The sequence below is a fragment of the Ixodes scapularis genome, unplaced genomic scaffold, assembly GCF_016920785.2.
Source record: "Ixodes scapularis isolate PalLabHiFi unplaced genomic scaffold, ASM1692078v2 PGA_scaffold7__128_contigs__length_106722199, whole genome shotgun sequence".
Lineage (NCBI taxonomy): Eukaryota > Metazoa > Arthropoda > Arachnida > Ixodida > Ixodidae > Ixodes > Ixodes scapularis.
In genome coordinates, this window is record NW_024609882.1 from 75,012,387 (window position 1) to 75,084,475 (window position 72,089).

Sequence of the window (72,089 nt, forward strand, 5' to 3'; positions counted from 1 at the left end):
TCCCTCTTCCCTTAAAACCACTCAGATTTACAGAACTTTCAGCCTTTCAGGCCCCATCAGCCCTTCAACCCTTAAGACGCCCAATTGACTACGGTGCTTGCACCAAAAAGGCCGTTTAAAACGATATTGGAAATTTATTTCAGAATTGAGATATACGTGCCTATTTCAACCCAAGAAGGGGACAAGAACCAAATTTTGCTCAAATTCAGGTGCAAGCAGCTGTATTCAATATTGTTCACGCCAAATAGAAACAACTGAGTTTCTTGTTGCCTGAAATAACTTTCAAGGCACTCACAATGCTGCTAGGTTAATTCCGGAGATGTACGGCAGGTCAAATAATAAAACCGAGTAGATGCAGCACACGCAAACATACACACTGTCAGTAGCATGTTTAACGATAACTACAAACACGCAACCAACATTCGCCGCCATTGAGAAATCCTGAGGGCAGTAACGGTGTCGTGCATGATGCCCGTCGCGGCGGCGTCTGCGACGTCTCTTTCTCTTGCTGGATGCTTCTGAAGCCGGACGGACGAATAGGCACCAGAAACAGGATACTGAGATACTTTTTTCTTAATCCACAGAACCAACAGCTCGGGAACATAGGTTTCACGCATGGGATGGGAAGACCTTTAGGGAAGACGACACTGAGCGTCCGCACGTTGCGCATTTAGCTTGCGCTTGTTGATGGAGAAAAAAAAAGGCGAGCAGCTTCTGATGATGGCTGCATTTCGACTGACTAAAACAGATTTTCTTCAAAGAAGCGGCAAAACTCACCTTTTCATTTTCCCCACAAACCCACTCTCCCTAGTGAGCGAGAAAAACAAGGTGCGTTGGGGCGCGTCCTCGGCCGTGCCCAGCCCAGCCCTTAAGACACAAACAAAAATACAGAGACACAGCAGTAAGACAGCGAAGGCCACGACAAGTTAGAAACGGAACAGCGTCTCATTAACTTCCGGAACTCGTTGGGGCCGCCCGGCCCAAAGTGGCTAAGCGGCTTCCCCGACGCATAATCGTGAAGGGTCACGCGATGTCCAACACAGACCCATTAAAATAATTTTGATGTGTGGTGTGGTCTAACAGAAAAGATCGGGACAGACCCAACAGGCCTCTCAAAGAACCGTGACGGGCCTCTTACACCACTTAAATATCGTTAAGGATACTGAGGGTACGTCGGATGTTCAATAGAGGGAGATCGTGCGCACCCTTCCCGTTTTTTTTTTCGCACTTAAGCTGGCACAGCGTCACAGCAGGACTGCGGTAGCTAGAAGGGGAATGAGTTAGCGTCGCGCAGCTTGCTCCATGGGCGGCGGCGCCTTAGTATATTATGACCGCGATAGGTGCCGCGGTTAATGACTATCAGATGCCTATTGCAGACGCCAAGCTCAGAAGGCCCGTTCGCTTTGCTAAAAGTGCTCCATGTGTCCAGACTATCGTGATGAAAATGCGGCAAATATACTGCTTTACCTTTCGGATGCATTACGAGGTATATCTCTGCAAGAAAGAACGAGAAAAAACCCTCTCTTTTGCCGTTCCCGACGGCGACGACGACAGCGACGACGGCATCGTCGGGTTTAGTTTTGTTTTGTTAGCCACATGTCCAAAATGAACATACCATCATTTCAAAAAGATTTTACGGAGCACATATAGCATGAGGTACCTACTCGCAGAGCACGAAAGTACCCAAATCGCAGCGTAAGCAAGCGGACGACGCATCTCAGTGTCAACAGGAGCTCCTCCACCTCATCTTGCTCGACTGCTCCCTCTCTCGCGCGCCGATGCGGACACCTTCCCTTCTAGCCACCGTAGCAGTACAGCATTGCACAGCGAAAGCAGCACGAGCTCGTCAGAATTTCAAAGCCAGCACCTCTCGCGTCTCTCAACACTCTCGGCTTCACACGACGAATGGAACAACGCCGCTGTTTTTTCCACTATTCGTATTTTTCTAGTTCATAGTATATAGTGCTAGTTCACTACTCCCCAAACTCAATCTTGAAAAAAAAAAGTAGGCCAGAGCTCCCAGTACTATCGCCATTTTTGTTTATGGAATGAACAGTTGCTCCTTGACTTCTTCACTCTTAGTGAGCCGATCTGAATTTGCTGGGGACGGTCTCTTTATAGATACGTTCCTTAAAGAGCAAGATTTTGCTATGTGCACACCGGGAAAACAAGCGCATATCTTCTCAGCGCCACCAGATGCGGCGCCGGTGTTTGGTGGCATTAAAATATAATTTTTCTGTTGTTAAATACGCAAAAGTAACAATATCTTTCGAAGAGTTTTGTGCCGATAAGGATGACTGATTAGTGCATTGAATGAGCAGTGCCAAGTATGCTTGTATTGGGGAAAAATGATTTCAACACTATAATGTTTCATTGCAAATCTCGGTGCGAGTGGTTTAGAACGACCCTTTCAAAGTCTTGAAGATTTGAATCGACAAAAATATCGATTTCCATGAGAACTGAGACAGATCAGCCAATCACCTCGTGAGGTTTGGTCATCTGTATTTTTTTCTAGAAACTCGCATAACCTTATACCAGGGCGCAACAGTGGTTCCCTCGAAACTGTGCGTTTTTAATTGCCCGTTCACACAGGGTAGGGCCAAAAGGCTTATAAACGGACGTCATGAGTGAGTTAGATCCGAGCTGTTTTTACCGTGTCGCGATTTCCGAAAATCTAAGGTTGGCTCGCGTCGTCCTTGGGCGCACAAACAATTTTAATCATTTAAGAGCAATCGCGTAAAGTGCCCTACCAGCCCCAGAAGCTGCTGCCCGTGTGTAGAGGCTGTGTTATTGAGCTTCGCATGTTTTCCTACGACACTTATTTACGAAGTCATTCGATTGCTAGCGTGAATCGTGAGTGCTTGGTATCAGACTCATCGTCACGTTTATGCTCATGACTACTTCGTTCAGATAATGAGAACCGACTAAAGGCTGCTACGTCGCACGCAAAGCGAGCGCGCCGTCGGGCGGCGTTCACAGTTATTCGTCACATAATTAGTTTCATGGAGTTCAGCCTTAAGACCCGGTGCACGTGCTCCAAGGAAATTATCATAGCGAGGCGACGTTACTAGGGGGTAAGTTTGGGAACTCGGGCAACCTTCACTGGGGGACCAACCACAGCGCCACCAATTGCGCGCTGTGCGATAAGGCGCGTTACGCTGGGAATCGATTTTTTAAACTGACCCCATCTATCAGATGTGCTGCCCCAAGGGATGTGAAGAGCGTGAATAAGTCTACGTGCCACCACTCAAGATGCCGCTATCAAATGTCGAGCGCTTAGCAACCTGGCGCTCAAGTCGCCGTTAGATCGGTTCTCTCCGCTGCTACTCCTCCTCCAGCGTTGACTGCGTTTATGATGGCGTCTGATTTATGACCACTGATGACGCGCGAGTAATGACGATGCATTTTTACGATCTTAAAATACAAAACGCAAATACAGCTTTTTATGTGAGCGTAAATCTTTTCCCAGGTGGAACATCCTGCCATAACTTCAGGCACACAGGATCCAACAGGATCCTTCGGAGTGGTAAACAAGTGAGGCATCTCATCGCTTTTTGACGCCTGTGAGTCGTACCCGCTGCGACAGCACGGAGCGGAGCAGATCGGCATTGTTAATTTTTTTATTGGAAAACGAATCGAAACTCTCAACACCAAAGAAGAAACGATTACTAGCCTACGGCGAGTCACCGATGAGAGGAGCGAAAACACGACGAAGAACGGCGACAACGAGACACCGCCGAAAGTTGATCCTAGGGCGACCATAGCGCCACCTGTCGAGCGATCTACAAAATGGCGCCACGCCAAGAAGCGACTTCCACAACTGAAACGCTCTTGTAACGTTGCTCCTCCGTGGAATGTGAAAGGTATGAATAAGTCTACGGGCCTCAACTCAAAGTGCAGTTATCAAATGTCGAGCACTTACCTGCATAGACTACATTAAAATGCTCATACAGCGTGTACACTAAAGCAGGACACGCTAGGATGCCTCAATGTCGTCCTGTTTAGGGTGATGCCACCCTTTGTAGTACCCGATGCCGACAGCACGCGATCACGGGTAAAATACAAAGAAATTGACGAAAACAAAATGTCGCCATAGCACAGTCAGCGCCACAAACGCGTCTAGGGACACGCTCTTTCACGCGCATCTGAACAAAAAAATTAAAAATAAAAGTGTGAGAAAAAATGTCGAGATGTCTCCACCCTAAGCAAACCGCACATGAAGGCACCCTAGGAGACGCATGAGCGATGAAAACGGGCGCCGCGCAGGAGCGCGCGCCAGTACCCATGGCAACCGATGTTAGCGTTCTTACATCACTTTAGCGCGGCACCGCATCGCTCGGATCTTTTCGGTGTAGATAATCCGCGCGGTGCGACTGGGGCGCGCTGGCGGCAACCGCGCGGCACCTACTTTTACCGCTCATGTGTTCCATGCTTAAAGGGATACTGAACGAAAGAATTTTGTGCCCATAATAAGTGGCGCACGTTCTTTCCACGAGCCAACAGCCGCCGGTGTGCGCGAGCACACGCAACAAAAATGACGTCACAGACCTCCATTCCCGGTTGAGATGACAGTGAAATGCATGGGCTTCGGACTAAAGGAGAATAAAGACGGGCTTTTCATCTCTACACGTGAAAGCTACGTGCTTGTTAGACCAATTCATCCTTTACCTTTACACCAGACACCACTGTGTAGATGAAAAACTTGTCTTTAATCTCCTTTGGTCCGAAGCCCATACATTTCACTGTCATCTCAACCGCGAATAGAGGTCTGTGACGTCATTTTTGTTGCGTGTGCTCGCGCACACCGGCGGCTGCTGGCTCGTGGAAAGAACGTGCGCCACCTATTATGGACACTAAATTCCTTGGTTCAGTATCCCTTTAACGCTTCGATCGCAATTTGGGCGGTCCTCATAAAATGGTTCTTAACGTATCGTGCTCGAATTTAGTACGGAGGTGCCGAAAGGTGGGGGAGGTTTTCACCAAAATTGTGGAAATATCGGTTACTCTTAGTAAGTCACAAAGGATAAAAAATCGTGTACATTTAAATAATGTTTTAGATTACTGTGGCACTGGTTTGGGCCAAATGTAGTAAATGATATGTAATTCGGGCGCTTTTGTGGTAAATCCCGGGTCCGATACGCTGAGAAACACATTTTTGCGGACCTTCCAAAGTAGGATCAAAGCTTCAGTGTACACGCCGTATACAGGGTGCTTAACGAAAAATGGACAAATTCGATATTGCGAAAACTACGCGTCGCAACAAACAACGGCTTGCGTCGTTTTGGTCCTGGGTCAGGGGCCCATTTAGGAAATTTAAAAAAATTTGGGATAATTAAGCTGTTGACTATTTTTCCGTAATTAACTTTTTTTTATTATTGTGTTAAAGGCCAAAGTTTAATTTAGAAAACTGCTGAGGATCACTTGAAAACATTAAATCAATAAATTACAGAACTATAAGAGCTACACGCAGTATTTTACGGCTTTCTGAAAAACCGCACAACGTCGACGGGTTTTCAATTTTCGGTTTGCAATCGGACCGCTTCTCGGCACCGACGGTACCGCGCCCCGTGAAGAAATAGTGCAACCAACCTTTGCTGCGTTGTCCTCGCGCAAAGCAGCAGAGGCTACTTGCACTATTTCTCCGCGGAGAGCGGTGCCGTCGGAGCCGAAAGCGGTCCGAATGCAAACCGAAAATTGAAAACCCGTCGAAGCTGTGCGGTTTTCAGAAAGCCGTAAAATGCCACGCGTGCCTTCTATCGTTCTGCAATTTAATGATTTAGCGTTTCACAATGATGCTCAGCAAGTTTCTATTTGAAACCAAATCCTTAACCAGAACATTAAAATTTTAATTACGCAAAAATAATTAACAACTTAACTCTCCCAAACTTCATTATTTTCTTACATGGGCCCCAGGCGCTATGACCAAACCTACACACGCCTTTTTTTCTGTTGCCACGCGTAGTTTTCACAATATCGAATTTTCTATATTTCGTGAAACACCTTGTCTTACTTCGTTGCGGAAATTAAATCAAAACACCTCACCGTCTTAGTCCTCGTTCCTACGAGGAGGCAAGGTGATGGCCTGTCATCAGCCAGCTCGATTCAGCCGGCCAAGCTCAAGCCAAGTCAAGCCGAGTTCCCCTCATTCCCTCATACTACTCATACTGCCCATAACCACACCATTGCCAACACCGATGGCGGTGCTCCACCAGTGTTGTACGCGTTCCTCAAAAAAAGGAACAAAGTCCCGTTCCTCGTTCCCTCTGATTTTTGGAACGCGTTCCCGTTACAAGTTCCAGATGTGAAAAAGGAACTCGTTCCCGTTACAGTTAAAGAGTGGAACGTATCGTTACATATACGTTACATGTGTATTTTTCTGATTACCATTAATTAGTTAGATCAACCAAACGTTTCTTTTTCACCTATCCCATCAAAAGCAACATATGAATCTGAATACATTGATAGAAGGGCACCAGGAGAAGTAGACAAGCGAAAGCAGGGTTTCATTTGTGTATATATTCACCTTTAGAAATTTCCGCTTTTAACCATTTTTCCTAATGGGCGATTCAAACAAGCCAGATGTACTGTTACCCGACACTGCAAGAGTGTTCTACAACAACCTTACATCTAACAATCTAGCAAAGTACCTTGTTCGAACTTAACAACAGTTGCTTCTCGGTGTTGCTGTCCACAAGACGAGCGAGTGAAGAAGAGGTTGGGCCATTTGGAAGGTCAGTCTTGAAAACTACAAGTCCTTCATCTTGAAGGTTGGATTCATTTTCAGTTTGAAGGGTGGGGGACAAGGGGAGAAGTAATAAAGATTAATTTTGGTGTATCTATTAAGTGACCAATATTCGTATACAAGGGTGATTTCGATGTCAGTTAATCTGTTCTTTATTTGTAACTGTAGGTCTCTTTGTGCAAGTTTAGTTATGGCTGTCGACCTTAAATTTCTGGGTGTGTAAGGATTTGTGGATGCAAAAAAAAAAGTTGCAGAGTTTGAAATTGCCCTCTTCGGTGTCTTTTCCTCGACTAAAATTTTTGCTTTTTGTACCTGTGCCTCAGGCACTAAAAAAAGAATCAATGTCCACAAGCTCTCCTGCACCCGTTTGTTACCGAGCGAGGACCATACAAAATAAAGCCTAAGATTAGTACCCGAAAATTTATGGAGACCCTGCTCTTCGTAAAGATATTGTTTTTATACATTTAGATTTTTCCTCTTAAAAAAAAAAATAAAAATTATTCCGCTGTACGAAAAAAAGGAACGCCGTTCCCTTTTCCGTTCCAGTAAAAAATGTAACGCGTTTCCGTTTCAGTTCCACCGATGCAAAATGTAACGACGGCGTTCCTTCGTTCCTCCTAAAAGGAACGCGTTCCAGGAACGCCGTTCCTTGGAACGCCATTCCGTACAACACTGTGCTCCACCAACTAAAGTAAAGCCCCTTCATGTTTCAAAAGTAGCGCAAGGTGCGTCGATGCACAAGACACATGCAACATGCAGCCCTTGAGAAGATCATGGCGGCACAGCGCAGCACTGAACTAGATTTTAGACGATATGTTCTTCCCAGAACTGGCGCGCGGCACGTGTCTCGAGCATTTTCATAACAATGAATGGCGCCACTTTTCCGAAAACAGAGGGACTTTAAACTAAAGCCTCTTTATAAATGCGTTTTTTTACAACTACCGCCAACCATTCTTGTGGAAACGCATCAGATGTAACTGCTGGGCTAGTTGGTAATGCATTATAGAGGGCAAGAGCGAAAAAGACACGGACAAGTAGAAGAACTAGTAGGAGCGCTGAGTCCTTTCCTGTACTGTTCTTCTACTTGTCCGTGTCTCTTGCGCTCTTGTCCTCTATCATAGCCTCCTCTATACTCACAAACCATGGCAGATCGATGATGAATTCTTGGAGTGTCCAGTCACAGATTTGGAGCGCAAGACCCTGGGAGCACAAAGCATTTCTCGGGAAGCCTTGTTTTCAGCGCACAGCTTTTGCAGCGGCGAGGACCCGAAACATGGTTTTCGAAGCTGACGAGAAAAGACGCGTTAGCCCGAGGCATAGCGTCCTCTACACTGAGAAAGCCTGGCAGACCGCCACGAGACAATAGCCGAAGGTGAAAAAGTAGAGCGAGAGACAATAGCAATCTAACGAGCACCGCGCTGCGGCGAGACGCCTAAACACACTTGTCCCGAGAGATGGAATGTCCGCTCGTGCTTCTTGCGTTCCTCGTACTACCGCTTCTTTTCTCGTTGCTTTTTAAAACCATGTTTCGGGTCCTCACCGCGGAAAGGCAGTGCTTTGAGTAGCAGACTAGGGTAAAGCCCCTCAATGTGTTTGCGCTTGTCTTGCAAGTAGCGTCAAATGCGCGAGTCCACGAGGCCCATGTCTCGAGCGGCCCTTGGAAGCAAATGGCGGCGCAGCACTGAAATGAGCGGGCCTTGGAAGCGAATGGCGGCGGAGCACCCGCTCATGGCACGTTTCTCGAGAGCTTCCACAACAATGGTTGGCGGTACTTGTGAAAAGCGCTTTTATCAAGGGACTTTAGACTAGGGTGCCTACATGTCTGTCTGTCTCAGGGTGAAGACATTCATTGTTGCCCTGAATCTGCCAGCGCGTGACTCTCTCGCGCACTCGGTGCGTGACTTGGGCGGTAAAATGGCGTCTATGCATTAGCTAAAGCTACGCGCTCGAGCTGAGTGACAGCAGATTGCGCGCGCTCCAAAATGCATAAAAGAACGATTGGGTGGAAAAATGGCTGAGATGTCGCCACTCAAGCAAAAGCGCGCGTGTGTATGAAGGCACTCTATAGCAGACTCCCCGAGAAATGCCCTGTGCTACCGGAACCTCGCGCTCCAAATCTCCGACCGGGCACTCTATGGCTCCGTGATCAAACTGCCAGGCTTTGTCAGTATTGGCGACGTGAGCGATCGAAAGCGTCGCTGTGGTCGGCCTGCCACAATTGGCCGAATGCTGACAATGACCTCAGCAAAGGGTTTCTCATCGACGGAAATAAGAGGAATGTAAGAACTTCAATTTTGACGGTGTTGGCAGCGTTCCTTTGAGAGCGCTATGATTTCAGGCTTCCACCATGCCCATTACAAACGCCATCGAACTTGTTGTTCACAAGGTAATTACGTCACGAAAGGTAACCGAACGAGGGCGCCACCGAAACATCTCGCCGCTAATAGACGCTTTGCAGCAGCTGTGCATGGACGCCGCCATAACTGACCTTCAGTTTTTGTTTCCTCTTATTTCGTTTATTTCACTTCATCATTACCAGAACAGGCCAGGTTATTGCCATATTAGATTCAAATGTGTGCTTTTCTAAAGCATCGGCCTTTGTAGAGGATCGTCAACTACCGTTTCAGTTGCTCGGCATCTCGGTAAGACAAGAGAAGGTCAGCAATGGCGGCTGTAATTCGGCGCGTGTGTAAAGCGTCTATAGAGGATGCTACGCCCGAGGAACGGGATAAGCACGAGCGAACATTCCATCGCTCGGGAAAGTACACTCCAAAAAAAGGTATGTGCGTCTACTTTCACGCAAAGCACTCAGAGAACCAATCAGCGCAACTTACGGAGGCAGTTCAGCGAATGACGATGCCGAAACATCTGTTTAGACCAAAAAGCGCAGACTGAGTTGTGACATTAAGCAATGCAAAACGTCACGCTTGCATTGCTTAATGTCACAACTCAGTCTGCGTTTTTTGGTCTAACAGATGTTTCGGCATCGTCATTCGCTGAGCAGCCTCCGTAAGTTGCGCTGATTGGTTCTCCGAGTGTTGTGCGTGAAAGTAGACGCACAGACATTTTTTATAGTGTATGTTTCGGCGCCTCGCCGCAGTGGGGCACCGTTATATGGCTTTTGTTAAAGTTCCTGTATAGACGCTTTGCAGCAGCTGTGCATGGACGCTGCCATAACTGACCTTCAGTTTTTGTTTCCTCGTATTTTGTTTATTTCACTTCATCATTACCATAGCAGGCCAGGTTATTGCCACATTAGACTCAACTGTGTCCTTTTCTAAAGCATCGGCCTTTGTAGAGGATCGCCAACTACCGTTTCAGTTGCTCGGCATCTCGGTAAGACAAGAGAAGGTCAGCCATGGCGGCAGTAGTTTGGCGCGTGTGTAAAGCGTCTATAGGCTTCCTGCGGGAGCCAGAGTTGCGCGTCCCAGAGGCGTATATTAGGAGAGCTCGGACAAAGGCCGCCGCTTAGCGTCGAAAACTCCCCCCGCGGTTGGAGCGTAAACTAAAGGTACAGCACAGCGTCGACCAATCAGGAGACCGCGACGTCACAATATTGCAAACGACATTTAAAGCGTGAAATAGAAGCGTTCCCTCTCGGCATCTCTACTCCATCTCACAAAGGTCCGCAGCAAAGACAAAGGCACAGGCGCGTGAGCCTAGCTCAGAGAAATGCTTTTGTTTGTGCGACAACGCGTGCATAGGAGACACTTTCTAACCGCTCATTCACACTGGAAGCGGATCCGCGTTCGCAAAGCGGTTGCGAACGCAGTTGTATAAAGATTCAATACAATTGCACGCGCACTTGATGTCATCGAGTGCGCGTGCGATTGCACTGGATCTTTATACAACCGCGTTCGCAACCGCTTTGCGAACGCGGATCCGCTTCCAGTGTGAATGAGCGGTAAAGCCACTTGCTCGCGCCATGCCTTTGTCTGCACTGCTCATGTTTGTGCCGATAGAGTATCGGTGACAGTTTGCTCTGGGCCGGCTTGCTAGAACAGCGTCTAAGCTGAGACTGGCTAAAAGAAAAAAAGTGCAAAGGGTGGGGCGCGCGAGCGTCTTGAGACGCGGAGTCCCGCTCGGCTCGTGCGCTGGGTTTGGCTAGAGCCACTCTATATGGCAGCGTAGCTGCCAGAGTAGCGACACGACGCAAAACTATCTAGATGCCCGACGTCAGAAGCGCTGATAGTGATCTCCATTTTGGGCCTGGGAGGTTGCCATAGTAACCGTGCTTCTAGCGACGCCGGGCGGCAACCTTTGTAGTCTAGTTGATATCTCCATTCGTTCATTGAAAAGTGGTATAAGACGCTTGGCATCGCGGTACGGCAAGAACCTTGGGAGGAACGGTGCCTGTTTTTTTTTGAAAAGTGAGACGATTTGCAGCCCGGGGACTGTCGGGCGACGAGAGCTGCTATGGTATCGGACGTGCATGGACAAGGCGAGTGGTTTTCGGCGCCGCCGGGATGGCGGCCGCTTCGTGGGACGAACGTACCGTCCTAGTACTTTCGGACTTCGCTCCGATGGAACAAAATCCGATTACGCCGGCCACGACAGGACGATTGGCTCGGGACATGACTGCTGCTCGACTGCCCTATAGTGAGCGAGTATATGTTTAGCATCATACTTCTTCAAGACCCGATCATCCCTTCAAGATGAGATTTTCTCATCGACTGGTGAGGAGCGACGTCGACGGGGTTCAACCAAGAAGGACGGCATGGTGGTCTCTAGGGAATTGATGACGCCATCAAAAGAGACGGACGCCGGATATGAGGTGTTCTTGCCGACAGGCCAAATGGTCGTTCGGAAGTTTACCGGCCTTCAAAAAGTCAATATTTTTATCTGGTGTGGCACACATATCCGTGTTAAAGGGGCCACAAAATTATTTTTAAACTTCCTTCTTCCTACCTGTAATCCTCAACTCAAAAGAGAACTGTGTAATCCGGCAGTCGTGACATGCTAGGGCACCGGTGCGATGACCCCAAGATTTCACCGTACTTTTTAAGCACACCATAGAACTTGGCATTCGCAAGTGGTGATACGTTTTGTCAGGACACTCATTGGCCAGGAAAGCGAATTCAAATATCCATGGACGAATTGATTCCTAACGAGCGCATACAACCGAGCGACGCAGTTTTCGTGTCCAATGCGTGCGTTGGGTCGGCTGACATCATTTTGGCCTTTATAGGCATTGTAAAGAGGATATTTAGAACCATACACACATGGTGATAACGTCATAGCACACTGACATTAAGGAGCACAAAACGGGCCCAGCTACAGAAAATAAATATTACACTCGATCGTAAGAAATAAATACGTCTGTAACTTGTTAATTACCAAGACGAACACACCTCTGAGCTTCTAAGTTTAATAGTATGTGTTGACGCATTGTTATATAGCAGGACATTTCATATATGTCACTTGAGCAAACGCCAGTTTTTCACCTGAAAAACAAACCAAAAAGCAGTGCGATCTAATGCAAGCTATTGAAACGAAAGCAAGTTATATCAAAATCTTCAGAACTGTCAATTCATAAAATTGGCGATTAGTAAAAAAGGTTAAAGATCGCAGGAACTTCCTCGCTCAAAAATGCTGTGATTATTCGGTGACCCAGGGCTGAAACAAAGCATCCACCGACTCTGGGCGCTGCCATTGTACCGATGACATCACGGCTCTTGAGAGGCCACGTGACGAGTCGTCACTCAGTTGCTACGGAAACCGAGCCAGCTCAGCTCGTTGCTATGGTAGCGCGTGTGACCAATCGCGGTGAAAGGCGGCACAGGGAAAAGCATGGCGCTACTCTGGCAGCTACGCTGCCATATCGAGTGGCTCTAGGTTTGGCCAGTGCTTTCTTTCCCCGTCTCAGCTGAGGCGCTTTTTCTAGCAAGTCGGTCCTGGTTTGCAGCGCACGTTCGTTGACTCTACATTTGAATATTGGCGTGAGGAAAAACTAACATGCGCAAAGTTTAGAGCAAAACCTTTTCACTCTAGAGCCGTTAAAAGGGCTTTTATTAGTCGTGTCACATATTTAGAGCACACGACCACCGCTTGGGGCTGTTTCGCGGCCTGCGGTTGGCCCCGAGATGCTCGCATATTCAAACCAATGTATGGCCAAACTCTCTCAATAAACGGCTCTGGCGCGTTCATCTCCGTAGCGCCGTCTTTCCTGCACGACATGTTGATCCCGCTCGTAATGTAACTGAATGCGGCGCGCTCAGAATTAGTGGAACGAATGCCAGGGAGGGTGCAACGTCTACTTTCCTGCACGGCACTTGATCAGGCTCCTCACGTGATCGGATTTCGGCGAATAGCGGCGCGGCGGCACGTGGAAAACAGACGCACAGCTCTGGCTCACGTAGGGTGCCTATTAGCGGCGAGTTGTTTCGGTGGCGCCTTTGTTTGGTTGCCTTTCGTGACGTCATTACCTTGTGAACAACATGAGGCATTTGTGATGAGCAGGCTGGAAGACTGAAATCAAAGCGCTCTCAAAGCAACACTGCCAACACCGTCAAAATTGAAGTTCTTATATTCTTCTTATTCCCGTCGATGAGACATCCTTTGCTGACGTCATAGTCAGCATTCGGCCGATTGTGGTGGGCCGATTACAGCGACGCTTTCGATCGCTCACGTCGCCAATACTGGAACTCTAGCTCTTGTCTTTTCACTTTCGGCGGCAACGTCATATGACATTCTGCCAGGCTTTATCAGTATAGAGGAGCAGAGTCGTATATGTAGAGAGTTAGGCCATTCGTTGGGAAGTATATGAGACAAATGACGAGGCGCCATTGGCCGAAAGCGGGCTGGGCGCGTTCCAGGGCGTCTTCAGAATTTCGGATGTGGCCAACCAGAAGCCGGAAATAATACCCTGACGGTGGTCGCGAGAAACAAAGTTGACAAGTGTGTTTGGAGTAATTCTCGGTGACTGAAAATATGGTGTACGTGACGTTTCAATGACGGTCATCCAAAATCATAGTGGAAGAGTGCTGCTACCGGAACGATCGACATAATCCAACAAATTGTAAGGGTGCAGGCGAGCTGGTGGAAGTTAACCATAGTTTTGTTTAACCCGAGACTGGGGTATTTCGGAAAAGGGACGAGAAGAAAAGAGGCCACAAGGAAGCGACGTCTCAATGTTTTTTTTTTTTTTTTTTTTTTTTTTTTCCGTACGTCATATGACATTCTGCCAGGCTTTAATCCGTACGCCAAGCGCCGAGGGCCAAGATTCTGCCGTCCGAGCTGTCACACTTAGTCCGAGCAAAACAGAGTTGAGCGGCGTATTGGTTTCCGACATTTTTCTGCATGATCCCGATCGAAACATCACCTGCACCCTATTTTCAGCCACGAAGGTTTACTACATTCACTCTCACGCGCTTATTAAAACCATATACGAACATATATTTTTTTATTACAGTTTCTCGCTACCACCACTAGGGGATTTTTTTAGGCTTCTGGCTGGAGAAGAGAACTTACAAAGCCCACTTTCTGCGTCTGGTGCACGCCCTGGCTCTGCCCGCGCCTCCGAATGACCAAACTCTCTGTATACATAGCTCTGTGGAGAAGGCTAAAGCGTGTTTCACATGCAGCGATTTTGGCCCTAAAGTGGCGCGATTTCTGCCGTCGCGGCGCTCGTGCCGCAGAATTGGAAAGCAAGGAAGCACTGCTGAGTTTGATGGCCCGATGCGAGGGACTCGAAACAAGGCTCAACAGATTGCTGAATGATCAGTTGGCAGACCTGCATGTGGCGTCACAAGAAGACACCTGCGACGACCAGGGGGTACTCTCTACCTCGGCGCATAAAACGCAGGCGTCCCAGACAGATTTACTGGGTATTAGGGGCGTGGAGAAAGCAAATGAAGCTCAAGAAGCCGAGAGCAACAAGACAAGCGTGGATGACACGCACCCAAAGTGTGCCTCAGGCGTCAGAAGAGCTGACGGTAGTGAGGACAGACTAGGACGACAGTCACTCCTGTGTCCCCCAGGTAACAACAGGGAGACGTGCAGAACCTTAATGAGCCATGAAAAAGCCACCCAGCGATTCGTACGACCACCCTGGGGCGTAAAACGGGAGGTTTTAATTGCTGGAGACCACAATGTAGGGCAATTTGCACAGACTCTTCATGGAGAGATGACAGATGACCAAAGTTTTGAAATACTGATGAACAGAAAGGCGACTGTGGCAACAGTTCATGCAATGATTGCAGAGTATGAAGGACAGGCGAGGAGTATTCCTAGGATGTACATCCTACATGTTGGGATGAACGACCTTTTGCAAGGACACCAACCGGAAGCAATTGTAAAGTGCCTAGAAAACAAGTGGAGAACGAGACAAGGTGCCCTGGTGGTATGCTCTATCCCCGAAGTTACGAGCAGAGGCAAGGAGATGCAGGCAGCAGCTATGCTGTTAAATGCCAGGCTCAAAAAAATGTGCAAAAAAATACGAGCCAAATATGTGGACCTAACTCGGGACTTAGCGATCACAGCCACAATGAAGAAGGACGGGCTGCATTACAATAAAGAAGGTACCCACGTGGTGACGGGCCGCTTAGCAGAAGTCGCGGAAACTTTTTTAGGCGAGCGGAGGAAGAGGAGAAGCAACACAGGAGGTCATTGGTATCCCAAGCAGTTGGACGAAAAAAGCCTGACACAAAATACAGAAGAAGTAGTACACCACCAGGTACGCCGCCGAGGCCTGGAAGGAAGTCAGGTGCACGACAGCAGACCGGAAGCTCCATCGCCGTCCAGAGAGACCTGGATGGGATACCCCCCACGGCCGAGATTCAAGTCGGACATCAGGGGTCAAGTGGTGCGGCCAATCATGAAATGCGCCACAATGCAGGGGAGCGCGCTCCCAGAAAAGAAGTCTCTCATGGGGGAATTAGCACCATCCAGAGAAAGAACCCCAGCGGTCCCGGCATCGACGTGCCTCCATCTCAGACAAATGCCACCACCGACTTGCATGGACCCACCATGGGTGGCGATGCCGAACCCACGGCAAATGAATATGGGGCTATACCCGTTTGTGCCCAACTCGAGTATACCAGGGTGCTATCCACTGGACCCACCCCCATGGATACAGGCTATGGTGGCACAGACTGTTCGGAGGCAGCTGGAGACCAACGGACAGGAGTAAGACAACCCAGACGCTGTAACGACGGTGATGTAGTGAAGGGCCGAGTTGTGAGGAGAAGACGGCGGAAACACCAAAACACGGTGACGGAAAGAGTTGGGTTTCTCAACCTCCAGGGAGCAAGACGGGACCAGAAATGGCAGGAGCTCTATCAAGCGATGGACACTGAGAGCATCGCGCTTTTTGGGGTTGCAGAGACACACCTTCGTGACCTTGAGGAGCCGCCTATTCACCCGGACTGGCAGTGGACCGGGTGCAACCGGCAGGAAGGCCAGCGAAAAGGAGGGGGAGTAGGAATCCTATGCCGCAGCTCGGCATCCTGGCAGAGGGAAAACAAGACCTGCCAAGACCACATCTGGGTGACAGGAGAACTGTTACAATATCCAGTGGCAGTGTGCGTGGTTTATCTTGCTGTGGGAAGTGCGCGGGAGGATGAGAACCAAGCGAGTGTGACATGTATTGCCAGTGATGCGAAGACCCTCGGCGTCGGTAAGAATATTTTGATCATGGGAGATTTCAACGGCCATCTTAGTGAGTTGGACGGGTGGGAGGACAGTAATGGGCGGCGGCTCCTATGGCTAGCGGAAGAGCTGCAACTTGAGGTACTCAACCTGCGGTCAACATGTGAGGGACAGTTCACGTGGTGCGCTCGAGGAAGCAAAACCTGTATTGATTATGCCTTAGCGTCTCACCGTCTCGGGAAAACCATTGCTCGAGTTTTGATAGACGAGGGCGGCGAGCACAGCCTTGGCAGTGATCATAATCGCCTCAGGCTGGACTTCAGCAAGGCCACCTGGAAAAAAACACAGGAACGATATCAACGCCCACGGCGAACTTATTTGAGCAAGCGGACAGTGGCGACTATCATGGAGACATTTGAGAACAGTGAAAGCAGGAAACAGGCAACTGGATATCAAGCCTACATCACAGTGCTTAAAGACCTGATTAAGCGACACGCACCAAAAAGGCTCGCTGGACGCAGACGACGTAAGAGATGGTGGGATGGTGAGGTCAAGGCAGCCATCAATGCCCGGCAGGAGGCTAACCTGCATCACCGAATGGCGCTCCGTACAGGAGAGACACACGAGATTGACAAAAAATGGCACAGTTATCAAGTACTGAAAAACAGTGCTAAACAGTTGGTCCAACAGAAGATAAGGACTGCGGATCTGGCTATTGTCCGGGACATTAGATGCAGCGGCAGGGACGCACCGAGGAAGTTCTGGGCCTACCTCGGAACGTTGGATGGTAGAGACCAGGAAGCAGTCATTATTGACGAAAGCACAGGGGAGGAACCTAGCAACCTTGGCACCCACCTCTCGGATTACCTGAGGAAGAACTTTACCACCGAAGAGGATACATCCTCTCAACCGACGGTACACACAGTAGAGCACTCGCAGGAGGAGGTCATCGGGTGGGTGACAGTCTTACGGGCCTTCGCGCATTTGAAGACGTCTGCGTCTCCGGGCCTGGACGGGATTCCGGCTTCGGTTCTTAAATCGATGGGAACGAAGACAAGGCAGCAGATGGCAGAGATCTTCAGTGCAATCTTCAGTGGCTCAGAACCCGTGCCCCAAGACTGGAGGCTTGGTCGGGTTGTCTTGGTCCCTAAGAAGGGAGGCAACCGACAACATCTTCAGGACTATCGGCCACTTACAGTGACTTCCACCATCTACAGAGCGTTCGCACATATAGTGAAAGATTACATGGCAGCATGGGCAGAGGAGAATGGGGTGTTAACGGAGCTGCAGGGAGGCTTCCGTCGGGGTCGCCGACTGGAGGACAACATTTTTACGATCACCCAGTGTATTGAGGTCGCCCGCAAGGAAGGAAGAAAACTCCTGTGCTGCTTCCTTGACATTGCGAAAGCTTACGACAGTGTACCCCACGAGTTATTGCTCCAGCACCTAGAACAGTTAGACATGCCACGGCAGTGGTTGGCCCTCGTCCGATGCCTGTATTCGGGCAACGCGGTGACAACAGAGTTTAATGGTGCCAAATCGGAGCAAGTGACTGTAACTAGAGGTCTACGACAAGGCTGTCCGCTTTCTCCTCTCTTATATATACTCTATGTGTCGGGGCTAGAGAGGCGCTTGCTCCACTCGGGGGTAGGATTCTCCTTCACCCATTTAGAAAAAGGAGAGCCAGCGAACTGGACGCTACCAGGTCTCACCTTTGCGGATGACATCGTACTTACAGCGGAAAGTGTAGAGTCACTACAGCAGCTTTTAGTCATTTGTGTAGAAGAGGCGGATGCGCGCTGCCTTCGCTTCAACAGCAAAAAGTCGGCAGTCGTGCAACTAGCCGGACCTGAAGAGCCGCGTCTTGGTCACTGCGTGCTGAAGGGCGAACGAATCCCCCTGCAAGACACCTATAAGTACCTGGGTATTCTACTCACAAATAAGCCAGAATACCTAGCGGAACACCATCTTCACCTCAGAAAGACGGCCGTGCGAAACACCAGTGTCCTTCGCAAGCGTAACCTATGGAGCTGCAATCGATTTCTGGTTACAAGGGAACTCTGGAAAGCAGCCATGGTCCCTGGCCTAACGTTTGCTAATGCTGTGGTGTGCATTCCTGGAGACGTGAGGGACATTCTGGAGCGCCGGCAGCGCGAAGTTGGGAGGCAGGCCCTAGGCTGCCATGGCATGGTGGCGAACGAAGCGGTCCAAGGAGATCTTGGATGGTCATCGTTTGAAGCCAGAGAAGCAACTAGCAAGATTGGCTACGATGGGCGTCTGCGACTCATGGACCGAGGACGGTGGGCCAAACGACTATTTGTGTACATACACTTGACAGGGATACAGACAAAGTGGAGAAAGCGACTCTACCAGCTGGAAAAGAAATATGGCTTCTTTACTGTGCCCGTGGCTGCCACTACAGAGCAAAAGTGGGAACTGGAGGTGCGGAAGAGAGTGCGCGAGGAAGAGGCTGTGCAGTGGTCGGAGGCGGCCCGCTCAAAGTCAACCCTGCAAGTTTACAACCGCTGGAAAAGTGAAATATCGACAGAGACAACCCTGTATGATAATAGCCTAGGCAGCCGCCTGCTTTTTGAAGCACGTGCGGGAGGGCTAAGAACGCTAGTGTACAGGCAGCGTTTTGACCAACAGGTACAATCAACATCATGCCGGGCATGTGGCGAAACCGAGGAGACTATCAAGCATATTGTGCTCTCCTGCCCAAGTCTCGTACCAAGACACCCGGTAGATTGGGGCCAGGCGCCAGACAACGGGCTGCATCTAGACGAGGCACAATCACACGAACAATTTCTGGCAGAAGCCCTCGGCTTCCGAGTTGGGGACACAGGCAGGGATGCTGTGTGCTGGCCCAGTGCGGACTTAAATCGCGCTGCAGTGGCACTGCAGCCCAGCTGCAGCGACGCAGTCGAGAGGACTAAAAGGAGGCTGGAGGACTGGTGGCGAAGAATGCAACAGTAGTGCAATTTTTTTTTCTCTCCGTTTTTATTTGGCTAGGTCTGATTTCTATTCAAACCGCCCGCTTCAAAGGGAACAGCCATAAAATCATCATCATCATCATCATCATGCTGGTGCTGGCTAGAGCCACTAAATGAGCTGCGCTTAGAGTATCGGCACTTCGTTCCCCGACATTGTTCTGGGCGCCGCCATTTTGGGGCTTGTGCAGAGCAGACGCAACTGCCGATCGTCATGATTCAAAAGTGCGACTTCCTCAGAATTAGATTCGGTGTTCGGAAGCTCACGTAATACTGCTTTACTCCATAGCGAACTGTTTAAGCATCTGTAGAGGGCGGAAAAGCGTTTCCTGCGATTTCAGATAAAACTTCAGATAACTGCCAACCATGATTTTAAGCCACAATATGGCCAAGTGTCGTTACTCTGAAGCGTAGCTTATTTAGTGGCACTAGTGCTGGCCAGAGCACCGCGATGGCAGAAATCGCGCCGCTCTAGGGCAATAACCGCTGCATGTGAACTATAGGCCTAAGCCTCTATAATTGGGCAAACCACTGATCTCTGTTGTAGTAGGCTGGATCGCCAACCGCGGTCTCGGCAGCTGGGGCCAAGTGTCGCCACCGGCGGCCATTGATTCACACCAGCCAATGCGTGGGACTCTATGGGAAGAACGAGAAAAAGTGCCGTTTCCCCGTTTCTAAGCTCTTGTTGGCATTGAAAGTTTTTGGAAGCGTTTCGATAAGCCCGTCAAATAGCTTGCTTACAACCATTAAACTGACAGCCCCCTCGCAGTTCTTATAAATAAATATTTTGTGGTTGAGAGTGACTCTGCTGTAGTGCAGCTTAATGAGGCAAGAGTTACCTGGAGTTACCGCGGACTCGGTGGCGGTTTCGTTGAGTTGGATTTAGCACACGACAAGCTCGAAGGCTTTGCTACGTGGAATTCGCTCACTCCCGGAAAGCCGCTGTCGAGACGGAACTTCTTTGTTATTCATCAACTTTTGGGCTTCCCCGAGGACGGTCTTATTGACGGCAAGTTCCTTTGTTTACTCCACTACGAGAGCAAGCTTGCCAGCTCAGCCGTAAGTGCTCCGGTAGTCTTGATTTTTTTTACTCGGCGTTCGAATGTTTGACAAATACCAATTCGATCTCCAAACACCCGACATAAGGATCGCAGCACATCATAAAATACTCGCTTCCGATCACAGCGTACATGCTTCAATATTCTTACTTTTGTGCGTTTATCCCATTGACTTGCGTGTACAGCCTGGTGTCAAGCAATGGCCGCCGGCGGCGACACCGACGGGTTCCAGATCCGCGATCCAGCCTACTACAATAGAGATCAGTGGTGGAAACGCTCAAGACACGTGCCACGAGCGGGTGCTCCGCCGCCCGCTCGGCTCTCTCCCTTTCCGGAATTCAGTGCCATCTGGTGACTCAAATGGCAGTTTATCTTTTACTATACTAATGGCGGCAATGAACCTGTGGTCTGCAGTATTTAATGGGGCACCGTCACTTGAAGGTCAATGGTAAACGGGAATGTGCACTTCACTACAATTATTTTTCAGTCTCTTTTAGTGTCGATTGCGAAACAAATGCAGCCAGTCGGAACGAAGCGCCAGCCCACATAGACGTCTTGAAAGAGTTCTATACATCAAGGGGCTTTGAAGCCGAGTGTGTTCTACTAACACATTGACTGGGACGGAGTTAGAAATGAACGCTTACGCAGCTCTTGCGTCCAAATCCTGTTTCACGCCACGCTAACATCTAGAATGATATAGGCCTCGAGTCATCTGCTTAGGAGCATCTTCAACTTCTTCCTTCATCAGTAAACAGAAGGCCGCCATTAGTATAGCAGATATGCCGTTTTCAGATGATGATGATAGTGATCAAAGTGGCCAGACTGAATTCCGGAAAGGGTCTATAGAAGACGAAATGCAATCGTCCAAAAAGAAAAACGAAAACCAAGATTGGTAGGTGGCAGCAGCAGTAGTGGCAACCATCCTGGCGTATCGGCGTATCGTCCATCGAGCTGCGGTCAAGTATTTTCATTCGTAAGCAGGCAAAAGTAAGACGCGCTTTTTTCTTGTTCCTCAGATCCACCGAAAGATTTCAAATTGTTTATCGAATTCAACTTCTCAACGAAAACTAGCGCTAATGCTTAAATGCACTTGGAGTAGGCATTCGAAAGACGCCAAACTAACCCTATAAATAACTACGGGTCTGATGTCGGGCGGGTACTTAAGCCATTCCGGTATGGGCAGCCTTGTTTCTTGTTACACTGTGCGACTGGGTAATCCTTACTGAGTACTGACACCGTGCGAATGGGTATTCTCTACTAAGTACAAATAAAGTATTAGAGTACTTTTATCACCGATCAGTGATGATTAGAAAAATGGTTGATAAGATCGCTACCGATTAACTTTGGTCGCTTTGCCAAGGAGTTATTTTTTAGGTGTAAGGATACTTTCGATTTTTTAACAAAGTAGAGCAAGGCCCATTAGGCAGCTACACTATTCTTGTGGATCCAAATAATTGAGCCTCATCTGCATCTATATCATAAACCTCATTAACCCTGCGACACCCCCGAATGGTGACATGTTAAAAAATCAGTAAAACCTTTTGTACCAAAGAACACGTTCAGGGTCGTGTTCTCTAAGCGAAGTGGTGTGCAGACATTTGGAGGAGGAGGAGGAATAAACGTCTTTATTTGTCTTCAAAAGCTAGCCCATCTGGCTAGGGGAGGCCGAAAGCCCCACCCGGGGTAAGGGTGCAGGGGGCCCGGTTGCGGACCTGCCTGTCCCTCAGTTCCCGAGCCTTCTGAACGGCCCTTCGCTGTCCTTCCAGTGTCGTATCCTTGACTCCGGCGTCCAACATCTCAGGCAACGTTCCAGGCGCGCCTACCGGACTGCAGTCCCACAACACGTGCATGACCGTAGCCTTTTCCCCACATATAACACACGCATCCGTTCTGTACACGTCCGGAGCCACATACCGGCCCAACACCGGCGTGAAGATGCATTTCACTTGAAGCTGCCTTAGAAGGACGGCTTCCTCTCTGCTTAGGTTCTCGTGCGGAAGGGGATACACCCGCCGCGCTTCTCGTTTCGCTCGTAATACTTCCCCGTAGCCCACCGGAGCGAACACCGCCGCCCCACCGAAAGCCCGGCCTAATAACTCTCGGGCCATTCGGTCAGGAGCGACATTGCCGCCCATGTGCGCAGGGGTCCACACCACTTCCACCTCGTTACGATTTTTTCACCTAAAGCCCCTTCATGTTTCAAAAGTAGTGCAAGGTGCGTCGATGCACGAGGCACGTGCAACGTGCAACCCTTGGGAAGATCATGGCGGCACAGCGTAGCAAAGTATTGGGCGCAGCACTGAGCTAATTTTTACCGCCATGTTCTTCCTCGAAGTGGCGCGCGGCACGTGTTTCGAGCATTTCCACAACAATAAATTTGGCACGTAAAAGGACCATGATTATAATCATCATCTACCACCCGATAGCCGAGACTTCCCCGACGATAGATGGCTCTCGCCAAGCCCAAAAAACCCGCCCGCGCCAAGCCAATTGTATTTGAGAGGAGTGGAATATATTCCTCCTAGTAAAGTATTTGGTGACGTCCTCGTACGCTTCCATCTTCTGACGTCATTACCTTGCAAACAACAAGTTCGATGGTTTTAGAATGAGCAAGGTGGAAGCTGAAAATCATTGCGTTCTAAAACCAACACTGCCACCACCGCCAATATTGAAGTTCGTACATTACTGTTATTTCCGTCAATGAGAACCCTTCTGCTGACATCAAGTTCAGCATTTCGCCAATCGTGGCAGGCCGACCACTGCGACGCTAAAACTCCTTCATGTTTCAAAAGTAGCGCAAGGTGCGTCGATACACGAGGCACGTCCAACGGGCAGCCTTTGGGAAGTTCATGGCGGCAGAGCACAGCTTTGAGTTAGATTTCACACGGCATGTTCTTCCCAGAAGTGGAGCGCGACACGTATCTCGTGCATTTCCACAACAATGAATGGCGCCACTTTTCTCAAGATAGGGGGGCAATTATGTGACGCTTTGGATCGCTGACGCGCTAATATAATGGTCAATGTAAACTGTGATGTCAAATGTGTCTTCCGGAAGCTGAGTACCATAGTCCCACTAAAGAGACAAGCCGAAACCACTGTCACGGACCAACCTCAAGCGCGTCAATCATGTGGGCGAGGGTACCGAGGTACTGCGAGCCCGACAAAGGTGCCTTTTTCCAACATTACTATAGTCCATTTAAACTCATGAAGGTAGGGCGAGGGAAAGGAAGACGGGGGAGGAAAAAGCAGACGGAACAGCGGGGAAGATAGGGGGAAATCTCCTCCTTTCTTTACCGTTACGTCTGCTTCCTCCTCCCCGGCTTTTCTTTCCGTAGCCCTATTTTCTTTAGTTTCAACGGACAATAGATCAGAGTCTGTTGTTATTGTTAAGTTTCTTAGAACACCTGACGCCATTTTGGTTACGCGTTCATTAGGTGGCGCTCGATACGATATCAGCCCGAACTTCATGAACAGAAGCGAGGGAACTGGTAAGACGTTGGACGGAGAATACGTTTGCCTGCGTGCTGCTTGCACTTGAGATTGTCGGTGTGGGACGTTTTTGTTGGTTGTTCCAGTGGGACTCGTGCGCATGCCAACTCACTCGTATCCACATTATTAACAAATTGTCCTTGTGATAAAACGACAAGCAAAAACCCACTATAGTCAAAACGTCAGAGCCGACTTCCTTAAAACTGCGTCTTAGCTATGACTGCGTGTGAAAAAGCTTGCCAAGCCTGAGGCGCGCCACAGTTTGTGGCGCACCTTCGCGTGCAACTCCGTTTCGCAGAAACGGAGTTGCACGCGAAGGTGCGCCACAAACTGTTTGTTTGTGGTACGCTTCTTCGTACACATTTAGCAAAGACATTTTTATAGCTATAGTCGGATGCAACCTGCGAACAATCTTTTAGTTCCGCCCACAAGCGCATTGCGCCCATCTGAAGTGCCTCCGCCGTCGAGAAAGTAGTTCGCTAGCAACGTTGCTTTTTCTTCCTCCAGGAAACGTGTCTTAAACTACTACAATATTTATTTAATTCATTCAGGACATTTAAATAAGTTAGAATACGTTTTTGTCAACGAAACAGCTGTTTAGTAAAGAAAGAAAGTCATGTCCAATGTACCGTCTTCCCAATTCATTTTCTGTCCAAGATACTGTCTAACATGCCGTCTTCCAGCGCCTTCGATTGTGGGAAAGCGAAGCACTTATAGTTCCTGCAAATAATAAATATTTAGTGATTTACTTAGTTTTGTGGGCTTTGCGCACGAAATGTGTGCCTTTATTTTGTTGCATGAATAGAAAACAAGAATAATTATACTTTTCGGGTTTTGACAAATCGGCACCCTCCCAAGTCATCGACACCACCACCGCGCCCCGCTCTCTTTGTCTTCTGTCATGGATCCCACTGAGGTGACATCGGAAAGCGATTCCCCTGATTCTTCCTGGACGAAACGCACCGTCTAAATACACCTCCGTGGAAAGTTTTATCGCGCTCCGTTAGCCGACTGATTTATGCGGTCCATTCTACGACGGAACAGCGCGCTGGGACTCCGGGTATACAGATCTCACCTGCGACTGATAAGCACGGCAATCTCAGCTCACCCCGCGGAAACCACAGCGAATTGAAGCAGCGGTGCCGGTACTATGTTGAGTAGCAACGTGGGGCAGAGGCGACAAAAATCCAACGAAGCAGACGACGTCCGGCGTAGCTTCTCACCTCTCAGCAGTGCTAAGCCTCGCGCCCGCTTTGAAATTTTCGTTGGCGATAGCGTCGCTGGATTCTCACGTTTTCGCGCAAAAACTGCTGCGAACGCAAGGCGATACCATTAAGATTTCGTGGCGTAACCTTGGGCACGTAAAACACGGTGCAAAAAAGCAGAATAATTGTCACGAGAAACTAGCGTCGCGTTGCTAAGGCCAGCAGCCATGTTGAGCTTTTTTTTTTTTTTTCAAAAGGATCGCGATTGGTCCACGGAATCGTGACGTCATGAAAACGATTGGCTGGCGTTTCTCGGAGTAGGATTACATCTTCCTTTGAGAAGCATTTCCGGTTTTTTTCTTAGCCTGCAACCGACTATAGGCGGTCTTGGAAGTATAGTTAATTGTCTCAAAATTACAATTCTAATGGTAGCGTCTTGGCTCTAACGGTGTGCCAAAAAAACCTCGAATTACACTGTGCGGAATCATTCGTAGCCACCACAGTGAAAACAATAATATCTGACATGATTCACATTTTCACTGTGGAGCTCATGAAAATTAAAAGACGATTACAAATCTTTGTACTGCGAAAATAGAGGGAAGCTCTTGAGGTATTTTGATTTTGCGATATACCGGTACGGGAGGGTACAAGGAGGAGGAGGGGATGGTACGAAGGAAAAGCGGAGGGTATGCAGAAGGAGGGGAGTGTACGGAGGAGCAGGGGGGAGGGAAATGAGAGGAAGAGGATGGAAAGGTACGAAGGAGGAGGGTAGGGTATGGAGAAGGAGGGGGGAGGGCACGGCCCTTACAAAAATCTGTAGTTAAATTCTTTTGAATTTTTGTTGAAAATTTTCTGGAGTCCTATTGAATTTCTTTTTAAACTTTTTTGATGTTTTTTAGACTTTGTTTTGACAACTTATTGAACTCCTAGTTAAAATTGGCCACTTAAATTTTTTAGAATTCCTTCTTACATACATTCTTTTGAATTCCTTCTTACATAAATTTTGTTGAATTCCTTTTGACAAAACCGCAAATTAACGTTTAAAAAAAACACTAAATTTTTTATATATTTTTTACTTTCGTTAGGAAATAGTGTCTGTTTGATACATACACATCCCACAAATAAGCAATGTAAACAAACACAAACACCATGAAGCACTGAACACCAGAAACACAGTCCTGTTGACAGCACCAGAGCCTTATATAGCCTACATATTGAAGGTAATCATTTGGCCGGTGACCACCTCAGCACTTACTAAGTTTCCAAGTCTCCGGTCTCCATCTCGAAAGTGTGTCAAAGGAAAGACAGTGTTTCGAAGTTCGTGGACTCTATCTCTTACTAAAAAGCATTGGTACAACTAATAATAATTTCGTGTGGTCGCTAAAACAACATCCACAAAAACGGCTCATAGAACAAATGTTTATCGCTTCTCTGCATAGCAACACTCGGGACGAAGCCAGTCAAGGCGGTTGCTCCACTTTAAAATAGTTATTTTGCTCTTCTTTACTAGTTGAATAGGGTCAATAATGCAACGATAGTCATTTACAAAGTGGGAACGGCAGGGCGTGGTTTTCGAACGCCTGCCCTCCAGCACGCGCCCCATGCCTTCCGTCGTGCTTTGACTGCGCAGTCGAGCTCGAGGGGCGCGAGACGTCGAAGAGTTGTCAAGGATAGAAGGCTCGCGCTGGAGGCAGGAGAACGGAAGCTCCTCCCTATGGTTCTCAACTTGTCAGAGACTACTGAGAAACTTAGTGACTTTTGACATTTAGTCAAGATGTATTATGTTCAATAAAAAGTCAACAGAAAGTCTGTAGCTTTTCTTTTGACACTGGCTACAGAAAGTCAACTGAATAATTTAAACACGAAGTAAATAGAACGTCTGCAGTATTTCTGATAACACTTTCAACAGGAAGTCAACGGAAAAAAGATCCAACGTAGAGTTAATAGAAAGTCAATAGAAAATCATAAAAAAAGTTTCAACACAAAATCAACAAACTTTTTGTTGACCATGTCAACAGGAAGTCAGTCGAAATAAAGTAATTAAAGTGAACAAGAAGTCAACACATTTTCAATAAAAAGTAAAAAAAAAAGAACATCCGTCATATCGGACCCCGCACACGACCGCAGACTAAATAAAATAATAAAAAAATGTCTCTTTTTATAAAATATTATAAAGAAATAATGTCAATAGGTTTTATTTTTATATATTAGAAAATAACCTACAAAAAACGTTGTTACCACTTCTTTTTATTTTTTTTTATAAATAAGTCTACAAAACAAAATCTATTGTTTTTCCTTTTGAATTTTTTTAGAAAATAATCTACAGAAAAACGTCTTTACAGGTTCTTTTTAATTTTTTTATAAATAAGTCTACAAAACAAAATCTATTGTTTTTCCTTTTGAATTTTTTTAGAAAATATCCTATAGAAAAACGTCTTTACAAGTTCTTTTTAATTTTTTTATAAATAAGTCTACAAAAAAAATCAATATTTTTTCTTTTGAAAGTTTTTTGACAATAGTCAAAACAAAGTGCGTTTATAAAGGAATTCAATAGGATCGCGGAAAGTCAATAAGAAGTCTAAAAAAATTAAAAAGAATGTTGAGACCCGTTTTTGTAAGGGGGAGGACCCTCCCCTCCTAATCGGTCTTTTCTCTTCCTCCTTCTCTCGCCTCCTCGTTTCCTCCTCGTCCTCCTCTTACTCACCTCATCGTTGTCCTCCTCCCCTCCTCCTCCTCTATGGCCTCCCCTCCTCCAAAAGATTCCCCGCTAGATTTAGCTTGATAATTGACGCAACGCGAACTCAACATCAATTCAGTTTCCACGCTAAATTTAGTGGGGGAAATGACGTCACATGACCGTTAAACGGAACGTCTGAGCAAATTCAGTTTCTCTGCTAGATTTAGCGGGAAAAATGACGTCACGTGTCCTCAACACTAATTTAATTATCATTGTTGAGGCCATGAGACGTCAGCTTTACCGCTAAATTTAGCGGGGAACCTCAATGCCCAGTGTTGCTTTATGGGGTGTCAAAGACCTACACACCAATTCAGTTCCTTTGCTAAATTTGGTGGCATAATGCCGTAACGTAGCATAATGCAACGCGGGCGACGTCGCCGTCGGCGAAGGTGACACCGCGCTCTAAAAATCGCTATTCAATTCCATAATTTTTTCACATCTATACTGAACACCCACTTGCAACTGATATAATATTATTACATTAATTAACAGAAGTAATACCATTTGGGACATCACGAAGCAGTACATATCTTGGTATGTTATTAAAACTGGATTCACGCTTAAATATAAAAAAACGCTTGTTCTACAGCGTCAGCTGTACTGGGTTTGTAATATAATAACTGGGGTTGTGTGGATATTTAGAGAGCGTGTAGTTGGTGTTACAAGATGAGTCGACAGATGGCGCCCTCACCCAAGCAATGCGGTGGCGTAAGGGCCTCCCCCCCCCCCCCCCCCCGCCCCCCCCCCCCCCCCCGCCCCCCCAACTCTCCGAGACGAAGAAACCGGCGAACATGGCAGACGCAGATCCCGTTCACTTTTTAACCATTAAGTTAGTATTAAACTAGTTACGTTCGATAACACGCCTTCTGAAACATGGTGTCAGAAGCGGCAATAGCCAACGCTTGAGGTACGACCGCCCCGACCCCGGAGGCAAGCATGAACAGGATCCCGCCGCCGCCGAAGTTTGAAAACTCCAGCAACGCTGCGGAACAATGGCGCACGTTCAAACAAGCCTTCACGCTGTACCTGAAAGTGAATGATGCCGCTGTAGCATCATCGGAAAAGCAAGACGCACTTCTTCTCACGGTTGGAGGACCAAGCCTGCTAGACATTTACAGTACTCTGGACTTCGGAGAGTGAACGCAAGCGAAACCGCACCCTGAATTTGACTTCGACCACGCTGTGAAGCTACTGGATGCGCACATTCTGCCGAAGCAGAACGAAGTGTCCTCTTGCTACGTCTTCCGCATCGTTTCTGGCCGGCGAGTGCCATACACGCATGCTTCCGCATGCGAGTACAACTCCCCGTGAAGAGGTTCGACACTTTTCTGACCGACCTGAGGCTGAAAACCCGCGACTGCAATTTCGGAACAGAAAAGGAGGAAATCGTGTGGAGTAAACGACGAGAAAGCACGTTTGGACATTGTGAAACTCAAGAAACTGACGCTTGAATAAGTCGTAAAGGTGTGCCTAGCGCAGGAGTTGACGAAGCTTCGAATGAAGGTGTTCAGAGAAGGCACCACTGTTGCCGAGGAATTCCACACAATAAAGCGTAGCAGCAATCGCCGCCGACAACCACGTGCCGACCGAGGGAAAGACAAACAGACTGCGTTCAAGTAACCAGTACAGAGCTGTAGATACTGCGGTAGGACTCACGAGCGTACACGACAAAGCATATCTAGCATGGAACGAAACCTACAACAAGTGCAAGAAGCAGAACCATTTTGCAAAGGTATGCAAAAGCACCAAGACCATCTCCAGTGTGGAGGAGCATGACGACGACGACTCAACAGAAGAGATACTCACGGTGCAGGACGGCAAAGCAAGCTCGTTATTTGCAACCTTGATTGTCAGTGAAAGAAAAGTCAAGTTCCAAGTGGACAGTGGAGCTGCAGTGAATGTTATCAACCACAAGAGTGTGACACCCAGGCAGATCGAGCCAATCTGGATAACCCTGCGCATGTGGAATGGCACGAAAGTCATCCCATCTGGCAAAGCAAGGTTGAAGGTTACTACAGCCAACGGGCAGAAACACGTCGCTGACTTCATTGTGGTCCGTAACGACTTCACACCCCTCATAGGACGGAAGACAGCTGAACTGGTCGGGCTAATCACGGTTGACTACGACCTGGTTGCCAGCGTTGGAGAAGTGAATTCAAGAGACCACATCACGAAGAGGTACCCCGATGTATTTGGAACCTCTGTAGGCTCCCTGCCTGGACCCGTACACCTTGTGGCCAAGCCAGCGGCATGTCCCAAAGCAGTAACAAGTTGCCGAGTCCCAGTAAACATCAAGCCTCAGCTCGAGACAGCTATAAGACACTTTGAAAAAAAACAGGAATCATCAGTAGTGTTACTGAACCGACACCTTCGGTCAGCCGAATGGTCATCGCTACAAAGAAATATGATGAAATGAAAATCTGCATTGATCCTCGGGCTCTCAACGAAGCCTTAGAGCGGGAGAGGCACCCCTTACCGATCCTGAATGACATTCTGCCTGAAGTCACAAAGGCAAAGATATTTTCGAAGTTGGACCTACGAGACGGGCTACTGGCAATGTGCCTTGGACGAAGAACCTAGCCTCTCCACCGCCTTCCAGACACCAACGGGACGCTACAGGTGGCTACGCCTCCCATTTGACTCGCTGTCAGCAGCGAAATCTTTCAGAAGAGACTGAAATCAGCTCTCGATGCACTGAGGGGTGTGGTGTGTGTGGCAGATGACATTCTGGTATATGGCATTGGCGAAACAGACGCGGAAACTCGAAATGATCATGACAAGAAGCTGGAAAACCTGCTGCAGATATGTCAGAAGATGTGTGTGCGACTCAACCGAGACAAGACGGAGCTCCATCGTTTAAGTACAACATTTCTGGGGCACCTACTGACAAAGGATGGACTACGTGTTGACCCTGAAAAGGTCAGAGCCATTCAAGAAATGCTCGCCCCCTTCCCTCCTACTGACGTCCAAGGTGTGCAACACTTTTGTGGAATGGTCAACTACCTTGCGCGTTTTCTGCCAAAGCTCTCCCAGGTCACAGAACAGCTCAGAAAGATGGTCATCAACAGTGAACCATGAGCAAGAAGCGATGAAGAAGACAACGCGTTTCAAGAGACAAAGAACTTGGTAGCAAGACCCAGTGTTAGCATATTACAACCCACAGAAACCGCTGGTGGTACAATGCGATGCCAGCGAACGTGGCTTAGGAGCTGCACTCCTTTAAGATGGACAGCCATTGTCCTTTGCGAGCAGAGCTCTTGCGCCTACTTAAGTGAAGTATGCGCAGATAGAGGAGGAGATGCTTGCCATAGTCTTCTCGTTAAACAAGTTTCACCAGTACACTTTCGGAAGATTGACGACTGTAATCATGGACCATAAGCCACTAAAAGCCATCGTGAAGAAGCAGCTGGACCAAGTTCCGAGAAGACTGCAAGGGATGATCCTGCAGACTCAACGCTACAACATCGACCAACAGTACCGACCAGGAAAGAAACTTCTGCTTGCCGATACAATGTCACGAGCATTCTCGCCAGACGACCTATGCGAACAGCAGCTGGAAGACATCAACGTGGTGAACCACCTACCTGTGCGAAAGGATACTGCAGAGAAGATCCGCCACGCAACCCTGAGGGATGACACCTTGCAAAAGCTGACAATAGTGATCAGAACAGGATGGCCACAGGAAAGGCACAATATCGAACCAGAAGTCAGGATGTACTTCCTTTTCCGACCCGAACTTGACCTGGAAGATGACATCCTATACAAGGGACAACGACTGGTGATCCCAAAAGCACTCCGTGGAGAGATGAAAGAAAAGCTACATTCATCACATATGGGTATCGAAAGCACTCTACGACGTGCACGTGACAGTATTTTCTGGCTGAGCATGAATGCTGAAATCAAGGACCACATATCAGCCTGTAATGTGTGTCAGAAACATGCACCAGCGCAACAACGAGAGACGCTGGAACCACACCCGAGACCAGACTTCCCGTGGGAACGTGTTGGATGCAACATACAGGAACACTACAGCAAGCACTTCCTAATCACAGTGGACTATTACAGCAACTTCTGGGAGGTGGATCAACTGAGCTCGTTAACATCTGCCCATGTGATACGCAGACTGAAAGCACACTTCGCAAGACACGGCATCCCAAGTGTTCTGATCACGAACAATGGCTCACAGTTTGCTTGTGAAGCGTTCAACAAATTCGCGATCCTTTGGAACTTCGAACATGCCACGTCCAGCCAACGATACCCAAGATTGAACGGTATTGCTGAGTCTACCGTGAAACTGTCAAAATGCTCTTAAAGAAAGCAGACTAAAGCAATGGCGATCCTCAGATGGTATTCCTTGACCATCGTAACACGCCGTTGCAACAGATGCATGCAAGCCCTGAACAGCTCCTCATGGGTCGACGCAGACGCACATGTTTACCAACGACAACCAAGCAGCTGCTGCCAAAAACTGTCAGTGCCAGAAACCAGTTGGAGCAGAAGAAACGAAGGATGGTTTTCTACGACGACGAACGGGCCAAAGACCATCATCCTCTGAGCATGGGACAAGATGTGATGGTTTTCCAAACCAAAAAAGCATTATGGACAAGGGGAACCATTAAGGAACAATGTGGTGAGAGCTCATACAAAGCACAGGTCAGTGACGGCGTGCTACGACGCAACAAAGTGCACATTCGAGATGCACCCAGTTGCCAACAAGCTGAAGCAGATGTTTCCACTTCTCAGCACGATCGTGAGCACCACAGAACACCCCAGCTTGAAAATTCCCCTCAGCGCCAACCACACGCGACACCAGCATCCGAGACTTACGAGCCTGACCACCAACTCGCCCTAATCCGTACCCCTACGCTCCCAAAGAGAACAGCAGCTCTACCAAAGAGGTAGCAAGACTTTAGTGTGGGGTACTTTACTGTGGTGCTTCAACAATGAAAGATGTTACAAGATGAGCCGACAGATGGCGCCACCACCCAAGCAATGCAGTGGTGTACGGGCCTTCACCCTCCCCCCCCCCCCCCCTTACGACTCCCCAAGACGACGAAACTGACGAGAATGGTGGATGCAGATCCCGTCCACGTTGGAACCATTAAGCAAATATTAAACTAGTTACGTTCGCTAACACGCCTTTTGAAAAAGTTGATCAGGGTTGCGACGTGTCACTTGCTGTAGATGTGCAATTTATCCAGTGCAGTACAACCTGGGGCCTGAGGTCTTTAACGTGCACCACGCATTAGTGATACACGACAGCACGCCGGTGCAATCCTCATCCAGAACGAAACAGACAGGGTGCGGATTGAGCCCAGGATCCCTGAATTCTGCAGCGCGAGCTTTCGGTCCACGTGCTCCGAGCTGGTGTGCGCCAGTTTGACTACGCTACCGCTGCCGCAATGCATCGAGGGAACTTTGGCCTTTCTGCACCTGCGACAACCCCGCTGGAGCTCTGCGCGTGTGGAGCACGAGACGGCACGAGCCCTCGCATGCACGGCCGTCTGCCTCCTGTGAACTAAAGTTATGGCGGTGTCACGCATGCGCCGAACGCTCAGTGAGATCGGTCTATTGGGTTTGTACTGGGCGACTGTCGTGGTGCCAAAGGAGGACGGAGCTCGCGCGCATTTATGGCGGGTGGCTTTGGCGCCAGGAGAATGCGAGTACAGGAGTGCTACGCAATACTTTGCACACTTAAGCTGAGACTGGAGCCAAAGTTACAAGAGCGCGCTAGACCGCGCTCCTGACTTTCAGACGTGCATTTCTCTCGCAATAGACCGATCTCACCAAGGGTTGAGATCGGTCCACAGTTCGTAGGAGGCGTCTGCCTCCTACGAACTGTGGTTCGTAGGAGGCAGACGCCAGTTCACGAGATAGCTCATGCCGCCTCGAGCTCTGCTCCCGCAGACTTCCAGCAGGGTTGTCGCGCGTGCAGAAAGACTACAGCTCCCACGATGCATGTTGGCAGCGGTGGTGTACTCAAACTAGCTGGTGAGATCGATCTATTGCTCCTTCTGTGGAGGAAATTTTCAAAGTAGCGACATCGAGCTCTCGTGCTTGTGGCATTGACTGCACTTTAAGCTTAAATGAGTCATAAAATCATATCAGGTTGGAACGCTAATGAGTTTACAGAGGCGTACCGGTTCTACTCTTGCCCTTGTATACTAGTACAGTGTTCTAGAGGGGGTTGTAGTGGCAAGAGCGGCGGCCGCTTTGTGAAGATTTTGCGCGTAGACGACACCATGGCGCTGCTGTTCTGTGTCCTAGGAGCGTGCCCCTGTCAGCCCCATCATCAGCGCTGGCGGCGCTTACTACTGTGGTTTGACTGGAGCTTTTCGCGGTGGGAAACAACTGCTAATGTTGTTCTGTATACTCTGCTTCACCTCATGATGTACCGCAGGAAAGGCTACAAGCGCGAGCTCCTTGCTCTGGGGCACATCTCGGCGGCACAAGCTCTCGTGAATTAAGAGCAGCTGCCAACGCTATGAGCTCGCGCTTCTAGCCTTCGCTGCGGTACAACATGAGGTGAAACGAAGTATAGTAAATTGTAGTTCTGCCTTTAGACTAATGCCTCTAGAGTGTGTGCTTCCTCCACTTGAAATATTCGCGTGTTTTGAGGGAGATTATTTAATTAATATCGACTCCTCCCCCCCCCCGCCCCCCCCCCCCCCCCCCCCAGTACTGGCACATCGTTCAACAACGCTATCACTTGGGCTGCAGGCTTAATAGCTGCGAAAGAAGTTCTACGGTGCTACATTCTGGAGAAGCGTAGCGCGCAGTGGTACCGCGTCACCCTCGTCCTTTTCTTCGTTCATTGCACACGTGCCATTAATTCTCCTAGGGCACAGAACTCCAGCGCCACTCGCGGTATCTACGTCGACCGTCTTCACGCGCTTCATTGTAAGCGGGCGCCGCTCTTGCCACTACGCCCTCCAGAACACTGTAATACTAGCATGGACTGCCACTGATTCAGTAGTTTCTTTGTTGCGGTAAAACTGCGAGAATAAGAGAGTCCAATTTCTTTAGTCATTCCTTCACAAAGCTTCATGACGTAATTGTGGGATCTGAACCACCCGCCTGACGACCGTCGACCTCGGCTCATTAATTGGATAAGAGAACTGCGTGAGCACTGGTTTTCGACTCGTAACAATCAATGCCTCGGCGGACACTCAGGAAATGGCTTCCGTCCAACAACTGCTGTAATGAAAATGGCAAAACTCTCACAATTCTTGGAGTTCAGAACGCATTTTTTTATTTCACCTACTCCAGCGCGTGACTGAGATTAACATAGGCGCCATGGGATAGGCACCAGTCCACGTGGGTGCTTGTTCAGCCTCCGAGTTAAGGGGATGGACGGTGCACGTGTACTTCTGAATTATTTGCCGACTGCAATTGCTTAGAAAACAAAAACTATGGCAATGTTATTCGGTTATTAATGTTAGAGAGTGAATCTGCGTGGTATTTAACGACATAAAAAATAGTTTGATATATCTTTGAAGGGTAAATGGAGTGCAGAAACTTAGTCTTAGATAAAACTCCGTCTTTGAAAGATTTCCGAATTCGTAGTGCAAGAGAGTTTGTTTCTTATCGTCACGTGTCACTGACTTTCGGCACTAACTTTTGCAGTGCATTATTCTTACAGTCCTTAAGGGAAGGTGAAGAGGTTTTTGAAAAGAAAACAAAAACGAACAAGAGGTTAGTTTAGATTATTTTTATCCTCTAAATGCTTCGATTAGTCGTTACGTCCTAATGGACCAATCTCACCAGCCAGTTTGACGCCAACGCTGCCGCAATGCATTGGGGGCACTTTAGTCTTTATGCACGTGCGAAAACCTCGGTGGGGCGTGTTTGTCGCGCGTATGGAGCAGGAAACGGCACGAGCCCTCGCATGCATGGCCGCCTGCATTCTGTGAACCAAAGTTATTTCGGCATCACCCATGCGTAGACCGTTTAGCGCGATAGGTCTATGGGATCTTTCGGCTGCCAAGCGCGTGTCGCCATTCCCCTGCACTGACACCGGTCGTGACGTTCTTTTGTGACCTTTTTTTTTTTTTTGAATATTGCAATAGTGCGCGTACACAGCTTTCATAGGAGCTGAAGATGCGCGAGATAGAATATTACGAAAATTACTACTACGGCGTCACACTCCAGGAAGATGGGGCTTCAGTGGTACTTCGAAGATATTTTTTGTGGAGCCCCCGTGTAACCATTTTGAAACATAATCTCGATATTCGCGATTTAGGAGGCGAAAGGAAAACGACTTAAAGGGACACTGACAGGGTATTTATGCTCGCCGAGGTTTTTAGTCGTACGTAACATATGAGAGCTCAACTACCCAGAACAGAATTTGCGGCTCGAAATTCGGTATCTTTCCGCCCGAAAACCGCCGATCAAGAACTGGCCGGTTCGAGTCTCGCTCACTCTCTTTTTCGCGGTCACGGGCCGTTTTCTAAGGTATCGATGCGACCCCCAAATTTAATCAAAGTCGTGGGTCACTGAAGGCACACACTCAATATTAAAAATAGAAAAAAATATGAAACCCATTTTTTGTGGCTTCTAAAAAGCTGTAAATACGTTGATTGAAAAAAAAAAAGTTCCACAAACAACCGGAAGCATTCTGTGCGTTCGTTGTTTCGCGTATCGTGGGACTCGCGGGGACGGTGATGGCAGCGGACGACGGGCGTGGGACCTCTATTCAGAACTGTCGTTCGCGGTACCGGCGAATTCTGTCTACCGTTAAAAGAGAAATTTGGGACTGATCAAAAGAATTGGTATTCATCCCGTACGACACGCCCGGCCACCAAGCCGATTTGCACGAAGACGTCGCCGAGCCGTCGCTCCCTTCTCGTGGCTGAAGACAACGCTCGCGCAAACGTCAAGCAGGACGTGTCTACTTCGAGTTGAATATGCACGCGTACGATTTCTTTACTAGGTGCGAATGTCCCCAAAGCATGGTGCTTCCCGACTTCGACCCGGGAGTGCTTTTGCTAGAGAAAAATCGACTGCAAACTTTCCAACTTACAGTTTACCGGCTGATTTATTACTAAGGAAAGAGATCCACCAGAAGAGAGATGCCCCGGTAGCTCGGGAGAAAGAAGAAGACGCCGTTCGAAACGGTCGCTTTTCGATGCTCTCCAGTGAAAATACACCGGCCACAGGCCGGGGAATTACTGAGGCTTCGGCCAGAACCACTGACATGACGACTGAAGAGTACCGGACCGTCCTACCCCGCCTACCTACAGGTAATTTGAGCCTCAATTCGGTATTTCTGCACGGAGATCTGGCAGCGAGGCCATACAGAGCACCGGACTTCCGAGACGCCTTACGAGACGTGGTCGATAGCCAGGAAATCATCGGGATAGGCCAATTCCAGATGAGTCACGTATGGATGGTGACTTGCGCAAGTGCACACGCGAAGACCAAACTTGTCAACAAAGCTGAACTACGCGTAAAGGGACGCAGGTGCCTGATTAACGACCCGGACACCAGAGATGTAAAACTGAAGCTACTATGGCTTCCCGTCCACATGGAAAGTCAACGTACCGAGGAAGCGCTGGCACCATTCGGTACAGTTCGTTCCATCGGGAAGGAAAAGTGGAGATGCGCCGGAATGGAACAGATGGAGACGCTCAACAAAGAAGTGACCTTGACGCTTCGAGAAGGGATGAACGCAAGCCAAATTCCGCACCAGCTCACAGTCTTTGGCTGCCGAAGCTTGGTGCTCGTGCCGGGCCGTCCTCCACTATGCCTTCGATGTAATCGCATAGGTCACATCCGTCGTGAGTGTAGAACCCCAAGATGCCGGGAGTGCCGCGGTTATGGCCACGCTACGAGTGAGTGTGTGATGACCTACGCAGACAAGCTAGGCCAATCAAGAAGCCCGACTGACGACATTGTCCAGGAACACCTCATGGACATCAGCGAGGTTGTCGACGCCACAGGAGAGGTGATCGCTCCCACTTCCTCGACAGCGAAAACTGATCTGGAAAATTTGACACAGCAGTCACAGTCCGTCAACCCTGAGAAGACGACACCTAACGCAGGGCTAGGCCCGGTAACGCAAGGAAACACAATCAAGGTAACAAAGGAAGATTGGCCAAATAGCGAATTGCCTTCCTTAAACACGACTCCGGAGCTTTCTCTCCAACAGCTGCTACCACGACGAGGACGTCCCACCCCGTACAGCGGAGCACCCGTCAAGCGACCCGCTCCTTCAACAGCGACTACGTCCCAGTCATCTACAGCAGGTGACTCAGAAGACAAGAACGACGACAGAGGTAACGTGAAACGCAAGCCGACCACGGTGCGGGAACAGCCGCACAGCAAGACCCCACAGCCTGACCACCTGGTGAAAGACGGCGATGCACTGCCACCCTAACTAACATCTCTCTGGCATTTCCTCCCCTCAACTTCGCTACCATGAACGTCAGAGGACTGTGTTCTCGTGCACGACAATCGCAATTGTATAGGCTCTTCTCAAAAGAACAGATCGATTTTGTTGCCGTCCAGGAGACAAAAATATCGTCTGATAAGGACACGGCTCGTGCACTGGACCCTTTCCTCTCAAATTATGAGGTATGTGTTAGTCATGCTGATGGGTTGTCGGGAGGGTGTCTTTTGTTTTTAAGGAAAAGGCTAGGATATACGTCACTCTCACACGCCGTCGATGACGACGAAAGGTTGGTATGTTGCGATTTCTCGTTGCATGGCAGATACTGGCGTTTAATTTGTACTTATGCTCATAACGACGTTCGACAGCGATGCTCTTTCTTTGAAAACCTTGCCCCATACTTAGATACCGACAAACAAATAATTTTATTCGGCGACTTTAACTGTGTGTGTAATATAAACGATAGGTCAACACCCCCTTCTCGACCTGATAGAAGTGCTGACACTCTCAACACTCTCACATATGAGTATTACCTATTTGATGTTGGAGCTTCTCAAAGTACTACTTTCCGATACACCCACCTCCAAGCTTCATGTAATGCCAGGCTTGATCGTATTTACGTTTCAAGTCATATGCAGTCACGTGTGACTGCATATGACGTGAAACCAGTTTCGTTTTCAGATCATTGCCTTGTAATCGTCCGTATCGGAACAGACACGCAACGTAAAGCAAAACCAAAATGGGCTTTGTGGAAATTTAACACGAGACTTTTAGAGAACACAGATTTCGAAGAGCGTGTGCGCGAATGCTTCAACAAAGCAACAACAAATCATAATATCGGCATTTTTGCTCAATGGGACTCTTTCAAGCAGGAGGTTAAAAACGAGGCAATTGAATGCGCGTGCATTGCATCGTTTCATGCAAAGAAAGAAGAATCTACCCTTTTGAAAAATTTACACATTCTTTATGAGCTGGAATGTGAAACACCCGGCTTGTTTCAGGAAGAAATTACACGCGTTAAATGTCAGATACAGCGTTATGAACAAAACCGTTACCATGGTGCACTAGTACGCTCTAGGTGCAAGCGTTTTCTATCCTCTGAAACACCTTCGCGCCGCGCAGTCGACGACGAGATGCGAAATGGACTTTCAAAGAAAATTAAACTTTTAAATTGTAATGGGACGCTCTCAACAGACGAAGACGACATTATGAAAACGTTTGAATTTCATTACCAAAACCTCTTTGGGCACAAACAAGTCGTAGACAATCAATTAGCCAAGCCCTTGGTTTCTTTGATGCCCCAGGTTGATCAGCTTCAACGCGACCTGCTTAGCGGACCAATAACGCTAGAAGAGGTTCGATGGGCGGTAGATCATCTACCAAACTCTAAAACACCAGGACCTAATGGACTCCCATCCGAGTTTTACAAGAAGTACAAAGAGCAGCTATGCCCTTTTCTACTCGAGGTCTTCCTGGAGGCTTATGAAGTGGGAGCCTTGCCGCCTACATTTTATAACAGCCACATGGTTCTGATTCCAAAAAGTAAAGATCCAGATAAGCTCATTCACGCTGAAAGCTACCGGCCAATTACTTTATGCCAGGTAGACTATAAGATTTTTGCAAAAATTCTGACCAAAAGACTTCAGTTTGTTACGTCCAGTTTTGTTGGGGATCACCAGACCTGCGGAATTAAGCGGCGATGCATACAAACCAACATACACGTGGCACGTGCAGTAATAGAAACCTGCGTTTTGCATGCTGGACAAGTTGCCATGGTGCAAGTAGACTTGGCGAAGGCATTCGACCGGGTGTCCCACGCTTTCCTCTTCAATATTCTTCGTCATGTAAACCCAGGATCCACAATCTTGAAGGGCATTGAGATGTGTTACCGCAACTGTGCCACGAGGCTTATAATCAATGAATCGCTTTCAAGTCCAATTTGACTAGAATCATCGGTCAAACAAGGATGCCCCTTATCCCCTCTTTTATTTTCTCTATATCTGGAACCTTTGTGCTTAAGCGTGCTCAGAAACCCTACCGTGGAAGGTTATCATTTCTACTCCACAGAGGTTAAGGTGTTAGCATACGCCGATGATATTGCCTTTGTTTGCGCTGATAAGCGAGGCATAGACAATGTCTTCACTTTAACTCAAAACTTCTGTGATGCTACCGGTGCTCTTATCAATAAGACGAAATGCGTTGGCTTCTGGTGCGGGCAATGGGCCACAACACCCTCAGAATATGCTGGCATATCGTGGACTTGCGTCGCTCCCCAGTACTTAGGAGTGCCCCTCAATTGTATTCGGAACGATGGCCACTACTGGACAGAACGAGTGGCAAAGATCAAAAGTCAAGCTAACATTATGAAAACAAATCAGTGGTCCGTTTTTCGGCGAGCAAAAGCGTGTAATATTTTTCTTGTAGCGAAACTTTGGTACGTTCTTCAGGTTATTTGCTGTGCCAGAACCCACATTCAAAAGTTTCACAGGGTTTTTGCTACTTTCGTGTGGAACTCCACCTGGGAACCTATGCGACGAGACAATCTTTTTCGCCCTGTTGATGTCGGTGGTCTCGGACTATTACACATCTTTTTAAAACAAATAATAACTCGTTTTCTATTCTTCAGAACAACATCACATCACTTCCTTCGTACTTACCTACAGGCAGAACTCTCAGATGCTTTACCTTATTTGGTGGTTTCATCGGTATCGGCGGGAACATCACGTCCCTTGGGATTCCTCAGAGAAGTAGTAAGCGCAATAGAGTTTCTAAGAGCCCGTTTTTCTTTGGAATATTTATTTGCAATATCACGCAAAGCATTATATGCCGATCTTCTTGACATAGCTTTTCCTGCACCTTTGTATCGAAGTATATTCAACCATGAACCAGGAAAAGATGTTCTTACGCGTGTCCGAAAATTGCGCGTCTTACCTACCGCGAAGTCATTTTTCTTCAAACTTCACACTTCAACGTTGCCTGTGAAACCCTGGCTTCGCGAACGAGGAATTTTTGTACCCTGGTCAGTGAATTGCCGTCTTTGTAACCAACCAGAAACTATAGAACATTGTTTTATTTTCTGCACTGATGCCTACCTCTTTTGGGACGTCCTACAGAGAACACTGAAAAAAGATTTGGACGTCAACGCCTACACAATCCGGTTTTTACCTTTAAAACCCAACGATAGTTTTCCTCATGATTTGTTCACGCTCATGGGTTTGCATAGTCTCTGGAAGACGAGAATGATCGACAGAAACGCCGATTCACCCCGGACTACAAATTCAAACTTCATAGAAACTGTATCTCACGTGAGAAATGTGTTAGATCATCTTAAGGAACGCCCAGACTGGTATGCTCTCATTGATCGATGTCTCCATCTTCCTGATTTTTAGTTATGTCATTTATTTTGAATCCTTTCTTCGTTTCCCGAGCGTAAACAGACAACAATATTTTGATGTGATCAAGAACCGTTTAATTGTTTGTATTGTTATCCTTATAAGTAATAACTTTGTCGAACTGTATGTTTGCCGTTTGTCCTGTCACCTTTTCATGCATTAAATAAAAAAATAAAAAATGCCCCGGTAGCTCAGTGCGAAAGACGTCCGCTTCACACGTGGTAAGGCCGGGTTCCATCCCCCGTGAAATTTTAAGTTTTTTTTTTCAAACATTTTCTGATGTTTACATATCTTTTTTCTTTTTTTTACAATCATCACTGAAGAAAAAAACAAAAAAATAACCAACAAATTTTGTGGACGATACTTCGCTGAATTAAATGGTATGGGATTTTCGTTTTGACACCTGCGAACTCAATGTAATCACTTTCCACAAAATGCAAGGAGCATATAAATCAGGTAGCGTCCGCTTTTCGAAGTGCCCGTAAATGTTCTACAGGAATTGCAGCCAGCCATTGGTCCCGATCCCATTGATCTTTCGGAAACTCTGTCGCACAATGCCACTTTTTTTCGGATGCAGGACATGTGAGCCAGAGGCCGGATTCTCAAAGCGAACTTACGACGAAAAAAATGCGTACGACAAATTTGAGAGAAAATCCGTATTCTCGAAACGAAATTGTCGTAACTTTTGCGCAGGTTACGACAAAATCCTACGACAGCTCCGAAGCTGTCTTACGCATTTTCTACGATCAAATTAACATGGCCGACAACGTCGCTCAGTTGCTCGGTCGCGACGACCCAACGGACATTTATTTTTCTACCTGCTCTTCTTGCGCGTCCCGACTTCAAGCAGCAAGAAAAAAATGAAGAAGTACTTGAAACCGACCACGAGGAACATGAACGCTGGATCCACAGACACCCGCAAAAGGCAACAAAGGCGACGATCCCACCGACCAAGCGAGCTCGGCAGGATATATAGGCCTAGCAGGCACTCCGACCCGTTCAGGCGCAGCATTGCTTAGACGGTCCTTGGCCAAGACCGTCTGCCCACGACCGGCTGGCTTGCTGAATGGAATATGCCCGCGCGACCCTTGTGGACCCTCCCCGTATGGATAGTTTGATAGCTGAACTAAATTTCAGAGGTCAACCGATTCCGCTTATCATCTCGATCACCTTGTTTTCCGAGGCAGCGGTGACGAACGCTGTCGTCGAAAAGGGACTCCTCGATTCTATCTCCTTGGTTTGTGTGATATAGAGCTCAAATAAACGCCGTATGGATTACCTTCGCAACACGGTATGTACACTTTGTCATTAGTATGCCATTTTTAACTGTCGAGCTGTATCAGCTTATGGGAGCTACGTGATGCCGGTCCAACCTTTCTTTGCCGAGTGTCACGTCAGTATCGAGTTGCAATCGTAGAAGATCGGTCCCGAAGCGCTTCCCGAAACGCAGTCTGAATCCAGCACTTCGATCAAACGCACGCGTCCGCTCCGAGTGTGAATAGGTATTTGCGTGACTCTTGCTGACACTCTCGTAGTTCAAACGTATCCTTTTAACCTCGGCTCACTCCTGCATTTCCGATTGCGCGAGAAACGCCGCGGCGGTTTGTTTCCTTCTACGTCGCTTTGCAAACGACTGGCACGGGGCTTTTACCAACGATGACAGTTGTGTTGACTTCGTAGCGATCGAGTTTGTAGCAGTCAACGAAGCGTTTAAATCGTGCTACCACTGCACGGACACGAACCCCAGACAAGCGGTGGTGGAAAGGTCGCCCGTGTTTATGAGAATCAGCTTGAACACTACACATTTACACACAGACAGGACAGGACATACACAGAGCTGTCTATCAACAAGTGGTTAGCCTGTGTTTGTTATTAAAAATCCACGTGCTCCGAACTATGCCTAGCTCTCTAATTGGTTGTTCGTTTTGCTGAAGATGCCGTTGCCATAACAACAGCACCGGAAGTCATCGTTTCTCCGTAAAAGGTCGTAACTTTCCTCCTCTCACTTAAGAACGCGTTTGTGAATACCGTTCTCGCCTTATCTTACGATGATCCTAACTTTACGATATTCGTAGCTAAGTTGTCGTAGGTAAGAGGTTTTTTATGAATCTGGCCTCAGCTCTTCACGCATCATCTTGGGTGTATTCTTTTCGAAGCCAATCATGGAAATTCACCACGGGCACTCACTACTCATCTCCAACCCCTCAATGTACAAAACAACTCATCTTGGAGCACAGAACAACAGCGGAACAAACATAACTGCAAAAGAATCGCACGCCGAGCAGTTCCCGCACGCCGCATCGCACGCCGCATGTCGTGTCGCCTGCTACCGGAGAAATAAAAAAAAAAAAGAAAACGCGCGGTCGGGTGTAGCCACGTGACTTCCGCCAGTCACTCTCTTCTCCCCACTTCTCCGACCTCCGTCGGGTTTCGGTTTCGGTTTCGAGCAGTTGCGTCTTTAGGCTTTATTAAAAAAATACGCTACTCTGTTGCAAAATATTAATTGGGTAGTCCTCCGACACCATAATAAAGCGCCTGGCAAAAACTTAACAAAAATTTTGGGGGGTGTCAGTGTCCCTTTAAATGTTTTTTTTTTTTTTTTTTTTCAAATGCAAAACCGCCTCAGTTTACTTTTTAGGCTTTATTTCTATCAAACCCGCCTTAAAGGGGCACTGACATCCCATAGGTCGTATTTTTTGTTTTATTGTCTAAAACAATGCAAGTTGCAGTCATAGACACGCAAAAAAACACGCGAAAAAAAAATTTTCTGCGCGCGCGCGCGCCTTTTTATTTTTGGCGTTTGATTCTCCCGCCTCTCGCCTCCTCGCTTCTTTTGATTCGTGACGTCAAGAATCATCAAATTTAGAAGCTTTGTAGGCGAAATCTCTATAACATTTAATAACGTCAATTCTAAAACATGTTTTTTAACGCAACTGCGAACGCACTACGGCCCTTCTTTTTGAAATACCAAAAATCGGAAGTTCGTTGTGGTGCCGTCTCCTGGATTTGTATCCTCCCACGGAAAACAGGCGACACCGCTCAAAACCGGTCCGCCGGGCGCTCGCTCCTTTCCTCCTCGCTTTGGGTCGCCGTGGCAACAGCAGGGAGTCGTGAAAAAAAGCGGACTCCCAGAGCTCCGCAATATTTGACGTCAACGCACCGGAGCGGATAGCGCGGGAACTTTGAATTCGGCATTTGGAAATTTTTTTTTTACTTCACGAATACTGAATTCCCAAATTTCGAATTTTGAGGGTAATGTCCCGGCATCGTTTTCAGTCGTTTCGGATAATAAAAAAAAATGATTTTGATGTGTCAGTGTACCTTCAAAACTCAAGTTATTTGTCTCAAAATTAATTCACAACAACAAATTAGTATGTTGGCGTGTTGGCTCTAGAGGTGTTCAAAGGAAGCCTCAAGTTAAACATTACAGTGGCATTGGTAGCTACCACTGCCAAGAAAAACAACTTTCATACTTTACATGTAGACTGTAGAATCCACAAATAAAGAAACACTATTCAACTTTAACAACTTTTGATACACCCGGGCTCGACACCGTCTTCGTTTAATATGATAATATTACATTAATTAACTCAATCCATTCCGTTTGTGAAATCACGGCGGAGTATATAGTTTCTCATTCTGTTCCTGAAGCTAGATAGACACAGCAATACCTTTAACAGAACGCTTGTTTCTTGGTTGTTTAAACGGTAATCTAAAAGGCACTCTAGGTGAAAAAGGGCCGACTCAACGCCTTGAAGCATAGGGTGGGGTGGTTCTCTCAGTCATAATGCCAAGATACTTTAGGCCACCCCAATCCTGGTGCACATAATCCGCTATCATCCGTTACAAAATTCGGCCGACAGAGCACACGCCCGTTCTGGGCTGCACAGAGTCGTTTATTGGGAGAGTTTGGCCCTTCATTGTTTTTAATAGGCGAGCATTTCGTGGACAACCACAACCTGCGAAACAGCCCCTAGCGGTGGTCGCGAGCCCTAAAATTACATCTCGAATTGTTTAAGGTGATTTAGCGTCGCTAGGGTAAGAAGGTCAAACTTCAAATTCAGCGGTAGAATAAACGAACGTGCTCTCCAAACTAGAGCAAACTACGAACTTGCGATAATTGCTCATGATTTGCTTCTGACGCCATTGCCACCGAGACGCTGGGATGGATTGCTTCTATTTCGCGCTGTAAATATCGTTTCCAATATGACGTAGCGGTCTGCTGGTTGGTCAACGCTTTGTCGCACTGTTAGTTTACGCTCTAAATACAGGGGGAATATTCGGCGCTTGCGGCGGCCTTAGCTCTGCCCTTTGGCCAAACTCTCCCAATGTACACCTCTTGGACTGCAGCCCTGCACGCTGGACAGTCCAACGGACTGATATAGTGTCGATTAGAGAGTGGCAACACCAGGGCGTCTCTTTCGGACATTCCCCTCTAGGGCACGCTTGTTGCTTGCCGACATACTTTGGCACCGCGTGAAGGCTCAAAGCTCACGAGACACCAAAGAGTCATTGAATGCAAGAAGCTAGTGCTCGATATTGGACAATCGAAACAATTTCCTGCGCTCTCATTCTGTCATTAAACATACACCAACACGCGGCTCTTACATTATGCAGCTCCGATTGCGCTGCGGCCGACGCAACGCATGCGGAGCAGACATATCACTCGATGCCGATAGGGCTCCTGCACACGCGCTGTGCACACACGTGGTTTGAGAAAATGCAGACCTGTTTCTCACCGACGAGTTTGTCTTACAATTTTAATGCTTACAAGTGAACAGCCCAGTGTTCCGTCTCCTGGGCCCGGTACGGGCCTGTTTGTCGCTTTCAGTGTAAGCAAGCTCGCACAAACTCTGAAAAAGGCAGGGGACAAAAACATCCCTTTATTGGAATGGCCATAGCGCCGAGAAACTAGAGGGAAAGGGGGGGGGGGGTGCAGAAGACAAGAGCGCTGGGACATCAGAACGCCGAGCTTTGTTTCGAGCGATATGTGGGTATACCTGAATCTAGCCGCCGTTGTTTCCACTGCCTTCGTGGAACGCGTTTGAATGCGAAAGCCGAACGTCGGTCGCCGACCTTCCGAGTTCTACCGCATTCGACGAGTGCAGTAGAGACAAAGGCTGCTAGCTCCAGGTCAACCCACTAACCGTTCTCACCAGAGTAAGGCGTTCTGACGTTCCAGACGCTCTCGTCTTCTCCTCTCCCTCAGTTTTTCGGCGACTAGGAATAAATAAAAAGTCATCATTAGCACGCGGTATGAGTAAAGCAACGCATCGTCTGTTGTGAACAACAGTGTTGACACTGTGAAATAAATTTCGTCAACACTGTTATAGCGCGCATCTCTTAAAAGGGAATGGTGGACAAATCAAGAAGTGCAACAATGAATATTGTGGCGTGACATTAGGAGTTTAATAGATTGTTGTCATACCCCAGATACCCCCGATAAAATGCATGCGTAAAAGCGGTGGAGTGCTATCGGGTATCATTATCGAATTCATCCAAACAATTTACTAAAACTCCGTAATCGTGCCCCCCACCATAATATGATAACATGTGCTTGCCTGCACCACGATCTGCTTCTACGTTTTAGCACAGAAGCCTCCAGAAAGTCTGCATTCGAACGGCATGTCTTATGTCTTTTAGTATGTCTTTTAGCGGTAAGATGTCCACTACGCCATAGTTTCTAACAGTTGCCTTATCCGGTTTACTTGTCCATCTCAATATTATCTTAAAGTAACGACACTGCAGCCATCGTGTTGCGTAAATCATCGCGGTCAATTGTCTTCACTTGTATCTAAAATTGCAGAAAACCTTTTCCCTTCTTCGGAAATAGATATACAGGCTTGGACAAAAGCAAAATCATGTCTCTAGACCTTGATTAAACGTAAACAATAACGATCCGTCGTTTTTTTTTTTTTTCATCTAATTGTTTAGATTTTCTCCATGTGGAAGCAAGCACTTATTCTGTGCCTCAGATTGCTGCTGCCCTTGGTAGATGCACAGGGCCTGAGAAAACTGCATTGCGACACACTTGATTATGTCACGCCGCCACCCGGAGCCGTGCCAGATAACAAGGACAATGCTGACTTGAAGGTGACTCTCCAAGGCGACACCGCCAAAGGTAGGAGATTGGCGTCGTTATAAACTTTGTTTCACGTTAAATTTGACCACATTCTACGCTAGACTATGAAGGTAATCAAGCAACGCCATAATCGCACCGTCATGGCGGTCGTTGTCCTTGTGCGTTTGATATTACCGGTCACACCAATCACAAACAGCAAATGTCTTACGATCTTGGGCTTCTTTCTCGGTGTGGTTGGTTCTCCCGGTGATAACAGTTGGACAAAAGACGACGAACACTGTGAGGATGCATTTATGGGCGCTGCTTGTTATGCTTCATCGAATTGTAGCGTCGGGTGCTTTAGGATGTAAACTAAAAATGAGTATAAACGCCTTAAGCACGTGCAAGATTAGAGCCGCCATTTTGTACCTTCTGTGGTCTTACCAAAATTTTGAGTCACTGAAGCGTTCCTTGACGAGCCTCCATATAGGCGCATTCTAGGTAAGAAGGCAGCAGCACACAAACGTGGCTTCGTGCGAGCACTTTCATTGGAGTTGCGCCTATGCGTCCCTTATACAAGAAGCGGAACACCAAATAATGCAGAGCATTTTGTATGACAGTACGATTTCTTCCAGTGAGCCAGTCATTTTCTAAGGAGAGTTCTAGACGTTTCGGAAAATGCGGCAAACGTTCGACACTGCAGAGTTTCGTGGGCCACCCGTTCTGCGAGCAAAAGAGAGCCTTACAGAGAACACAGTCTTTACTAGTTTTTTGGCGAATCTTACGGGTGGATAAGGGCAAGTCATCCGTCGTCGAGAACTGGACAAAATCACTTACATCATGAGTTCTTTCACCGGAAGGCACGATAGCGCGTCAGCGTTCGCCACAGACTATCCCTTTCGATACTGGCAAGTGAAGCTAATCCTTCGCTGCATGTGGGCTGCGGTTGATGCGGGTATGAGCTTTTCATGTCCTAGTAACCCTTTAAAGCGCGATCCAAACCAACGCTTCTTTTTGCGCCTGTAGGTCGTGCGGCTGCGGATGTGACGCATTTTCGTGACGTCGCGCCGCTTCTTCGCTCCATCCGGGCGCGCATAAAAAAGTTGGTTGATTTCAACTTCTTCTCAACGCGCACAAAAACGCGCGGTGACGTAGTAGGACGCTCCCGTGTCCCGGCCAATCGGTGGAGGGCAAGCTAGTTCCGGCTCCGCGTATCTCGCCGTCTGGCTGCCCTCTCCTCCCCCCTTTTATTCTCTTCCAACATGACAACGCAATCTCTCTCTCTCTCTCTTTCTCTCGCCGTCTGGCCGGCCAGTCTGTCGCAGTTGCACTTTGCTTGTGCGCTCGTGCCTGCGTGCGCGCGTGCGCGCTCGCCCGAAATTTTGCCCGTCCAAACCAAAGCGCCCGGTTCTGACTCAGAAAGCGCGCCCGGAAACAGCAAAAACGCCACGAAATGCGTCACATCCGCAGCCGCACGACCTACAGGCGCAAAAAGAAGCGTTGGTTTGGATCGCGCTTTAAGGGGCCCTGCAAGCACTTTTTTACTAATTTTTAATTTGCACCAAACCTGAGCGCACTGAACGTAGTAACAGTGTAACTTTTATTTTCTTGAAATTCGCTTTATTTTAAAAGTTATAGGCAAATCAAAATTACAAAAACAAGCAAAAAATAACTTCCCTCATGACGTCCTTGGTTGCTTGAGCGGCCGTGAACTAGAGGAGGGGTAGTGAGCTCATCGCGAGCGCTCATAGCTGCCGCATTCCGCGTCGACGGCGCGAGAGGGCGCCACTAAAGCATGTTCTGGATAGGCTGTATGCAGCGGGCTGCCAGAGCAGCTCTCATTGCCTTTGCTGCGTGGTTAAACACGAATTCGGCATGACAGTTCATTGGCCACAAACGACAGCAAACACGAAGTAAAGATCAGTTCAGAGTGGGAGCCACTTCGCGCTGCCATACCGCGAAACGGCCAAACCGCAAGACAAAGCATCTCGCCGACGGCCTCCGGAAGGCTCGGAGCCGGTCGGATCCTCCTGCCCATACGACCGCAGCGCTGCCGCGTACATCCGGGACCTTTCCGTGTCGGCGCCTGATCCCACTACTTCTTTCTAGTATGCGCGGCCTTTTCCACCGCTTTGTGGCGGGTATGTCGACGGGTCATTTCTTGTTTCCGTACTTTATAAACTGCATTTGTTTCTTTTCTCATCTAAAATAGTGAACAAAAACTACTTTTATAAGTAATTGAAACGGTTCGCGACACTTATATTTTGTATTTCGGCTAAAAAGAAGCTTTTAGCGGCTCTGACCAGTAGTAAGCCCAGGACCAAAGACGTCACATTTTGCGCGCTTTCGGTACCACGGGTCGCCCTCGTCGGCGGTGGAGGTTTCCGCGTCGTCCGGTTAAAATATGACGCACTGATATTTAGTTACTCTCTCCGTGCCCGCTGGCTTGCCCGAACTTCAAGAGACGTGGAAACCGCAAAAAAGGTAGACGCTTAAATATGATTGCAGGGCCCCTTTAAGCGGAAGATAATGCGAGTAGATCGGGAATTCACGGCTAAAAAATGTATTTGCGAGAGCGTTTTATGTCAAATACGACGGCAAGTTTTTATTTTTCTAAGTGCCCATAGCCCCTTACTGCCCTCTTGAGATTTCGCGATGCGTACGCATCAGGCTTTTCGCAGCCGTCCACAACGTGAAATGAAACTGCTTCCACACCGTTGGCAGAGGCGTCTGCAACTTGGCCTAATGGGTATCATCGGTCGTAGAATGTTAGGACGGTCTCTTGTGCAAACCACTATTTGCTTTCACAGAAACACCATTCTTCGGTCCGACACCGCCGATATTGGTTTGTTTCTAGGAGATTGTAAACGGTTTTGCCTTTGACGACATGATGGGCATAAACTTCCAATGAAATGCAAGTATGCCGAGTTATTCTCTCAGCTCCACTTGGTTCGATGGGGATGGCGCATTTTTTTGCATACAGTGAAACGCCGCTACAACGAACGCTTCTACTACGAAATAGCCTGTACAAGGGGCTATTTTGTTCCTTATCTGCTTTATTGGGGTCATTAAAGTGCGCGACGGATATAACGAAGTGACGAGTATAACGGAGAATTATCGCGGTCCCACACGGTTCGTTATACAGGCGTATGACTTTTGAACTTTTTTGCACACACCGGAACACCAGCGTTTTCTCGTATATTGCCCAAGTACTCCAAGCAAGTTCCAAAAAAACTTACTTGTTTTAGTCGCACTTCGTGGCTTTCGAACCATCAAAGTACGGCCTCCACTCGCTTCAGGCACTTGTCGACTCAAGCTCCCGCACTCAGGGCGTGTCCACGTAGAAAGCTATCCATTGACCCCTTGAGCACCTCGTTCATCACGGACTAAAATATTGTCGGACTTGAAATTCCATACCGCATGCGTAGGAACTTGAACAAACCAAGGTGAGTGGTAATTGTTGGCAACTTCTAGGACTCTTCATGTACTGGAATTTGCATTTATGCTGTCGTCAAGTCTAACACCGCAAAAAAATTCCGGCCCAGAAGCACCGAAGTGTATTCTACAAGTGGTATTGTGTAAAGATCAGTCTTTATGCAAGGCTTGAGAGTGAATTTATAGTCTCAACGCAGTCTCCTTTTTTTATCTGCCTTCTTAACCACCAGTGGCGTGGCCCAGTTGCTTTGCTGGGCACTTTCAAAATTGAGCGTTCTTGCAGATGCTAGATTTCCGACTCGACCGCGTATTTTTAGGCAAGAACGAGCCTTGCAGACCACAAGACGTACTGCGTCTTTCAAGACAACTTGCGCTTGCTTTTCTTTAATAAAGTCTACTTCTGAAGAGAACACGTCCTTGTACCACTGTAAAAGACCGCTTCATTTCTGTTCCGCTCCTACACCAAGCACTTGATTCCAGTTAAACCTTAGCTTTGCAGGCCACTCCCGGCACAAAAGACAGGGTTATGTTCCTGTCACGACAACTACCGGAAGAAACCTTTCCAGTCATCGTACTCTACAATGACGTTCGCCTGACCCTTTGCTTTTAGTGGCGTTCCGTCGTACGTTTTTAGCTCTGGAGTACACTGTCTGAGCCCGTGTTGTGGCAGATTGGAATATACAGCTGCTCCTACATCTATGTGCATTCTTACTGGCTGTCTAGTAAGAATATTGTAGATGCTTCTTTTCTAGAATGTGGAAAATTTGCCACTGGTCATGCTCGCTAGAAGCCAACTGGTTATGTTCGCTGCTTCCCTCCTACGTGCTAACCGGTTCCCCTATCCACTTCATCTGCATTTTGGCCAAGTACCCTACGTTTTTGCCACAGTAGCACCTCGCTTTGCGGAACTTGCAGTTGTTGGCGTCATGTTTGTCGCGAAATGCATAGCAGGGTCCATTCGGCAAAAGACTGGAAGTTGTCTTCACCAAAATCTTCTGATGCGGCCGGCCTTTTCTGCTGACTGCATGTACGCTTTCTTCTCCTGGAGGGTCAATCGCCGAATGTCTGAAGCCTTTCGATTTTTTCGCAACGTGTTCTCTGGCTCTCGCAAGCATGCAGGCGACCTAGAAGTTTAGTTCTCTTTTCTTAAGTAGCGCCGCTTGATCCGGTGGATTCCTCAACCCAGCCACGAACCTATCGCGCAAAGCATCGTCAAGAAAGTTCCCGAAGACGCATTTGGGTGCAAGGTGTTGTAGCTAAACGGCAAACTTTTAAATTAACTTTTCTTCAGATGATTGCGACGGTTAAACTTAAACATTTCCGCTATCACATGGCTTCCGGAGGCGTAGTGCTCTTTCAGGAGTTGTAGTAAGTCCTGGAACGACTTGTCCTCTGATGTCGCAGGCATGCAGAAGATCTTTGAGAGTTTGTGCGGGTGACTCTCAACGCCGGTAATAAAGTCGGAATTCTTGACGTTGCCATCCGTGATCTGTGTCGCCTTCAAGTAGTGCTCGAACCGCTCAACATAAGGGTTAAAGTCTTCGTCTCCGCCTTCTACGTAAGTGTCGAATACCCATAATTGAAACATAATCCCTCCGCCTTGTCATTCCCCCGACTTGTCACTATAAATAAGAGCTGTTTCTCTGATCCCACCCTTTTCTCCAGTTCATATGTCAATTGACTTGAAGGCAGTCCTGCCAACCAACCGTTTATTCCCTATAGTCCCTGCTTTTCCAGAACTCCGCGCGCAGGCGGATCGGAGGCGGTGCGTGGTGGCACGATGATATAGCACAATTGTTTATTAAAATTTAAAAAAAAAATATATATATATATAAAAACACATATACAGATATCCTGAACCCGGTTCATAATCTCGTGACTAGGTCGCACAAACAAATTTTCACACATAAGCTTTCAAAAAATCGTGTATCGGTTAACATACCCTCTAAATCACAATATCCGTCAAACCTGGTCATAATGAACGATCGAAAAGGAAGAAATACTTGTATATTCCGCACTTGTAGGCAGTCTGAGATATGCGAATTTTTAAGCTTCAAACATGTATAGACTGCAGAGTATACTATGTAAAATATTGTATCAAAGTTGGGTTTGCCAGTGGCCCATTAAAACCAATATTTTTTTGGCGGAGTGTGGGCGCGTGTCGCTCCAGTATAGGCTGAAGGCACTCTTTAGTTTGGATTTCTAGAGAGCTTTGCATTCGGTAAAAACATTCGCCGTTGAATTTAAATATATCGATCAAATGCAGAATTTTGTTTCACGAGGAACGGTGCTACCTGGGTGCCCGGCCTTCGTGGCTCGCGCCTCGGGGTTGTTGTCGTCGCCACGTCTTCATTTTGTGACGTTACTTTTTTTTTTCTAAATTTAATTCTTACTTTTGAATTTTTTTGGAGCAGGTGACGCTCATTTAGCAGTATTTTCAACTTTTATTGTACTTTGTTTGACTCTAAAAGCGTGTTCACACATACAGCGCAGCGCCGAATCGGCGCATAAAAGGACACCGATGCGGCGCGGAGGCTGTTACGAGTTGTCGATTCAGCAGCGATGCCCACGCTCTAAGAAAAAATGGAGGAAAAAGGTAGCAACGGCGCGTCTTCCTCCCTTCTACTGACGCGCCCCCAAGCGGACACGAGAAAAAGGGAGGAACAAAACGTTTTTCTCCTTCTCTGGGTAGACGGGAGAAAGCTTTCGCCGTCCCGACCAACGTTATTATACTCCGCGACCACTTGGCAATGCAGTGGAAGGTACAGGCCCGCGTCCCCTCTCCCATTTTGAGTGTACGCAGGCTCTCCTCCTCCCCCATTTCTGGGGTAAGGAGGAGAGCCCGCGCACACTCAAAATGGGAGAGGGGACGCGCGCCTGTACCTTCCTCTGCATTGCCAAGAAAAGTTATCGCGGAGTATAGATTAGCTCAGTTACGGAACTGCTCATAGACGCCGCATGCACGAACAGTACCCCCCCTCACTCACCACGACTCGCCCAGCGTCGCTCGACGCGCCGCCAGACGGCTGCTTTGGTAACTGAATCAGGATACGTTCGTTTCAACGTTACTAGAAACGTAAAAACCAACGGAAAAAAACTTTTTTTGTTGTAACTTTTATTGGAGTTCAGTACAAAAGGGGGGGGGGGGGGGGCGCGTGATGTTCTCTAATATATTTAGTTTGCTAGGTTTTGCGGCACAATAATATATTTTTCATACAACCACGCCTCAGCGGTGATTTCAGGTAGCGCGTCCCCGACCTAGACTCATATTAACTTCGGGGTAAATTCGCGGCGCGTCCGCTGGTGAGACGGGGATGGCATCCCTGTTGCCCTTTCCACTGTATCTGTTTGGGCTCCGAAATGGCCGATTGAAGCCAAAATAGATGTTAGGTGCAGTTCCTCGAGTGACCGCTGCAGGGTAAGTGGCGGCGTTGTGATCGCCATTTGGCGCTTCAGCTGGGCTCTTTGGAACGCGTAGTTATGAAACGAAAATATAGATGGCGTTTCGAACGACGCCTGGCGGATTGAAGTGAGTGAGGGGGGTACCCCCCTCCGCAGGAGTTCCATAACTGAGGTAATCTAATAATGTTGGTCCCGACTCATATTCTTTCGGTTTCGTTTTTCGAGCACGTCGCGTATGTTGTTTAATAAATGTTGTTGAGTGGATTGAGCTTCAGCGGCAGCGAAGGCCGCCTATAATTCCGTCTTCTCGCCCAAACGTGCAGAACATTTCGGTTGCATTGATGTTTTTATCACTAATTTTATTACGCGAGCAAACGAAGCCGCTAGAAACAGCGAAGTTCCGGAGCAGCGCCATCAGCGCTACGTACAGTGGGTTAGATGGCCGTCTCCAGATTGTGGAACCCACGCGGAACTACAGTAGCGGAACCACGCGGAACTCTGTCGTCGTTTTCGACGTTATGGAAATCGCAGGAACTGCGTCCAAGACCGGAAGGTTTTGCTGCCGGCTGCCTGGGTGCCTGCCGTGCTGAGTTCGGTTCTGTTTTCCGATGCCGAGAGCCAACCGGCAATCAACGTGGCTCTGTTTCTGCGTGTCAGCAACATAGCAGCAACATCGTGATAGCAGTGTTGTGCGTTGTGAACAGAAGACTGCAATAATCCCCGATGTGACCGTGTGTTCGCGAATCAGTGGAGTAACAAGATGAGATGACGTAAACTGTTTGGAATGGATGCCGCTGGTTGGGCCGTGATCGGAGGAGGCGGGGTGCCGCAGGTTGACATTCCGCTTTACATTAAAGAGTTTAAGACCACTTGAGGGATTAGGTGCAATCGGTCGACGTGCGGATAGTCATGTTGGAACGCTGGTCTGAACAGTAAGCTCCTATCGTACTGTGGCTAATGTGACCGACGGTTGTCTCCTGCCCGAGAGCGATTGCACTCTCGGGAAAGGACTGCACAGCACGAAATTATGACGGAAAGTATGCTTATTTAAATTGTGGAATTTCAGCATTAAAAACAAAGAGTAGGTAAAATCGAAAAAAAAACAAAAAAACTACCCTTTACTTTGCTGTTTAAATATACTACAGTTCCTGGAGAAACTGCCCTCCAAGTGGCGCGCTGGGATGAGCGCTAGAAGTTTTTGAGCTCGCCACGGCGTAGCTCCATACACTTAACACCTGCGTCAAGTCGCGGCTTTGACTGCATTCAAGTTGATCAAAAAGCGACTTCTCTTCCCGTGAAGCATAACTTCCAACTGAGTGAATATCCGCTCTACAGGGATTAATTCAAGACTTCAATTGAAGCTCTGCGCGAACAGCACAAATAGAAAAACAAACACTACAATAGAAATACAGGCTACGACGTGCCGTGCGGGGAAACAAACTCATGGCTTTGAACCGCATTGGAGCGGCTTGATTTATTGGCTTTCAAATAATTATGGCATGATCGAACGTTTACTTTTTAATAAGAGATTCATCCCCTGAGCCATTCAAAATGCTCTCAGAGGTATGACATTGCTGGAAAAAAATCAACATGGTGGGAATATTTTTTATTGCTTAGGGAGTCACCGAAAAGTTCCGTACGTTCAAAACGACTAGTATAAAAGACGGAAACGCAGAGCTCGGTTAAAGGAGCTGTGCAACGATATTCAGTTGGAATGTTTTTCACTTTACACGAGCTTACTGGCACACCTGGGACTCAAGGATACTCACACGCAACGCCATTGGCCAAGAAACTCCTTTGTTGCGGTGTAATTTCAAGGACAAAAGCGACCATTTTCATTCAATCTCTCCTTTGCAAAATTTGATGACGTAACTCGGGGATCGCAGTACACCCAAGTGACGATATTTGAATGCGGTTCATAGATTGGACCCGAGCATTGCGTGGGCACTCGACTTGGGCTCGTGACAATTACTAGCTTGAGAAGCATTCGGGTTGTGACCCGTGTCCAATCGCTGCAACGACGACCACAGCCGAGCCATAACAATGTCTAGAACTCAGCGCGTGTCCTGCGCTTTGCCAACCCTAGCGCGTGGCTATGATCAACACTGGCGGCATATAATCGGCTCCAGATCACGTGGCCGCTTGTTCTGGCTGCGAGTTGAGGGGGTGAACGCTGCTCGTTTTTCTTTAATTTTTTTTCTGGGACTTCTATTGCGTGGGGTGAAAAACGAACGCGTGTTTCATAGGTCATTAACGTTATGGATCCGTTTTAAGCGGTATTTGCGCAAAGTACAAAAATTGTTGCATCGCTCCTTTAAGAGTGCCGTTGTCTTGACGTTTGTATGTGTCACGTGTGTGTGCATGCCGTAAATGAATGTTCACCTGATGCTTGCATTACGCGTAATGTGTGTACATGTGTGTATGGTAGAGGATCTCGAAGCGCGAGGATAGCCTGAGCGAATAAAAATAGTTTTTGTAGAACATGAATTGGGCGGTACCTAGCGCCACCTAGCCTAGCTACTTGCAATTACTCTGCTTGACCCTGCCATCTGGTGGCAAGCGATTTAACCTTTTTTCACGCTACGCGGTAAACAGCAACTTCGAATTTGCTCTTTTGAGAGCGGTTTTTGGTTTCGCGAAATGGTTTGGCCATTTCACCGTGATGTGCGGTTGGCGAAAAAATTGTGACTCGAGGAACAGCAAAAGGTACGGCGTGAAGTGCGCGAAGTAACTGGGTATCGGTTGTCTCCGTTTAACATCGCAGCGCTGACGACGAGAAGACTGAGTAACTGCTTTCGAAACGCAAGTTTCTGTACCTGCGGGGGGAACCTGGCTTCGGAAATAAACACAGTTTATTTATTTATTTATTTATTGTACCCTCAGTGCCCGAGGGCATTACAGAGGAGTTGGTTAAAAAAGGAAATTCACAAAAAAAAAAAAATGACAGCCTAAGAATAGAAACACGAACATAAGAAACTTTAACTTAGAAAATTGGTTAAACAACGCTTATACATAATGGCATCTATTACAGACACAACTGACGATGGAAGGTGGTTCCATGTGATTGTTGTTTTGGGGGTGAATGAATTATTAAAAGTAGTGGTTTTCCAAACAGGTAGACCGATTTTGTGTTCGTGATCGACGCGTGGCGAGACATATGAGGGAGGAGTTAGTAATTTTTGATGCAGGTAAGAATTGTGATGATAAATTTTATGTTAAGACGACGTTAAGAAAGGTTAGGTAGGTTTAAAAGCGTTTTCATGGATGTTACGCTTGCACTAAGGTGATAGTGAGAATATAGCGAACAGATCTATTTTGAATAGCTTCGACTGCTGTTGTAAGTCAGTAACGGCATCCCATATAGAGGAGGCGTATTACAATTTGGAGCGGACAAGGGTTTTGTATAGTAGTAGCTTGAGAGTCGGAATTGTGACATCAGGCAATGCAAAGCATCACGCTTGCATTGTTTAATCTCGCAGCTCAGACTGCGTTTTTTGACCTAAACATATGGTTCGTCATGGTCATTTCGCTGAGCTTCCTCCGTAAGTTGCGGTGATTGGCTCTCTGAGTGTTTTGCGGGAAAGTAGACGCACGGGCTTTTTTAGAGTTAGGATGGCGCTGATCCCTTCGCTCGAGCGAAAACCGCAGAGTTTTCGGCATTGTCTACACCATTTAGCGGCTTTCCAGGTAATTTCCGACCCTGAGTTAGACAAAGCGGTGTCACTTCCTGGCAAGACACCGGCGCCAATGAGTTCGCCTCGTCTTGACAATACAATGGACTGGTGATCGGCTCAGCGTATCGTCGCTTCCCTGGGCTACGAGGAGTCTGGGTAGCTTAGCGCGTTCGTCTGGCCAGAGGGATTTTGTTGGCTCGACGTCAGCATCGGCACCAGACGCGGCCTCAAGGTGTCTGACGACCCCAACCTTCGCGTGTTTATTTTTCTGCTGGCAGAGGTGACTGAGGTGGAGCCTCGTGGTTTGTGAACTTCAAGTAACAGGATTGGCTGCAGATACAGCTGCTTTACTACCCTCTCTGGGGAAGTAGGGAAAACTGACCCGTTTAAAAAGAGAAGCAAGCTCCTTCAAAGTGTTCTCTGATTTTGTATTAAACCAGTGAATATGTAAAAAACAGTGTACATAATGGGGAACATCTGCTCCTTCGAGTTTCCTGCTCCCGTCATGCCCGAAGATGGTCCGGCAGTCGCATTTGCTACCGGGATGACGACCCATTTGTAACACATCTCTTTCAAACTTGCCTTGTTGTTCAAAATGATGTCTGCTCGTTCCGACAACAACGGCCCGTAGACTACAGGTTGACGCGGTAATTGCTATAATGACAAAGAGCAGGCATCGAAATACTTTAAAATTTAAAGATTTTTTTAGTACTTTGGCTCTGCGTAAACCGTAAACAGAAGAGGATATTGATAATTGTTGCAAGTGGCAGCACAAGCTTGTTGTGCCTCATTCACATGGTGCGGTTCTGCTTGCGATTTTTAGTCAAGACGTCGAGCATCGCCGACACCACCCGCGCTTTTGCAACCCGAGCGACGTCGCGACTGAAAATAGCTGGCAGAATCTAATCACGTCAACCAAGCATTCACACGCGGAGTGAATCGCCGCATGTCACAATATTCACGCGAAGGTTTGCGTCGAAACGAGTGTGGTAATTTAGCTGACGCCACTAACGTAGTCATCATTGCTAGAAATACATTAAATCAAATACGTACAAAAAAAAAAACGACTGGCACCTTGACGCCGACAACATCGCATTACCGTGTGCAGTGACAATGATGTTTTTTATTTGCAGGAGAGTTGAAGCCACATCCGGCTTACGTGCCCAAGTTTATAATAATTGTGGCCGCTGAGAAAACGTCCGGCATGTTGGTGCAAGGCTCATTTGTGTCTACTCCGGTGGGGTTAACAGAAACAAATTGTACAAACGCAGCTTCCAGCAACAACCAGGCAAGATAACTTGAGACTTTAAAAAAAAACTAACTGATTTTTAACAGGTTACTTATATATATATATTTTTTTTAATCATACTTTTTGGAGCGCAGCTTCTAGGCGCCCGTTTCCAGCTTGAGCGGCGTCGGCGTCGCCGTCGGGGTCGCCGTCGCCGTCGGCGTCACCGCGCGGTGCATTATGGGTAAATTTCCCCGCTAAATCTAGCGGGGAAATTTTTCCGCTAGAGGTAGCGGGGAAATTTTTCCGCTAGATTTAGCGGTGAAATGTTTCCGGTAAATCTAGCGGAAAATATTTCCCCACTAAATCTAGCGGACAAATTTCCCCGCTAAATCTAGCGGAAATATTTCCCCGCTAAATCTAGCGCAAATATTTCCCCGCCAAATCTGGCGGAAACATTTTCCCGCTAAATCTGGCGGAAGAATTTCTCCGCTAAATCCAGCGGAAAAATTTCCCCGCTAAATCTGGCGGAAAAATGTCTCCGCTAAATCTAGCGAAAATATTTTCCCGCTAAATCTAATGGAAACATTTCCCCGCTAAATCTAGCGGAAAAATTTTCCCGCTAAATCTGGCGGAAACATTTTCCCTCTGAATTTAGCGAAAAAATGTCTCCGGGGGGTCACGTGACCCCCCCCCCCCCAGGTCACGTGACCCCACGTGATTTTGGGGAGGGGGTCACGTGACCTCAGGGGCGGTCACGTGACTTTTGTGGCCTTGCCTCCTCCTCCTCCAGAGCTGCGCTCTAATTCGGCGTTGCAGGAAGTTGCAAACGGCTTTAATTTTTTTATTTCAATTTTACTTATATAAAAAGGAAAGCAATGAAGTTTGAGAAAAGTTAACTACGGTTGCATCTTGTCGAGCCACTTACCTCCTCCCCTTATAATTCAGCGCTAAAACAAGACGTCAGCAAAATTAAAAAAGAAAACTCAAGAAAAATATAACATATCTTGTACAAAATTAAATTAGTTTCGGAAAATAATAAACACAACTAATAGGGACGCTAGAAGTTTTACTCCGCACTCCGCCATGCCACGGGGAACTTTAGTATTTTATTTGCAAATAAAAAATAAATACATACATTATTTCACTAGGTCTACAATGTATGACAGGGCCGCTAAACTCGTGAAACACAAAGTTGGGGCCGAAGTTCGCAGAGCGTGCTGATTGGACTCTCGCGACATTCGCGTCACGCGCGACGAGATGTCAATCATCCAAGCTTTCTCGGTGCTGAATTTCCAGCGAGAATGTTATGCAAAAAGTTGTAGCGAGCTTCATCGGGACTCGCGCGAGCAACACCGTGGGACCAGTCGATTGAACGGCTGCAGTGATGACGTCGCACCTGCGTTTCCCTACATCCCTACGCCGCGATAGAGTCAATGAAACGTAGATTGCACCTAGGCGGGCTATAAATCCTATGAGCTTCCTCGCCGCAAGATCGTCGTTTGTGTAAATAATTTCTGACGACAAAGTGACGTTTCACAACTTTGGGAAAGAGTTATTTGAGGCCAAAATCTTCGCTTCAGAATCGAGGCGAAGGTTTAACTTTGTTATATTGTGGAGCCGTGCGGGGTGTATGCGGTTTTGAAGCTCATCTTCCGCCACTCTCAACAACGCCACCGGAGTTACCCCACAGGCGACATGTATAGAGACGTCGGTAATGTCTGAGAGATGAGAGGGCGAAGGGGGATGGCGAGAAAAAGCCGTGGAAAGGGAAAAAGAAAGGTATAACCATCACAAACACACACTCGAATAGGGGTCAGAAAGGGCCGTAGAAATTGTTCGGGAGAGAGAGAGAGAGAGGGGGGGGGGGGTGGAGTGATAGTAGTGAAGAAGGGGGATATTTCTTCCCCCGAATATTTAGAGCGCAACTCTTATGCGCCTGTTTCGAGCTTGAGTGGAGTCACCGTCGGCGTAACCACGCACGCGCTGCATTATGGGACGTTTTTTTCACTAAATTTAGCGGGGACATTGACGTCCCCACCAATTAGGTTTCCCCGCTAGATGAAGGGGGAGCAGGATAGGGCGAGGGGGGGTGGAGGGGCATACCCTTCCCTCTGTACCTTTCCCTCCTTCTCCTCAAGAGCTGCGCTTTAATTCGACATTACAGAGAACTGTAACTGTCTGTCATTTTTTTATTATAACTCTCTGAAATGCCATAGTCCGGGGCTGGGGCGATATCCCCCCCTCCCTCCTTACACCCTTATGCCCCCTGCGCCCCCTTTTTCGACGCCACTTGCGGGGGGGGGGGGGGGGGTGAATCGCCCCCTCCCCGTTCTTCTGTTTCGACGACCCTGCTTAGGGGCGTTCCAACTGAGCGATGAGGAGGAACAGCACAGCGTGCAATTTTTGAAATTATAGTTCTAGAGATTCTGGAATTCAAATGGGGCGAGTTCCATGAACTTACGAGCGGCCATGACAGACTTTCAATCGAAAGGCTCGTGCCAGGAATCGTTGTGTGCAGGCGCGTTCAGCAACGTCCTTTTATAGTTCATAACTTTGACGTCAGGCTCAGGATGATCAGTTGTGAACGACAAATTTGATGGTGCGTGTTCGAGTCGACGGTGAAAAGTTTCGTTGTGTACGATGAAAGCTTGGTGTCCTCGTGTTCTCGAAACATCACCTTCAATATTAACAAACTGACATTACTCTTATTTCAGCTGATGAACGCAGAATTAATCCCAGTTTGGCTAATCTTTGAAAGTCTATCATGGAATGATTTTATCTCCCGCTAATGGGGGACAACTGCCCGGAAGCGAAATCCGTCCAAAGGTGGACAATGCTACTCGGCTGGTTGTGACCTAGCCACGTCGGGCTACACTCTGATCAAATTCAAAAGGCCGAGATAAATAAAAGGAACGACAGGGACGTTTTTTTAGTAAATTCTGTTTTATCGGCGGAAATAAGAGCGATATCAGACTGTCAACCTTGACGGTATTGACTTTAGAATGCTATTACCCAAGCCTCAGCTGTGCATTTTAGGGCCGGTTGCACCAACGCCGCTTAGCGCAAAGCGGAGCTTAGCCGGGAACCTAAGCTTAGTTACGGTTTCGTTCGGTTGCACCAAACTCGCTTATCGCTAAACCTAGCACTAAACTACGCTTAACTTGAGCGCTCAACATTGGGCGCTTTGCTTTTGGTTGTTTCTTAATCCTGGATTAAAAACATGGCGGCTGGTTTGTCGCGGTCGACGCGGTGGACGAAATTGGTTGTGGAAAGTGTTTTAGGCTACATCAGCGTGAAAGTCTCGACAAAATGACCTTCGATTGTGACAAGGATGCAAAATATTGTCGCGTGAAGTGTTAATTGACCCCTGTTTTCAAGTTGGCTCTCCACTCTCAGGGCGTGTTGGCCCTAACCGAGATACGTACGGAGCTGTGGGTCTGTGGGGCTCACGTCTGTCTTCCCGTTGGTTCTTCGGTCAACGAGCTTATTCGTATGTACTTACTAATTTTCGCATAACCGTAACCTATTGTTATTTACCACCTTGTTTATTTACACTTGCAGCGCGTTTCCTTCAATTCAATCAGCGCGTTGAATAGTGGCAGTACATGATCTCGGCGATCAGCTGAATGTCGACACCTCTGCCGTTCGCATTAGATTGCGGCGCTTTTAACTAATAAAACAACGAAAATTCAATTCCTTTCGTTTTCTGAGTTTTGAGACAATCTTCAGTGAATTTTGCTAATCTCGCGAGTAGAATCTTGGCTTCAGAAAACTGTATCGTTCCATAACCGGAACTGTTTTGGTGACCGCGATTTTTTAGGAATATTTTGCTTTATATCTTTCATTCGTGGCGACGACAAATCGTAACGACTACTATGCTAGATTCGCTCATTGCTGTATCGGGGCAGGCTGGGGAAGGCGATGCGAAGAGACGACTTTTCTTATCGGCACGATGTGATGTACTTGTGGGAGTTTTTTTTTCTGAACTCGACAGTGTGAAACTGAAGTCCGTTTGAGGCTGCAGCGGATGTTCAACGACGGTACAGTGCAGTTCTGTCACCTTGCTGATGGCAACGAGTACTGTCGATGCAAGGTCTCGTGACCTGACCTCTCGACGACTTCTATTCGACGATTTCCGGGGATTTTTGCTGCTGCCGTGGCGAGTTCGTCACTGTTTTGAACTTCATCGGTCTCAGGCTTGACTTGATCTTAGTAGTCATCTTACCTGCCTAGTGATATCGATGTTTTGTCTTCAGCGATGTAGCGAGTAGAGTCCCCGATGGCTCCTTCACCTCAAAATGTGAGCACGAAAACTACTACCACTGTCAAAATATCCTGTTATCAACCGATATTAAACACACATCACAGATGTAAAGAGCATTCGTGTTTATTTGAAGCTTTGACTTTTGTTATTGAAAGTTAAAAGAAAAAATGATTGAATTTGGAGACCTTTAATTTGTTACTCACCGAAGAAATAGAGCGAAAAGCAGACGCCAACGACAACTACTACGGCAGTTTTTTTTTTTTTTTTTTTGCATCACGTGATTCCTCTCCGCCAATCGTATTCGTCCTTCTGAGCGTTCCCTAGTTCGCTGTGCTTGTCCCTAGATTCCCTACGCAAGTCCAGCGTTTAGCTAGGGGCGCGTCTGTAAAGCCGGCTTAACGTTGGTGCAACCGGAATTTAAACCCGTGCTTACCTGAGCCCGGTTTAGGGCGCTAAGCCGGCTTCGGAAAGTGCCGCTTTGGGTTAAGGTAAGCGGCGTTGGTGCAACCGGCCCTTAGAGACCATCAAGGTCGCAGCTGATAATCCTCATTGTGAAATTATACGTATACGAACCACGTTCGTCTCCGCGTGCTTTCTCGCGCTGCTCTAGCTCGACGCCTAGGGAGTAGTAGGGATTTTTCGCCGTTTCAATGAAAACGTCACGAAGATATACGGATCTGCGGGTTTGTGAGAAAACTTCACTGCAATCTTTCGGCTCCTCCAACCGCTATGTCATAACACAAAGAAAGTTGTGTCTGACGAGCTTAGCGACCCAGGTGCTTAGTGTAAAAGGTTACCGCGTTTCTTGGCCGGCGTTAATAAACTACCTATCTTAAAAAGCAGAAATTCCGCTAAGCGTGTCTTGCTAGCTGTGGCGATATACCGCTAATGTCGAAGAACTACGTTACTGGAAACAGATAAAAAAGAAAGACGAATTTCTTTCCGACCTGACGACCCCCTCAACTTTAAATGGCAGAAAACAAGATATGACAATATGCGCATCTGTGCAGATTAATTAATAAAAATAAAACTTGTCTCTAAGAAAGAAAACTAGGATATACTGTTCATATGTCAAGTGGCTTTCAGTTATTATAATGTTATATTCTTTCAAAATATCGTTTCTCATTTGGCGATTGCAGACTTAGATGTACGTAGGCTCACAGAGAAACATCGTATTTCTTTTATTAAACCCTTATTTCTATTTAATAAAACTTCAGGCTCATATGAGTCAAAACAAAACTGAACATTACAAAAAAGAAAAAAAAAACATTTTGTACAGCACCAGAACTGACACGGAAACTATATGTCACCTAGGAGAGATGAGGCTCATTAAAGACAACATATTTTGACATGCAGATAACTCGAAATTGCAATGGTAGTTTCAATTTTTGGTAACTAAACCTAGGTAGTTATTTTACGGGAAACACTAAACTTTAGAAATATTATTAGAGTGCATAATTGAGTTATATAACGCCATTTTATCAAACTGTTACGCACTATTACCACAGCCAGCGTAGACGTTCCTAAACCTTACTGTGGCCGTGCAACATTATTGGGTAAAAATGGTTCTACCTTTACAGAACCTTCCTGGCTCTAGTGGAACCTAAGTATGATCGCACGCAATGCAGATGACCAAGACGCTTTTTTCGAGGCTCGTAATCACAAGGATAAAAACGGACGTTTTTTTTTCACTTATCCCTTCGAAATACATAATGACGACAATGTTTTATAGATTACATTGTTGACGCTGTCAACAGCGCAGTTACCAGGAATTCGTCATCATGCTTCGCGGTCCCCGCGGTGATAAGATTCAAATGCGGCTTATACATTCGATATGACAACTGCGGGAATATAGACGATTGCAAGTATGGCGCCCACGACTGGTACCCCAGGTGTGCGAGCACCTTCTGCGTGCGCGTGGGCGCAGCTGGGGTAAGCTTGCAATTCATGGGCTTGCCCGCAAATAGAATTGACGTGTCTTCGTCCAGTCGACATTCCTGCAGTCGACTATTGAGCTGTTGCAAAACCGAAGCGATCCTAGCACCGTAGTGCCGCGCAAACCATTTTGGGTTATCATTGGCAACAATTTCGTTTTCGGTTTTTTAATCTGTCTTCCCGACATCTTGTCGCAATCAAGTACAGTGATTGCATTTCAGAATCTGCGAGTTTTCCTAAATTTATAATTCTTTTGGTTTTGCCCCGCAATGTGTAAAATATAACAGGGCATGTTTTTTTGGTTCAGTTTTAGGAAGGGGGGGGGGGGGGTTGACGTGTTAGAATGTGTTTGCAGTTAAACACACAAAGATGGCAGATGGAAGAACTTTACTGAACCGATCATCCTCTTCCATTCACGCCTCAATGTCTTAAGCTTTTTTTTTTTTTAATTATCTGTGAGCAGGGAGGCTCATGCCTTAAGGCCCGTTCGCACTCTTGCAACCGAGTACGACTGAGAGAGACGAGACCGGTTTTCAAGCCTCTTGCGATCTCTTAGGACCAGCTCCGCTGCAGCGGAGCTGGTCCTAAGAAGTCGCAAGATGCTTAAAAACCGGTCTGGTCTCTCTCGGTCTTACTCGGTCGCAAGAGTGTGAACGGCGCTTTACTCTCTAGTGGTAGCCACGCCTCCATGAAGGTTTGAGACGTGGCTGCCCTTACTCCTACTCCTCGCTAAGTCTAGGCGGACGAGTACGAGCGCTGGAGGTCCTTGTTTCAGCAGCGGCTCTCACGAAAATGAATTAGTATAATCATAGGTCCCATACAAAGCGAGTACTTACTTTATTTTCGCTCGGGTGTACAGGGCAATCGAAACAAACCACACCACTCCCCTCCCTGGACAGAGATGGCCCATAGTTCAACGGGCACAATGTTGCGTGCTGGGATCTTCGAAGTAGTCTATTGGATTTGGGCTCCGGAGAATTAATGCCGCGACATGCATGCATATAGTTGCTCGTCCCCACTGATCGCTGCGATGATTGGAATAAACGAACCTTAACACTGTGCGAATCTCAGCGGGTGCCCGGCTCTTGGCCAACCCGAGCCCCTAGATATGATAAACATTGATGACTTATAACCAGCCACAAATAACATGGCTTCTTGTTCTCCCTGGAAGTTGAGGGAGTGAAAGCTGCTAATTGTGTTATATTTTTCCTGCCAATTTAATTACATGCCGACAAACAAATTAGCGCGCGTTCTATAGGTTGAGACGATTAGGAACGCTTCAAACTTTTATTTAGTGAAGGTACGAAAAGGGCCCCATTGCACATGCACAGAGCATACATAACCCAATGTAAAAATGGCTTATCGCACTACGCGAAGGTTTCTGACGGTCGAATTAAACAATTCGGGATCTAGGAAGCTTCCTAATTATCTTTCAACAAACGGTAGTATTACTGCTCGCTTCCGCGCGTTCCTGTTTTCTAAGTGATCTCCGATATCTAACTAATGTTCAACTAATGTTCACAGCTTATTTGTTTTTGCTTTTACCGAATAGCCATCAGGTTCGCCTTCTCGGGACCTTGACGTCTGCATATGCCTGCTTTACATTCTCCTAGCAACCCCAAGCAAACATTTGTGTTTGTTTATTTTTTACGACAGGGAAAACATACGTTACAAGGCTCACGTCAAAGTGGATACAACACAACATTGCAGTTCACGTGGAAACCTGCTGTGGTACCATCAACTTCGAGAATGATTCAGTTCAAGTGAGTGGTTTGGTGGAGCCCCGTTCAGGTTTGCGCCATATATTCGCAGCGCGTGCACAGATGTACGTATCCGAAAAAAGGTGAACAACGTTATAAAACACATACTATTTTTATTCAACGAGATCTCAAGAAACACAAGGCGTGACGGCTCGTGAGTATCTCATTATTGCTCGGCAGCCAATTAGAAGACGGCATTCGACAGTAAGAACGTCGAAGCAGCAATCACAAAGCGTGATTTTAATTCGACACGCCATGAGTATTTTAAGCTGCAAGTTACTACAGATTATTACGCGGAAGGTATTTCTGAATCTACTCCAGAGTTAAGTGAGGCAGTGAAGCATAACTCCGCGCTTGTTTCACATTGTAGGGTCGTAATAGCTGTATTTTGGACTAAGAATGACCTCATTTGTCTGTCGGGCTTTCAAGGTGAAACAAAACTTTGAAGCGAAGACTCGTGCTGACTTGCCTAATGAGTGCACTTGAATTACGAGCCTGTACCAGAGTGGTCTGACAGCTCTAACGAAATATGGAGTATTTAATAAATCGTTCGTTAGACATTTAAAAAAAAATAATGTGTTTATGCTTACTCTTTGCATGCATTGGCAAGAACAAAATCACTTCTGGCCCTTCCTTTTGGCACAAGAATCGTGCACGCAGAGTATGGTAAAAAAAAAAGAGGTTCGAAATTGTTGTGTAAAAAACGTTTTCTGTTTTCTGTTTTTTTTTTTATTGTACGTGTGACATCTCAAGGAGGCGTGATTTCTTTTAAAATATTTTTGTTTTAATATTGTGCTTTTTCGGGCCTATGATAACCGCCAATATGGGCCAGTGGAGGCCATGACCGCTTAAAAGGTAACTGTAAAGAAAAAACGTGTTTTTTAAACAGCAGAATAAAATCAAGCATGTCACAAAAAAAAAAAAAATTCCGGGACAAAATGTTTTACAGCGATATTTATTGCGCGAGACTGATATTAGTCTGCGGCTATTTATTCCGTTTTAAATCGCGCGCCACAAAGTTGATATTATCCGCCACGGAGTGACGTGCGATATCAACTCTTCTCATTGACTGAGAGATTGATGTGCAGCTTATGTCTTGGTTGTTAAACCATCGTGATGTGTTGTAATTTCCTTTTGAGCGGCATATTTTTACGTTTAAATAATAAGCCATGTAATGAGAGTTATTATTACTCTTTACAAAAGGTTTACAAGATGGGCACTTGCGTTTAGGAGGGGGGGCGGGGGGGGGGGGGGGGGGGGGCATCGAACGCAGAGCGAGCGACTGGCAGTAGTTTGCATTGAAACGCATAATTTATGCCCAAAACCTTACTTAAAGTACTCAGATTAAAAATAAAACAAATAAAATTGGCGCATACGCCCTTGTGCAACCATAATCTTACTATTAAGCGATGATGTCGAAGAAAACATTAACGCAAAACGTATGTTCACAACACTATCAACGACAGGACACCGCTGCAAAGGACTCAAGTGTCCGAGGAGACGCATATTGACTAGAAAAGGCTAGCTCAAATCGCTTGTATGAGATCCGACCAATTTTATGAGAGACTTAACGCTTTTTTTCGAAAGTACAAGGAAATGCGTTAGAGACTATGCCAAGGAAGTCACACCGAATGCAATAATTATCAGGTGTTCTGACCGTGACATTGAAATTAGCAGCGACAAGCATCATCCCCGTACATCAAAAAACATTATGCATGAGAGTAAATTCATGCCAACGCAATCCCAAATGCTAATCCAGCAGAGGAATTCCGAACCACATAAACACGTTTCTTCGCCTCTCGGCGGCATCAAATTGCTGGCTTGACAAACCTGACGACGCCAGGGGTCTCTCCTGTACAAAGTGCACCTTCTTGGCATCTTTTCTACACCGCTCGTGTAAACTCCTTCATCGGCTGTGGCAGTAGCATTGAGGCAAACAGATTCCTAGACTTGAGCTCAAACCACTTAACATCATACCAATCTCGCTCGGAGTCCTAAACGTCGCTTTTCGGCACCGTCGTTGTTGTTCGTGAAGAGTCGCATGTTGCTAATAAAGATGGTGATTTCGCAACACCCCCCGACTGTGATACGCACACAAGACGTACCGCAAGTCAAGACTACGCTATATCGTCGAACTCCGTAGCCGAGTCAATCTGAGAGCAAATCCAAGAGCAAGGGGCGGTGCGTATTTTTCCTCCGCGCCGGGAAAAAGAGCGGGAATTTCAAATGTCGAGGGGTATTGACTCCCACTAAATTACTTCCTGTGGCGTAAATATTGATAAAAAAAATTCGCGGAATATTTATTTTGTGATTTGCTTGTCCCAATTAGGCTGTATAAAAAACATCTTGTTTTCTTTGCAATTACCATTTAAGGATCACAGGGCGTGACTCTTTCTGTTCAGGCTTTACACTTCCCTAATAGGCTTTTCGGCGTTCTTAGTGGCTAATCCTGCCGCAGCCAATGTTCATTGGCTGCGGAGCGAGTGTAGGACTCTTATGTACTCATCATATCCTGGGTTGGTTAAGACGTTAGGGACACTCCAGGAATATTATCTTCGGAAATCTAAACTGAGATAAATTTGTTCTAGTCCATCCTAAATCCATTTATTTTCTCGAAACTCGTTTTCTTTCAGAGCAAGCATTTCGAATGACGGAAATAAGTACAAAGATATCGTGACTTCGAACGATTTCGACTTGATGTCATTCGGAACAAACGTCAAACGCATTGTAACTGCAGCCAGTGCAGCACCTCCAGCCAATCCAGCAGCTCCAGTCAGCGCGACAGCTCCCACAGGCGATACAACACTGAAACAACCGGCGGTTGTGCCGACAACACAGGCGACTACGAAACACACTGGTTTGTTCTGCTATTTACGTTTGTAGACTAACCGTGTGCATTGCAGTTCATTACTCGTCAGCGTCATGGTCAATGAGACAACCGTAGCACTTTCGATGTGGTCATTATTATTAATACCAGACAAGAATGATAGATTGGGAAGTTATGACACACAGTCCATAACATTGTACACGGAACTTCGTGCAAAACACTAGAAGCGGAAAAAAAAGATGCAGATATTGTTTGCAAATGTTAATTTTCAGATGTCCCGAGCAAATGTAATGACAGTACTAGCTTCTAAAGTGTAATCGAGGAAATACGGCTTAAAAATATTTTATTAAAAATAAACATTGAAATTTAACAATCTTATATCTAGGTCCACTAACATCTAGATATTATTTCCCCAAATATTAATTTCATATCGTAGCCTTCGTGGTTCACTTGCTATAAATAATTTTCAAGCCATCGGTCCTTTGTAAAATGTACAGTGATCCGGCCAAACGTATCAAGAACACTTGAACTGTGTTCCATCTCAACGGATCGCTATCCTGGTTGCAGCCGAACAACTTTGCTATGAAATCTCGTTCAGTGGACGACAAACCTGAGCCGAGGAGACCGCTCGGTGAAGGCCAAAGTCGCAGCTGGACAGGCAACAACGTAGCGATTTTAGCGTGCCATGCATTCTACGCTTTTTGCCCTGCCCTATTAGCCCCGAGAGCGAACACAAGCGTCGCTGCGGTCGCCGCGCCCTGATTGGGTGAGGTGTACCGTGACGTCAGGGGGATGACTCCGCTCCACGATCTCGCATCGGCTCGCCTCCCAGAACCGGTTTCCTGGTTTGGCGTTCTGTGCCGCAAGCTCTTCGAGGAGCTGGACTTCGTTCACCCGGTGTACAAGACGTTGAGTTAGGCCAATATTGACGTGCTTCCGTACATTTTATAAGCCTGCTTGTCCCTTTCACCTTTAAAATAGGGTTACAAATCCCGGAAGCTATCGGCGGAGGTAATTCCGCTGATGAACCTCCCCGTCCGTCCAGATGAACACGAGGCAATTTTGAGAGGGATCGGTGAAGCGGTGACGCAAGTGTTTCAGACGCTGGAACTCTGTTCCTTGCATGTTCACGATTTAGGACGATATTACATCCCGCTTTCAAAGCATTTGAAGTGGCATTTATATCATGGGCCTTTGGGTGGTCGGCAAATCAGCTCGACACCCCGACTCTGCGCTGCCACTCTGCCTGCGCTGGTTCGCAGATGTTTTAAAGGCCCTGTGTTTGATTTTATATATATAAATATATATCTTTGAAGTGCTCGTGGAAGAGGGTTGTTTTCCATAAATTTAGCTTCTTCGTGAATTAATTATATGTGTTAGACACGTATCAAGGGATATTTCTTAGAAGATGCACAATTACTGGAAATTAGTTCGTATGGTAGCAGAAAAAATGGCCGAATTGCCCTCCGTTGCCTGTATGATAAGTATTGAACTGCCCAAAATATGCACAGCAATAGTGCCATAATTTGGAATGTTTATACTTTTTCCTGACATTTTTATTCCAGCCTTGGGTATTCGGAAAATACGCCGTTTAGTCTGAATTGTCATTTCCAATTAAAAGAGACACTGCTGCAGGTCCTCAAAAGCTTCCTCAGCCCCCAAACTCCTTACAGATGGACTTTCTGACAACAGAGGAAAACAGGATTAAAAGCAAGCATCCGAATGTCTGTCCAGTGGTAGATGCAGCACTAGTAGCAGAAAATGTGGAACCTGTGAAGGGCGACAGTCTGCGTGAGAAAAGTTTCTTGTATTTTAGCTTCAGGACAATTCCGATTTAAGTAAAATCTCAATTTTAGGGCTTGAGGGACTAATAACGACCTAGATTAAGTTTGAGGGTTGATACTTGAGA

General features: G+C 47.2%; 1 protein-coding gene and 1 pseudogene across 1 annotated transcript; both read left to right on the forward strand.

Annotated features, from left to right (window-relative positions):
- The first annotated feature begins 28,745 nt into the window (after positions 1-28,745).
- Positions 28,746-30,389, forward strand: LOC115312601 (annotated as a pseudogene).
- A 787-nt stretch (positions 30,390-31,176) lies between these two features.
- On the forward strand, positions 31,177-32,121 carry LOC120844236 (uncharacterized protein K02A2.6-like). Its single transcript, XM_040215892.1, has one exon. The coding sequence runs from the start codon at positions 31,177-31,179 to the stop codon at positions 32,119-32,121; it is 945 nt and encodes a 314-aa protein (XP_040071826.1).
- Positions 32,122-72,089: the final 39,968 nt, after the last annotated feature.

Excerpts from the sequence above, each read along its gene's own strand:
- LOC120844236 (XM_040215892.1), top strand. The coding sequence starts at position 31,177 with ATGGACCATAAGCCACTAAAAGCCATCGTGAAGAAGCAGCTGGACCAA.